Source organism: Pristiophorus japonicus, unplaced genomic scaffold, assembly GCF_044704955.1.
Source record: "Pristiophorus japonicus isolate sPriJap1 unplaced genomic scaffold, sPriJap1.hap1 HAP1_SCAFFOLD_29, whole genome shotgun sequence".
In the NCBI taxonomy this organism is placed as follows: Eukaryota; Metazoa; Chordata; class Chondrichthyes; family Pristiophoridae; genus Pristiophorus; species Pristiophorus japonicus.
In genome coordinates, this window is record NW_027252668.1 from 10,070,132 (window position 1) to 10,142,220 (window position 72,089).

Sequence of the window (72,089 nt, forward strand, 5' to 3'; positions counted from 1 at the left end):
TATGGACTGAGGTGTGGAATGATGTGTGGAATGATGTGTGGAATGTTGTGCAACGATGTGTGCAATGATGTGCGGAATGAAGTGTAGAATGATGTGTGGAATGATGTGTTGAATGATGTATTGAATGATGTGTTGAATGATGTGTGGAATGATGTGTGAAATGAGTTTTGGAATCAGGTGTGGAATGATGTATGGAATGCGGTGTGGAATGATGTGTGGAATGATGTGTGGAATGATGTGTGGAATGGTGTATGAAATGATGTTTGGAATTATGTGTGGAATGAGGTGCGGAATATGGTGTGGAATGATGTGTGGAATGATGTGTGGAATGATGTGTGGTATGAGTTTTGGAATCATGTGTGAAATGATGTGTAGAATGAAGTGAGGAATGATGTGTGGAATGAGGTGTGGAATTATGTGTCAATGATGTGTTGAATGATGTATGGATGATGTGTGGAATGATGTATGGAATGAAGTGTAGAATGATGTGTGGAATGATGTGTTGAATGATGTCTGGAATGATGTGTGGAATGATGTGTGGAATGACGTGTTGAATGAGGTTTGGAATGCTGTTTGGAATGATGTGTGGAATGATGGGTGGAATGATGTGTGGAATGATGTGTGGAATGATGTGTGGAATGATGTGTGGAATGATGTGTAGAGTGACGTGTGGAATGACATGTGGAATGAAGTGTAGAATGATGTGTGGAATGAGTTGTGGAATGAGCTGTGGAATGATGTGTGGACTGATGTATGGAATTATGTATGGAATATTCTGGAATGATGTGTGGAATGAGGTGTGGAATGATATGTGGAATGATGTGTGGAATGAGTTGTGGAATCATGTGTGGAATGATGTGTAGAATGATGTGTGGAATGACGTCTGGAATGAGGTGTGGAATGATGTGTCAATGATATGTAGAATGATGTGTGGAATGATGTATTAAATGATTTGTGGAAAGATGTGTGGTATGATGTGTGGAATGAGGTGTGGAATGATGAGTGGAATGAGGTGTGGAATGATGTGTGGAATGTTGTGTGCAATGATGTGTGGAATGCTTTGTGGAATGATGTGTGGAATGAGATGTGGAATGAGGTGTGGAATGAGGTATGGACTGATGTGTGGAATGAGGTGTGGAATGATGTGTGGAATGACGTGTGGAATGTTTTGTGCTATGATGTGTGGAATGCTGTGTGGAATGATGTGTGGAATGCTGTGTCGAATGATGTGTTGAATGATACGTGGAATGATGTGTTAAATGATGTGTGGAAAGATGTGTGGAATGATGTGTGGAATGAGATGTGGAATGATGAGTGGAATGAGATGTGGAATGATGTGTGGAACGTTGTGTGCAATGATGTGTGGAATGCTGTGTGGAATGAGGTGTGGAATGAGGTGTGGAAAGATGTGTGGAATGAGGTGTGGAATGAGGTGTGGAATGAGGTATGGACTGATGTGTGGAATGAGGTGTGGAATGATGTGTGGAATGTTATGTGCTATGAAGTGTGGAATGCTGTGTGGAATGATGTGTCGAAGGCTGTGTGGAATGATGTATGGAATGATGCATGGAATGATGTATGGAATGACGTGCGGAATGATGTGTGGAATGAAGTATGGAATGATGTGTGGAATGATGTTTGGAATGATGTGTGGAAAGAAGTGTAGTATGATGTGTGGAATTATGTGTTGAATGACGTGTGGAATGAGTTGTGGAATGAGTTGTGGAATGAGTTGTGGAATGATGTGTAGAATGAGTTTAGGAATGATATGTGGAATGATGTGTGGAATGATGTGTGGTTTGATGTATGCAATGATGTATGCAATGATGTGTGGAATGATGTGTGGAATGAGTTGTGGAATGATGTGTGGAATGATGTTTGGAATGGATTGTTTCATGGTGTGTGGAATGATATGTGGAATGATATGTGGAATGATGTATTGAATGAAGTGTGGAATGATGTGTGGAATGATGTTTGGAATGATGTATTGAATGAAGTGTGGAATGATGTGTGGAATGATGTTTGGAATGATGTCTGGAATGATGTGCGGAATGAGGTGTGGAATGCAGTGTAGAATGATCTGTGGAATATTGTGTTGAATGATGTGGGGAATGATGTGTGGAATGATGTGTGGAATGATGTGTGGAATGATGTGTTGAATGATGTGTGGAATGATGTGTGGAATGATGTGTGCAATGATGTGTTGAATGATGTGTGGAATGAGGTGTGGAATGATGTGTGGAATGATGTGTGGAATGATGTGTGGAATGATGTATGGAATGATGTGTGGAATGAGGTGTGGAATGATGTGTAGAATGATATGTGGAATGAGTTGAGGAATGATGAGTGGAATGATGTGTGGAATGATGTGTGGACTGATGTGTGCAATGTTATGTGGAATGAGGTGTGGAATGATGTTTGGAATGATGTTTGGAATGATGTGTGGAATGATGTGTCGGATGATGTGTGGGATGATGTGTGGGATGATGTATGTAATGATGTCTGGAATTATTTGTGGAATGAGATGTGGAATATGTTGTGGAATGATGTGTGGAATGATGTGCGGAATGATGTGTGGAATGATGTTTGGAATGATGTGTGGAAACATATGTGGAATCATGTGTGGAATCATGTGATGAATCATGTGTGGCATGATGTGTAGTATGACGTGTGGAATGACATGTGGAATGAAGTTTAGAATGATGTATGGAATGATGTGTTGAATGATGTGTGGAATGATGTGTGGAATGAGTTGTGGAATGAGGTTTGCAATGATGTATGGAATGATGTATGGAATGATGTGTGGAACGATGTGTGGAATGATGTTTGGAATTATGTGTGGAATGAGGTGTGGAATGTGGTGAGGAATGATGTGTGGCATGATGTGTGGAATGATGTGTGGAATGATGTGTGGAATGATGTGTGGAATGATGTGTGGAATGTGATGGAATGATGTGTGGAATTATGTTTGGAATGATGTGTGGAACGATGTATGCAATGATGTTTGGAATTATGTGTGGAATGAGGTGCGGAATATGGTGTGGAATGATGTGTGGAATGATGTGTGGAATGATGTCTGGAATGACGTGTTGTATGAGTTGTGGAATCATGTGTGGAATGATGTGTAAAATGACGTGAGTAATGATGTGTTGAATGAGGTGTGGAAATATGTGTCAATGATGTGTGGAATGATGTGTGGAATGATGTGTGGAAATATGTGTGGAATGATGTGTGGAATGATGTGTGGAATGGGTTGTGGAATGATGTGTGGAATGATGTGTGGAATGATGTGTGGAATGATGTGTGGAATGATATGTGGAATGATGTGTGGAATGATGTGTGGAATCAGGTGTGGAATGAGGTGTGGAATGAGGTCTGGAATGATGTGTGGTATGATGTGTGGAATGATGTGTGGAATAATGAGTCGGATGATGTTTGGAATGAAGTGTGGAACGAAGTGTGGAATGATGTGTGGAATGATGTGTGGAATGAGTTGTGGAATCATGTGTGGAATGATGTGTAGAATGACGTGAGGAAAGACATGTGGAATGATGTGTGGAACGATGTGTGGAATGATGTGTGGAATGATGTGTGGAATGAGGTGTGGAATGAGGTGTGGAATGATGTGTGGAATGATGTGTGGAATGATGCGTGGAATGGTGTGTGGAATGACATGTGGAATGATGTGTGGAATGAGGTGTGGAATGGTCTGTGGAATGATGCTTTGAATGATGTGTGGAATGATGTGTGGAATGATGTTTGGAATGAGGTGTGGAATGATGTATTGAATGATGTGTGGAATGATGTGTGGAATGATGTGTGGAATGATGTGTGGAATGATATGTGGAATGAGGTGTTGAATGAGGTGTGGAATGACGTGTGGAATGACGTGTGGAATGAGGTGTGGAATGTTGTGTGCAATGATGGATGGAATGATGTGTGGAATGATGTGTGGAATGAGGTATGGAATGATGTGTGGAATGATGTGTGGAATGAGATGTGAAATGATGCGTGGAATGTTATGAGGTGTGGAATGATGTTTGGAATGATGTGTGGAATGAAGGGTGGAATGAAGTGTGGAATGATGTGTGGAATGGTGTGTGGAATAATGTGTGGAATGATGTGTGGAATGAGTTGTGGAATGAAGTGTGGAATGAGGTGTGGAATGAGGTGTGGAATGAGGTGAGGAATGAGGTGTGGAATGAGGTTGGAATGAGGTGTGGAATGATGTGTGGAAAGTGTGGAATGATGTGTGGAATGAAATGTGGAATGATGTGTTGAATGATGTTTGGAATGAGGTGTGAAATGTTGTGGAATGATGTGTGGAATGATGTGTGGAATGATGTGTGGAATGATGTGCGGAATGATGTGTGGAATGATGTGTGGAATGTGGTGTGGAATGATGTGTGGAATGATATATGTAATGATGTTTGGAATTATGTGTGGAATGAGGTGTAGCGCGATGTGTGGAATGATGTGTGGAATGAATTGTGGAATGATTTGTGGAATGAGTTGTGGAATGAGTTGTGGAATATTGTGTGGAATGAGGTGTGGAATGATCTCTGGAATGAGGTTCAGAATGACGTGTGGAATGATGCGTGGAATGATGCGTGGAATGAGTTGTGGAATGTTATGATGAAATGAGGTGTGGAATGATCTTTGGAATGAGTTTTGGAATGACCTGTGGAATGATGCGTGGAATGATGCGTGGAATGATACGTGGAATGATAAGTGGAATGATATGTGGAATGAGGAGTGGATGATATTTGAAATGTTGTTTGGAATGATATGTGGATCGATGTGTGTAATGATGTGTGGAATGTTATGGAATGATGTGTGGAATGAGATGTGGAATGATCTTTGGAATGACGTGTGGAATGATGTGTGGCATGATGTGTGGATTGATGTGTTGAATGAGGTGTGGAATGAGGTGTGAAATGAGGTGTGGGATGATGTGTGGAATGAGGTGTGGAATGATGTGCGGAATGATGTGCGGAATGATGTGTGGAATGATGTGTGGAATTATGTGTGGAATTATGTGTGGAATGAAGTGTGGGGTGACGTGTGGAATGATGTGTGGAATGATGTGTGGAATGATGTGTGGAATGATTTGTGGAATGATTTGTGGAATGATGTGTGGAATGATGTGTGGAATGATGTGATGAACGATGTGTGGAATGAGTTGTGGAATGAGGTGTGGAATGATGTGTGGAATGATGTGTGAAATGATGTGTGGAATGAGATGTGGAATGAGGTGTGGAATGATGTGTGGAATGATGTGTAGAATGATGTGTCGAATGATTTGTGGAATGATGTGTTAAATGATTTGTGGAAAGATGTGTGGAATGATGTGTGGAATGAGGTGTGGAATGATGAGTGGAATGAGGTGTGGAATGATGTGTGGAATGTTGTGTGCAATGATGTGTGGAATGCTTTGTGGAATGATGTGTGGAATGAGATGTGGAATGAGGTGTGGAATGAGGTATGGACTGATGTGTGGAATGAGGTGTGGAATGATGTGTGGAATGATGTCTGGAATGTAATGTGCTATGATGTGTGGAATGCTGTGTGGAATGATGTGTGGAATGCTGTGTCGAATGATGTATGGAATGAGGTGTGGAATGATGTGTGGAATGATGTGTAGAATGATGTGTAGAATGATACGAGAAATGATGTGTTAAATGATGTGTGGAAAGATGTGTGGAATGATGTGTGGAATGAGATGTGGAATGATGAGTGGAATGAGATGTGGAATAATGTGTGGAACGTTGTGTGCAATGATGTGTGGAATGCTGTGTGGAATGAGGTGTGGAATGAGGTGTGGAATGATGTGTGGAATGAGGTGTGGAATGAGGTGTGGAATGAGGTATGGATTGATGTGTGGAATTATGTGTGGAATGTTATGTGCTATGAAGTGTGGAATGCTGTGTGGAATGATGTGTCGAAGGCTGTGTGGAATGATGTATGGAATGATGCATGGAATGATGTATGGAATGACGTGCGGAATGATGTATGGAATGAACTATGCAATGATGTGTGGAATGATGTTTGGAATGATGTGTGGAAAGAAGTGTAGAGATATGTGTGGAATTATGTGTTGAATGATGTGTGGAATGAGTTGTGGAATGAGTGGTGGAATGAGTTGTGGAATGATGTGTAGAATAAGTTTTGGAATGATATGTGGAATGATGTGTGGAATGATGTGTGGTATGATGTATGCAATGATGTATGCAATGATGTGTGGAATGATGTGTGGAATGAGTTGTGGAATGATGTGTGGAATGATGTGTGGAATGGTGTGTGGCATGGTGTGTGGAATGATATGTGGAATAATATGTGGAATGATGTATTGAATGAAGTGTGGAATGATGTGTGGAATGGTGTTTGGAATGATGTATGGAATGATGTGTGGAATGAGGTGTGGAATGCAGTGTAGAATGATCTGTAGAATGATGTGTTGAATGATGTGTGGAATGAGGTGTGCAATGTTGTTTGGAACGATGTTTAGAATGAAGTGTGGAATGATGTGTTGAATGATGTGTGGAATGATGTGTGGAATGATGTGTGGAATGTTGTGTGGAATGATGTGTGGAATGATGTGTGGAATGATGTGTGGAATGATGTGTGGAATGATATGTGGAATGAGGTGTGGAATGATGTGTGGAATGATATATGTAATGATGTTTGGAATTATGTGTCGAATGAGGTGTAGAACGATGTGTGGAATGATGTGTGGAATGATTTGTGGAATGATTTGTGGAATGAGTTGTGGAATGAGTTGTGGAATGACATGTGGAATGAAGTGTACAATGATGTGTGGAATAATGAGTGGAATGATGTGTGGAATGATGTGTGGAATGATGTGTGGAATGATGTGTGGAATGAGGTGTGGAATGTTGTATGGACTGAGGTGTGGAATGATGTGTGGAATGATGTGTGGAATGTTGTGCAACGATGTGTGCAATGATGTGCGGAATGAAGTGTAGAATGATGTGTGGAATGATGTGTTGAATGATGTATTGAATGATGTGTTGAATGATGTGTGGAATGATGTGTGAAATGAGTTTTGGAATCAGGTGTGGAATGATGTATGGAATGCGGTGTGGAATGATGTGTGGAATGATGTGTGGAATGATGTGTGGAATGGTGTATGAAATGATGTTTGGAATTATGTGTGGAATGAGGTGCGGAATATGGTGTGGAATGATGTGTGGAATGATGTGTGGAATGATGTGTGGTATGAGTTTTGGAATCATGTGTGAAATGATGTGTAGAATGAAGTGAGGAATGATGTGTGGAATGAGGTGTGGAATTATGTGTCAATGATGTGTTGAATGATGTATGGATGATGTGTGGAATGATGTATGGAATGAAGTGTAGAATGATGTGTGGAATGATGTGTTGAATGATGTCTGGAATGATGTGTGGAATGATGTGTGGAATGACGTGTTGAATGAGGTTTGGAATGCTGTTTGGAATGATGTGTGGAATGATGGGTGGAATGATGTGTGGAATGATGTGTGGAATGATGTGTGGAATGATGTGTGGAATGATGTGTAGAGTGACGTGTGGAATGACATGTGGAATGAAGTGTAGAATGATGTGTGGAATGAGTTGTGGAATGAGCTGTGGAATGATGTATGGACTGATGTATGGAATTATGTATGGAATATTCTGGAATGATGTGTGGAATGAGGTGTGGAATGATATGTGGAATGATGTGTGGAATGAGTTGTGGAATCATGTGTGGAATCATGTGTAGAATGATGTGTGGAATGACGTGTGGAATGAGGTGTGGAATGATGTGTCAATGATGTGTAGAATGATGTGTTTAATGATGTATTAAATGATTTGTGGAAAGATGTGTGGTATGATGTGTGGAATGAGGTGTGGAATGATGAGTGGAATGAGGTGTGGAATGATGTGTGGAATGTTGTGTGCAATGATGTGTGGAATGCTTTGTGGAATGATGTGTGGAATGAGATGTGGAATGAGGTGTGGAATGAGGTATGGACTGATGTGTGGAATGAGGTGTGGAATGATGTGTGGAATGACGTGTGGAATGTTTTGTGCTATGATGTGTGGAATGCTGTGTGGAATGATGTGTGGAATGCTGTGTCGAATGATGTGTTGAATGATACGTGGAATGATGTGTTAAATGATGTGTGGAAAGATGTGTGGAATGATGTGTGGAATGAGATGTGGAATGATGAGTGGAATGAGATGTGGAATGATGTGTGGAACGTTGTGTGCAATGATGTGTGGAATGCTGTGTGGAATGAGGTGTGGAATGAGGTGTGGAAAGATGTGTGGAATGAGGTGTGGAATGAGGTGTGGAATGAGGTATGGACTGATGTGTGGAATGAGGTGTGGAATGATGTGTGGAATGTTATGTGCTATGAAGTGTGGAATGCTGTGTGGAATGATGTGTCGAAGGCTGTGTGGAATGATGTATGGAATGATGCATGGAATGATGTATGGAATGACGTGCGGAATGATGTGTGGAATGAAGTATGGAATGATGTGTGGAATGATGTTTGGAATGATGTGTGGAAAGAAGTGTAGTATGATGTGTGGAATTATGTGTTGAATGACGTGTGGAATGAGTTGTGGAATGAGTTGTGGAATGAGTTGTGGAATGATGTGTAGAATGAGTTTAGGAATGATATGTGGAATGATGTGTGGAATGATGTGTGGTTTGATGTATGCAATGATGTATGCAATGATGTGTGGAATGATGTGTGGAATGAGTTGTGGAATGATGTGTGGAATTATGTGTGGAATGGATTGTTTCATGGTGTGTGGAATGATATGTGGAATGATATGTGGAATGATGTATTGAATGAAGTGTGGAATGATGTGTGGAATGATGTTTGGAATGATGTATTGAATGAAGTGTGGAATGATGTGTGGAATGATGTTTGGAATGATGTCTGGAATGATGTGCGGAATGAGGTGTGGAATGCAGTGTAGAATGAGCTGTGGAATATTGTGTTGAATGATGTGGGGAATGATGTGTGGAATGATGTGTGGAATGATGTGTGGAATGATGTGTTGAATGATGTGTGGAATGATGTGTGGAATGAGGTGTGGAATGTTGTGTGGAAAGATGTGTGGAATGATGTGTGGAATGATGTGTGGAATGATGTGTGGAATGATATGTGGAATGAGGTGTGGAATGATGTGTGGAATGATATATGTAATGATGTTTGGAATTATGTGTGGATGAGGTGTAGAACGATGTGTGGAATGATGTGTGGAATGAATTGTGGAATGATTTGTGGAATGAGTTGTGGAATGAGTTGTGGAATGACATGTGGAATGAAGTGTAGAATGATGTGTGGAATGATGTGTGGAATGTGGTATGGACTGAGGTGTGGAATGATGTGAGGAATGATGTGTGGAATGTTGTGCAACGATGTGTGCAATGATGTGCGGAATGAAGTGTAGAATGATGTGTGAAATGATGTGTTGAATGATGTGTTGAATGATGTGTTGAATGATGTGTGGAATGATGTGTGGAATGAGTTTGGGTATGAGGTGTGGAATGATGTGTGGAATGCGGTGTGGAATGATGTGTGGAATGATGTGTGGAATGATGTGTGGAATGATGTGTGGAATGTTGTATGAAATGATGTTTGGAATTATGTGTGGAATGAGGTGCGGAATATGGTGTGGAATGATGTGTCGAATGATGTGTGGAATGATGTGTGGTATGAGTTTTGGAATCAAGTGTGAAATGATGTGTGGAATGAAGTGAGGAATGATGTGTGGAATGAGGTGTGGAATTATGTGTCAATGATGTGTTGAATGATGTGTGGAATGATGTGTGGAATGAGGTGTTGAATGAGGTGTGGAATGAGGTTTGGAATGATGTGTGGAATGATGTGTAGAGTGACGTGTGGAATGACATGTGGAATGAAGTGTAGAATGATGTGTGGAATGAGTTGTGGAATGAGCTGTGGAATGATGTGTGGAATGATGTATGGAATGATGTATGGAATATTATGGAATGATGTGTGGAATGAGATGTGGAATGATGGGTGGAATGATGTGTGGAATGATGTTTGGTATGATGTGTGGAATGATGTGTGGAATGATGTGTGGAATGATGTGTGGAATGATGTGTGGAATGATATGTGGAATGATGTGTGGAATGAGTTGTGGAATCATGTGTGGAATGATGTGTGGAATGACGTGTGGAATGAGGTGTGGAATGATGTGTCAATGATGTGTGGAATGATGAGTGGAATGATGTGTGGAATGATGTGTGGAATGATATGTGGAATGAGGTGTGGAATGAGGTGTGGAATGAGGTGTGGAATGAGGTGTGGAATGAGGTATGGACTGATGTGTGGAATGAGGTGTGGAATGATGTGTGGAATGTTATGTGCTATGAAGTGTGGAATGCTGTGTGGAATGATGTGTCGAAGGCTGTGTGGAATGATGTATGGAATGATGCATGGAATGATGTATGGAATGACGTGCGGAATGATGTGTGGAATGAAGTATGGAATGATGTGTGGAATGATGTTTGGAATGATGTGTGGAAAGAAGTGTAGTAAGATGTGTGGAATTATGTGTTGAATGACGTGTGGAATGAGTTGTGGAATGAGTTGTGGAATGAGTTGTGGAATGATGTGTAGAATGAGTTTAGGAATGATATGTGGAATGATGTGTGGAATGATGTGTGGTTTGATGTATGCAATGATGTATGCAATGATGTGTGGAATGATGTGTGGAATGAGTTGTGGAATGATGTGTGGAATGATGTGTGGAATGGATTGTGGCATGGTGTGTGGAATGATATGTGTAATGATATGTGGAATGATGTATTGAATGAAGTGTGGAATGATGTGTGGAATGATGTTTGGAATGATGTCTGGAATGATGTGTTGAATGATGTGTGGAATGATGTGTGGAATGAGGTGTGGAATGTTGTGTGGAAAGATGTGTGGAATGATGTGTGGAATGATGTGTGGAATGATGTGTGGAATGATATGTGGAATGAGGTGTGGAATGATGTGTGGAATGATATATGTAATGATGTTTGGAATTATGTGTGGATGAGGTGTAGAACGATGTGTGGAATGATGTGTGGAATGAATTGTGGAATGATTTGTGGAATGAGTTGTGGAATGAGTTGTGGAATGACATGTGGAATGAAGTGTAGAATGATGTGTGGAATGATGTGTGGAATGTGGTATGGACTGAGGTGTGGAATGATGTGAGGAATGATGTGTGGAATGTTGTGCAACGATGTGTGCAATGATGTGCGGAATGAAGTGTAGAATGATGTGTGAAATGATGTGTTGAATGATGTGTTGAATGATGTGTTGAATGATGTGTGGAATGATGTGTGGAATGAGTTTGGGTATGAGGTGTGGAATGATGTGTGGAATGCGGTGTGGAATGATGTGTGGAATGATGTGTGGAATGATGTGTGGAATGATGTGTGGAATGTTGTATGAAATGATGTTTGGAATTATGTGTGGAATGAGGTGCGGAATATGGTGTGGAATGATGTGTCGAATGATGTGTGGAATGATGTGTGGTATGAGTTTTGGAATCAAGTGTGAAATGATGTGTGGAATGAAGTGAGGAATGATGTGTGGAATGAGGTGTGGAATTATGTGTCAATGATGTGTTGAATGATGTGTGGAATGATGTGTGGAATGAGGTGTTGAATGAGGTGTGGAATGAGGTTTGGAATGATGTGTGGAATGATGTGTAGAGTGACGTGTGGAATGACATGTGGAATGAAGTGTAGAATGATGTGTGGAATGAGTTGTGGAATGAGCTGTGGAATGATGTGTGGAATGATGTATGGAATGATGTATGGAATATTATGGAATGATGTGTGGAATGAGATGTGGAATGATGGGTGGAATGATGTGTGGAATGATGTTTGGTATGATGTGTGGAATGATGTGTGGAATGATGTGTGGAATGATGTGTGGAATGATGTGTGGAATGATATGTGGAATGATGTGTGGAATGAGTTGTGGAATCATGTGTGGAATGATGTGTGGAATGACGTGTGGAATGAGGTGTGGAATGATGTGTCAATGATGTGTGGAATGATGAGTGGAATGATGTGTGGAATGATGTGTGGAATGATATGTGGAATGAGGTGTGGAATGAGGTGTGGAATGAGGTGTGGAATGAGGTGTGGAATGAGGTATGGACTGATGTGTGGAATGAGGTGTGGAATGATGTGTGGAATGTTATGTGCTATGAAGTGTGGAATGCTGTGTGGAATGATGTGTCGAAGGCTGTGTGGAATGATGTATGGAATGATGCATGGAATGATGTATGGAATGACGTGCGGAATGATGTGTGGAATGAAGTATGGAATGATGTGTGGAATGATGTTTGGAATGATGTGTGGAAAGAAGTGTAGTAAGATGTGTGGAATTATGTGTTGAATGACGTGTGGAATGAGTTGTGGAATGAGTTGTGGAATGAGTTGTGGAATGATGTGTAGAATGAGTTTAGGAATGATATGTGGAATGATGTGTGGAATGATGTGTGGTTTGATGTATGCAATGATGTATGCAATGATGTGTGGAATGATGTGTGGAATGAGTTGTGGAATGATGTGTGGAATGATGTGTGGAATGGATTGTGGCATGGTGTGTGGAATGATATGTGTAATGATATGTGGAATGATGTATTGAATGAAGTGTGGAATGATGTGTGGAATGATGTTTGGAATGATGTCTGGAATCATGTGCGGAATGAGGTGTGGAATGCAGTGTAGAATGACCTGTGGAATGATGTGTTGAATGATGTGTGGAATGAGGTTTGGAATGTTGTTTGGAACGATGTGTAGAATGAAGTGTGGAATGATGTGTTGAATGATGTGTGGAATGATGTGTGGAATGAGGTGTGGAATGTTGTGTGGAAAGATGTGTGGAATGATGTGTGGAATGATGTGTGGAATGATGTGTGGAATGATATATGTAATGATGTTTGGAATTATGTGTGGATGAGGTGTAGAACGATGTGTGGAATGATGTGTGGAATGAATTGTGGAATGATTTGTGGAATGAGTTGTGGAATGAGTTGTGGAATGACATGTGGAATGAAGTGTAGAATGATGTGTGGAATGATGTGTGGAATGTGTAATGGACTGAGGTGAGGAATGATGTGAGGAATGATGTGTGGAATGTTGTGCAACGATGTGTGCAATGATGTGCGGAATGAAGTGTAGAATGATGTGTGAAATGATGTGTTGAATGATGTGTTGAATGATGTGTTGAATGATGTGTGGAATGATGTGTGGAATGAGTTTGGGAATGAGGTGTGGAATGATGTGTGGAATGCGGTGTGGAATGATGTGTGGAATGATGTGTGGAATGATGTGTGGAATGATGTGTGGAATGTTGTATGAAATGATGTTTGGAATTATGTGTGGAATGAGGTGCGGAATATGGTGTGGAATGATGTGTCGAATGATGTGTGGAATGATGTGTGGTATGAGTTTTGGAATCAAGTGTGAAATGATGTGTGGAATGAAGTGAGGAATGATGTGTGGAATGAGGTGTGGAATTATGTGTCAATGATGTGTTGAATGATGTGTGGAATGATGTGTGGAATGAGGTGTTGAATGAGGTGTGGAATGAGGTTTGGAATGATGTGTGGAATGATGTGTAGAATGATGTGTAGAATGATGTGTGAAATGATGTGTAGAATGAAGTGAGGAATGATGTGTGGAATGAGGTGTGGAATTATGTGTCAATGATGTGTTGAATGATGTATGGAATGATGTGTGGAATGATGTGTGGAATGAAGTGTTGAATGATGTGTGGAATGATGTGTGGAATGAGGTGTGGAATGAGGTGTGGAATCATGTGTGGAATGATGTGTAGAATGACGTATGGAATGACATGTGGAATGAAGTGTAGAATGATGTGTGGAATGATGTGTTGAATGATGTGTGGAATGATGTGTGGAATGATGTGTGGAATGACGTGTTGAATGAGGTTTGGAATGATGTTTGCAATGATGTGTGGAATGATGGGTGGAATGATGTGTGGAATGATGTGTGGAATGATGTGTGGAATGGGTTGTGGAATGATGTGTAGAGTGACGTGTGGAATGACATGTGGAATGAAGTGTAGAATGATGTGTGGAATGAGTTGTGGAATGAGCTGTGGAACGATGTGTGGAATGATGTATGGAATGATGTATGGAATATTATGGAATGATGTGTGGAATGAGATGTTGAATGATGGGTGGAATGATGTGTGGAATGATGTTTGGTATGATGTGTGGAATGATGTGTGGAATGATGTGTGGAATGAGGTGTGGAATGATGTGTGGAATGATATGTGGAATTATGTGTGGAATGAGTTGTGGAATCATGTGTGGAATGATGTGTGGAATGACGTGTGGAATGAGGTGTGGAATGATGTGAATGATGTGTGGAATGATGAGTGGAATGATGTGTGGAATGATGTGTGGAATGATATGTGGAATGAGGTGCGGAATGAGGTGTGGAATGAGGTGTGGAATGAGGTGTGGAATGAGGTGTGGAATGATGTGTGGAATGTGTGGAATGATGTGTGGAATGAGGTGTTGAATGAGGTGTGGAATGAGGTTTGGAATGATGTGTTTTATGATGTGTAGAATGATGTGTAGAATGATGTGTGGAACGATCTGTTGAATGATGAGTGGAACGATGTCTGGAATGATGTGTGGAATAATTTGTGGAATGAAGTGTGGAATGATGTGTGGAATGTTGTGTGCAATGATGTGTCGAATGCTGTGTGGAATGAGGTGTGGGATGCTGTGTGGAATGACGTGTGGAATGATGTAAGGAATGACGTGCGGAATGATGTTTGGAATGAAGTGCGGAATGATGTGTGGAATGAGATGTGGAATGATGCGTGGAATGATGTGTGGAATGATGGGTGGAATGATGTGTGGAATGATGTTTGGAATGATGTGTGGAATGTTGTGTGGAATGAGTTGTGGAATGAGGTTTGGAATGATGTGTGGAATGAATTGTGGAATGATGAGTGGAATGATTTGTAGAATGATGTGTGGATTGATGTGAGGAATGATGTGTGGAAAGCGGTGAGGAATGATGTGTGGAATTCATGTGTGGAATGATGTATGCCATGATGTTTGGAATTATGTGTGGAATGTGGTGTGGAATATGGTATGGAATGATGTGTGGAATGAGGTGTGGAATGATGTTTGGAACGATGTGTAGAATGAAGTATGGAATGATGTGTGGAATGATGTGTGGAATGATGTGTGGAAAGAGTTGTGGAATGAGGTATGGAATGTTCTGTGGAATGAAGTGTGGAATGAGGTGTGGAATGAAGTGTGGAATGATGTGTGGAATGTTGTGTGCTATGATGTGTGGAATGCTGTGTGGAATTCTGTGTCGAATGATGTATGGAATGAGGTGTGGAATGTTGTGTGGAATGATGTGTAGAATGATGTGTAGAATGATACATGGAATGATGTGTTAAATGATGTGTGGAAAGATGTGTGGAATGATGTGTGGAATGAGATGAGGAATGATGTGTGAAACGTTGTGTGCAATGATGTGTGGAATGCTGTGTGGAATGACGTGTGGAATGAGGTGTGGAATGATGTGTGGAATGAGGTGTGGAATGAGGTGTGGAATGAGGTATGGACTGATGTGTGGAATGAGGTGTGGAATGATGTGTGGAATGTTATGTGCTATGAAGTGTGGAATGCTGTGTGGAATGATGTGTCGAAGGCTGTGTGGAATGATGTATGGAATGATGCATGGAATGATGTATGAATGACGTGCGGAATGATGTGTGGAATGAAGTATGGAATGATGTGTGGAATGATGTTTGGAATGATGTGTGGAAACAAGTGTAGTAAGTCGTGTGGAATTATGTGTTGAATGATGTGTGGAATGAGTTGTGGAATGAGTTGGTGAATGATGTGTAGAATGAGTTTTGGAATGATATGTGGAATGATGTGTGGAATGATGTGTGGTTTGATGTATGCAATGATGTATGCAATGATGTGTGGAATGATGTGTGGAATGAGTTGTGGAATGATGTGTGGAATGATGTGTGGAATGGATTGTGGCATGGTGTGTGGAATGATATGTGGAATGATATGTGGAATGATGTATTGAATGAAGTGTGGAATGATGTCTGGAATGATGTTTGTAATGATGTCTGGAATGATGTATGGAATGAGGTGTGGAATGCAGTGTAGAATGATCTGTGGAATGATGTGTTGAATGATGTGTGGAATGAGGTGTGGAATGTTGTTTGGAACGATGTGTAGAATGAAGTGTGGAATGACGTGTTGAATGATGTGTGGAATGATGTGTGGAATGATGTGTGGAATGTTGTGTGGAAAGATGTGTGGAATAATGTGTGGAATGATGTGTGGATGATGTGTGGAATGATATGTGGAATGAGGTGTGGAATCATGTGTGGAATGATATATGTAATGATGTTTGGAAATATGTGTGGAAGGAGGTGTAGAACGATGTGTGGAATAATGTGTGGAATGATTTGTGGAATGATTTTTTGGAATGAGTTGTGGAATGAGTTGTGGAATGACATGTGGAATGAAGTGTAGAATGATGTGTGGAATAATGAGTGGAATGATGTGTGGAATGATGTGTGGAATGATGTGTGGAATGATGTGTGGAATGAGGTGTGGAATGTTGTAGGAACTGAGGTGTGGAATGATGTGTGGAATGATGTGTGGAATGTTGTGCAACGATGTGTGCAATGCTGTGCGGAATGAAGTGTAGAATGATGTGTGGAATGATGTGTTGAATGATGTATTGAATGATGTGTTCAATGATGTGTGGAATGATGTGTGAAATGAGTTTTGGAATCAGGTGTGGAATGATGTGTGGAATACGGTGTGGAATGATGTGTGGAATGATGTGTGGAATGATGTGTGGAATGTTGTGTGAAATGATGTTTGGAATTATGTGTGGAATGAGTTGCGGAATATGGTGTGGAATGATGTGTGGAATGATGTGTGGAATGATGTGTGGAATGAGGTGTGGAATGATGTGTGGAATGTTATGTGCTATGAAGTGTGGAATGCTGTGTGGAATGATGTGTCGAAGGCTGTGTGGAATGATGTATGGAATGATGCATGGAATGATGTATGAATGACGTGCGGAATGATGTGTGGAATGATGTTTGGAATGATGTGTGGAAACAAGTGTAGTAAGTCGTGTGGAATTATGTGTTGAATGATGAGTGGAATGAGTTGTGGAATGAGTTGTGGAATGATGTGTAGAATGAGTTTTGGAATGATATGTGGAATGATGTGTGGAATGATGTGTGGTTTGATGTATGCAATGATGTATGCAATGATGTGTGGAATGATGTGTGGAATGAGTTGTGGAATGATGTGTGGAATGATGTGTGGAATGGATTGTGGCATGGTGTGTGGAATGATATGTGGAATGATATGTGGAATGATGTGTTGAATGAAGTGTGGAATGATGTCTGGAATGATGTTTGGAATGATGTCTGGAATGATGTATGGAATGAGGTGTGGAATGCAGTGTAGAATGATCTGTGGAATGATGTGTTGAATGATGTGTGGAATGAGGTGTGGAATGTTGTTTGGAACGATGTGTAGAATGAAGTGTGGAATGATGTGTTGAATGATGTGTGGAATGATGTGTGGAATGATGTGTGGAATGTCGTGTGGAAAGATGTGTGGAATAATGTGTGGAATGATGTGTGGATGATGTGTGGAATGATATGTGGAATGAGGTGTGGAATCATGTGTGGAATGATATATGTAATGATGTTTGGAAATATGTTTGGAAGGAGGTGTAGAACGATGTGTGGAATGATGTGTGGAATGATTTGTGGAATGATTTTTTGGAATGAGTTGTGGAATGAGTTGTGGAATGACATGTGGAATGAAGTGTAGAATGATGTGTGGAATAATGAGTGGAATGATGTGTGGAATGATGTGTGGAATGATGTGTGGAATGATGTGTGGAATGAGGTGTGGAATGTTGTATGGACTGAGGTGTGGAATGATGTGTGGAATGATGTGTGGAATGTTGTGCAACGATGTGTGCAATGCTGTGCGGAATGAAGTGTAGAATGATGTGTGGAATGATGTGTTGAATGATGTATTGAATGATGTGTTCAATGATGTGTGGAATGATGTGTGAAATGAGTTTTGGAATCAGGTGTGGAATGATGTGTGGAATACGGTGTGGAATGATGTGTGGAATGATGTGTGGAATGATGTGTGGAATGTTGTGTGAAATGATGTTTGGAATTATGTGTGGAATGAGTTGCGGAATATGGTGTGGAATGATGTGTGGAATGATGTGTGGAATGATGTGTAGAATGATGTGTGGAATGATGTGTTGAATGATGTGTGGAATGATGTGTGGAATGATGTGTGGAATGACGTGTTGAATGAGGTTTGGAATGCTGTTTGGAATGATGTGTGGAATGATGGGTGGAATGATGTGTGGAATGATGTGTGGAATGATGTGTGGAATGAGTTGTGGAATGATGTGTAGAGTGACGTGTGGAATGACATGTGGAATGAAGTGTAGAATGATGTGTGGAATGAATTGTGGAATGAGCTGTGGAATGATGTGTGGAATGATGTATGGAATGATGTATGGAATATTATGGAATGATGTGTGGAATGAGGTGTGGAATGATATGTGGAATGATGTGTGGAATGAGTTGTAGAATCATGTGTGGAATGATGTGTAGAATGACGTGTGGAATGACGTGTGGAATGAGGTGTGGAATGATGTGTCAATGATGTGTAGAATGATGTGTGGAATGATGTATTAAATGATTTGTGGAAAGATGTGTGGTATGATGTGTGGAATGAGGTGTGGAATGATGAGTGGAATGAGGTGTGGAATGATGTGTGGAATGTTGTGTGCAATGATGTGTGGAATGCTTTGTGGAATGATGTGTGGAATGAGATGTGGAATGAGGTGTGGAATGAGGTATGGACTGATGTGTGGAATGAGGTGTGGAATGATGTGTGGAATGATGTGTGGAATGTTGTGTGCTATGATGTGTGGAATGCTGTGTGGAATGATGTGTGGAATGCTGTGTCGAATGATGTGTAGAATGATACGTGGAATGATGTGTTAAATGATGTGTGGAAAGATGTGTGGAATGATGCGGAATGAGATGTGGAATGATGAGTGGAATGAGATGTGGAATGATGTGTGGAACGTTGTGTGCAATGATGTGTGGAATGCTGTGTGGAATGAGGTGTGGAATGAGGTGTGGAATGATGTGTGGAATGAGGTGTGGAATGAGGTGTGGAATGAGGTGTGGAATCATGTGTGGAATGATGTGTAGAATGACGTATGGAATGACATGTGGAATGAAGTGTAGAATGATGTGTGGAATGATGTGTTGAATGATGTGTGGAATGATGTGTGGAATGATGTGTGGAATGACGTGTTGAATGAGGTTTGGAATGATGTTTGCAATGATGTGTGGAATGATGGGTGGAATGATGTGTGGAATGATGTGTGGAATGATGTGTGGAATGAGTTGTGGAATGATGTGTAGAGTGACGTGTGGAATGACATGTGGAATGAAGTGTAGAATGATGTGTGGAATGAGTTGTGGAATGAGCTGTGGAACGATGTGTGGAATGATGTATGGAATGATGTATGGAATATTATGGAATGATGTGTGGAATGAGATGTGGAATGATGGGTGGAATGATGTGTGGAATGATGTTTGGTATGATGTGTGGAATGATGTGTGGAATGATGTGTGGAATGATGTGTGGAATGATGTGTGGAATGATATATGGAATTATGTGTGGAATGAGTTGTGGAATCATGTGTGGAATGATGTGTGGAATGACGTGTGGAATGAGGTGTGGAATGATGTGTCAATGATGTGTGGAATGATGAGTGGAATGATGTGTGGAATGATGTGTGGAATGATATGTGGAATGAGGTGCGGAATGAGGTGTTGAATGAGGTGTGGAATGAGGTGTGGAATGAGGTGTGGAATGATGTGTGGAATGTGTGGAATGATGTGTGGAATGAGGTGTTGAATGAGGTGTGGAATGAGGTTTGGAATGATGTGTTTTATGATGTGTAGAATGATGTGTAGAATGATGTGTGGAACGATCTGTTGAATGATGAGTGGAACGATGTCTGGAATGATGTGTGGAATAATTTGTGGAATGAAGTGTGGAATGATGTGTGGAATGTTGTGTGCAATGATGTGTCGAATGCTGTGTGGAATGAGGTGTGGGATGCTGTGTGGAATGACGTGTGGAATGATGTAAGGAATGACGTGCGGAATGATGTTTGGAATGAAGTGCGGAATGATGTGTGGAATGAAATGTGGAATGATGCGTGGAATGATGTGTGGAATGATGGGTGGAATGATGTGTGGAATGATGTTTGGAATGATGTGTGGAATGTTGTGTGGAATGAGTTGTGGAATGAGGTTTGGAATGATGTGTGGAATGAATTGTGGAATGATGAGTGGAATGATTTGTTGAATGATGTGTGGATTGATGTGAGGAATGATGTGTGGAAAGCGGTGAGGAATGATGTGTGGAATTCATGTGTGGAATGATGTGTGGAATCATGTGTGGAATGATGTGGAGAATGACGTGTCGAATCATGTGTGGAATGAGGTGTGGAATGAGGTGTTGAATGATATTTGGTATGTTGTGTGGAATGATACGTGGAATGATGTATTGAATGATGTGTGCAATGTTGTGTTGAATGATGTGAGAATGAGGTGTGGAATGAGATGTGGAATGATGTGTGGAATGTTGTGTGCAATGAATTGTGGAATGCTCTGTGGAATGATGTGTGGAATGATGTGTGGAATGTTGTGTGCAATGAATTGTGGAATGCTGTGTGGAATGATGTGTGGAATGATGTGTGGAATGATGTGAGGAATGATGTGTGGAATGATGTGTGGAATGGTGTGTGGAATGGTGGGTGGAATGATGTGTGGAATGATGTGAGGAATGATGTGTGGAATGATGTGTGGAATGATGTGTGTAATGAGGTGTGGAATGAGGTGTTGAGTGAAGTGTGGAATGTTGTGTTGAATGATATTTGTTATGTTGTGTGGAATGATATGTGGAATGATGTATTGAATGATGTGTGGTATGATGTGTGGAATGATCTTTGGAATGATGTGTGGAATGATGTGTGGAGTGATGTGTGGAATGAGTGGTATGATGTGTGGAATGATGTGTAGAATGATGTGTGGAATGATGTGTGGAATGATGTGTGGAATGAGTTGTGGAATGATGTGTGGAATCATGTGTGGAATGATGTGGAGAATGACGTGTCGAATCATGTGTGGAATGAGGTGTGGAATGAGGTGTAAATGATGTGTGGAAAGATGTGTGGAATGATGTGTGGAATGAAGATGTGGAATGATGTGAGGAATGGTGCGTGGAATGATGTGTGGAATGATATGTGGAATGATGTATTGAATGATGTGTGGAATGATGTGTGGAATGATGTTTGGATTGATGTGTGGAATGATGTGTGGACTGATGTGGGGAATGATGTGTGGAATGAGTGGTATGATGTGTGGAATGATGTGTGGAATGATGTTTGGAATGATGTATTGAATGATGTGTGGAGTGATGTGTGGAGTGATGTGTGGAATAAGGTTTGGAATGAGGTGTGGAATGAGCTGTGGAATATGGTGTGGAATGATGTGTGGAATGATGTGTGGAATGATGTGTGGAATGATGTGTGGAATGAAGTGTGGAATGATGTGTGGAATGATGTGTGGAATGATGTGTGGAATGATATGTGGAATGAGTTGAGGAATGATGAGTGGAATGAAGTGTGGAATGATGTGTGGACTGATGTGTGGAATGTTATGTGGAATGAGGTGTGGAATGATGTTTGGAATGCTGTTTGGAATGATGTGTGGAATTATGTGTGGGATGATGTGTGGGATGATGTGTGGGAATGATGTATGTAATGATGTCTGGAATTATTTGTGGAATGAGATGTGGAATATGTTGTGGAATGATGTGTGGAATGATCTGCGGAATGATGTGTGGAATGATGTTTGGAATGATGTGTGGAAACATATGTGGAATCATGTGTGGAATCATGTGTTGAATCATGTGTGGGATGATATGTAGAATGACGTGTGGAATGACATGTGGAATGAAGTTTAGAATGATGTATGGAATGACGTGTTGAATGATGTGCGGAATGATGTGTGGAATGAGTTGTGGAATGAGGTTTGCAATGATGTATGGAATGATGTGTGGAATGATGTGTGGAACGATGTGTGGAATGATGTTTGGAATGATGTGTGGAATGAGGTGTGGAATGAGGTATGGACTGATGTGTGGAATGAGGTGTGGAATGATGTGTGGAATGTTGTGTGCTATGATGTGTGGAATGCTGTGTGGAATGATGTGTGGAAGGCTGTGTGGAATGATGTATGGAATGATGCATGGAATGATGTACGGAATGACGTGCGGAATGATGTTTGGAATGAAGTATGGAATGATGTGTGGAATGATGTTTGGAATGATGTGTGGAAAGAAGTGTAGAGAGATGTGTGGAATGATGTGTTGAATGATGTGTGGAATGAGTTGTGGAATGAGTTGTGGAATGAGTTGTGGAATGATGCGTGGAATGATGTGTGGAGTGAGGTGTGGAATAAGGTGTGGAATGAGGTGTGGAATGAGGTGTGGAATGAGGTGTGGAATGAGGTGTGGAACGAGGTGTGGAATGAGGTGTGGACTGATATGAGTACTGATGTGTGGAATGATGTGTGGAATGATGTGTGGAATGATGTGTGGAATGTGGTGTGGAATGATGTGTGGAATGATATATGTAATGATGTTTGGAATTATGTGTGGAATGAGGTGTAGAGCGATGTGTGGAATGATGTGTGGAATGATTTGTGGAATGATTTGTGGAATGAGTTGTGGAATGAGTTGTGGAATGTTCTGTGGAATGTTCTGTGGAATGAGGTGTTGAATGATCTCTGGAATGAGATTCGGAATGACGTGTGAAATGATGCGTGGAATGATGCGTGGAATGAGTTGTGGAATGTTATGATGAAATGAGGTGTGGAATGATCTTTGGAATGAGGTTTGGAATGACGTGTGGAATGATGCGTGAATGATGCGTGGAATGATACGTGGAATGATACGTGGAATGTTATGTGGAATGAGGAGTGGATGATATTTGGAATGTTGTTTGGAATGATATGTGGATCGATGTGTGTAATGATGTGTGGAATGGTATGGAATGATGTGTGGAATGAGGTGTGGAATGATGTTTGGAATGACGTGTGGAATGATGTGTGGCATGATGTGTGGATTGATGTGTTGAATGAGGTGTGGAATCAGGTGTGGAATGAGGTGTGGAATGATGTGTGGAATGAGGTGTAGAATGTTGTGTGGAATGAGCTTTCGAATGAGCTGTCGAATGAGCTGTGTAATGAGCTATCGAATGAGATGTGGAATGAAGTGTGGAATGAGGTGTGGAATGATGTGTGGAATGATGTGTGGAATGATGTGTGGAATGCTGTGTGGAATGATGTGTGGAATGATGTGTGGAATGATGTATGTAATGATGTTTGGAATTATGAGTGGAATGCGGTGTGGAATGTGGTGTTGAATGATGTGTTGAATCATGTGTGGAAAGATGTGTGGAATGAGATGTGAAATGATGTCTGGAATGTTGTGTGCAATGAATTGTGGAATGCTGTGTGGAATGAGATGTGAAATGATGTGGGGAATGATGTGTGGAATGATGTGTGGAATGATGCGTGGAATAATGTGTGGAATGATGTGTGGAATGAGGTGTGGAATGAGGTGTGGAATGAGGTGTGGAATGAGGTGTGGAATGAGGTGTGGAATGAGGTGTGGAATGATGTGTGGAATGTTATGTGGAATGAGGTGTGGAATGATCTTTGGAATGACGTTTGGAATGATGCGTGGAATGATGCGTGGAATGATGCGTGGAATGAGTTGTGGAATGTTATGATGAAATGAGGTGTGGAATGATCTTTGGAATGAGGTTTGGAATGATGTGTGGAATGATGCGTGGAATGATGCGTGGAATGATGCGTGGAATGATACGTGGAATGATATGTGGAATGAGGTGTGGAATGAGTTGTGGAATGAGGTCTGGAATGCTGTGTGGAACGATGTGTGGAATGATGCGTGGAAAGATGTGTGGAATGATATGTGGAATGATGTGTGCAATGATGTGTGGAATGCTGTGTGGAATGATATGTGGAATGATGTGTGGAATGAAATATGGAATGATGTATTGAATGATGTGTGGAATGATGTGTGGAATGAGGTGCGGAATGATGTGTGGAATGATGTGTCGAATGATGTGTGCAATGATGTTTGGAATGCTGTGTCGAATGATCTGTGGAATGAGATGTGGAATGATGCGTGGAATGATTTGCGGAATAAGGAATGGATCAAATTTGGGATGTTGTTTGGAATGATGTGTGGATCGATGTGTGTAATGATGTGTGGAATGTTATGGAATGATGTGTGGAATGATGTGTGGAGTGATGTGTGGAATGATGTGTGGAATGAGTGGAATGATATGTGGAATGATGTGTGGAATGATGTGTGGAATGATGTGTGGAATGATGTGTGGAATGTTGTTTGGAATGATGTTTGGAATGATGAGTGGAATGATGTATTGAAGGATGTGTGGAGTGATGTGTGGAGTGATGTGTGGAATGAGGTGTGGAATGAGGTGTGGAATGATATTTGGTATGTTGTGTGGAATGATATGTGGAATGATGTATTGAATGATGTGTGGAATGATGTGTGGAATGATGTTTGGAATGATGTGTGGAATGATGTGTGGAGTGATGTGTGGAATGATGTGTGAAATGAGTGGAATGATGTGTGGAATGATGTGTGGAATGATGTGTGGAATGATGTGTGGAATGATGTGTGGAATGTTGTTTGGAATGATGTTTGGAATGATGTGTGGAATGATGTATTGAATGAGGTGTGGAGTGATGTGTGGAGTGATGTGTGGAATGAAGTGTGGAATGAGGTGTGGAATGAGCTGTGGAATATGGTGTGGAATGATGTGTGGAATGATGTGTGGAATGATTTGTGGAATGAAGTGTGGAATGATGTGTGCACTGATGTGTGGAATGATGTGTGGAATGATTTGTGGAATGATGTGTGGAATGATGTGTGGAATGATGTGTGGAATGATGTGTGGAATGAGTTGTGGAATCATGTGTGGAATCATGTGTGGAATCATGTGTGGAATGATGTGGAGAATGACGTGTCGAATCATGTGTGGAATGAGGTGTGGAATGAGGTGTAAATGATGTGTGGAAAGATGTGTGGAATGATGTGTGGAATGAAGATGTGGAATGATGTGTGGAATGAGGTGTGGAATGATGTGTGCAATGTTGAGTTGAATGATGTGTGGAATGAGGTGTGGAATGAGATGTGGAATGATGTGTGGAATGTTGTGTGCAATGATGTGTGGAATGCTGTGTGGAATGATGTGTGGAATGATGTGTGGAATGTTGTGTGGAATGATGTGTGGAATGATGTGTGGAATGATGTGTTGAATGATGAGTGGAATGGTGTGTGGAATGATGTTTGGAATAATGAGTGTAATGATGTGTGGAATGATGTGTGGAATGATGTGTGGAATGATGTGTGGAATGATGTGTGGAATGATGTGTGGAATGATGTTTGGAATGATGTGAGGAATGGTGTGTGGAATGATGTGTGGAATGATGTGAGGAATGATGTGAGTAATGATGTGTGGAATGATGTGTGGAATGATGTGTGGAATGGTGTGTGGAATGATGTGTGGAATGAGGTGTGGAATGAGGTGTAAATGATGTGTGGAAAGATGTGTGGAATGATGTGTGGAATGAAGATGTAGAATGATGTGTGTAATGAGGTGTGGAATGATGTGTGGAATGTTGTGTTGAATGATATTTGGTATGTTGTGTGGAATGATATGTGGAATGATGTATTGAATGATGTGTGGAATGATGTATGGAATGATTTTTGGGATGATGTGTGGAATGATGTTTGGAATGATGAGTGTAATGATGTGTGGAATGATGTGTGGAATGATGTGTGGAATGATGTGTGGAATTATGTGTGGAATGATGTTTGGAATGATGTGTGGAATGAGTTGTGGAATGATCTGTGGAATGATGTGTGGAATCATGTGTGGAATGATGTGGAGAATGACGTGTCGAATCATGTGTGGAATGAGGTGTGGAATGAGGTGTAAATGATGTTTGGAAGATGTGTGGAATGATGTGTGGAATGAAGATGTAGAATGATGTGTGTAATGAGGTGTGGAATGATGTGTGGAATGTTGTGTTGAATGATATTTGGTATGTTGTGTGGAATGATATGTGGAATGATGTATTGAATGATGTGTGGAATGATGTGTGGAATGATGTTTGGAATGATGTGTGGAATGATGTGTGGACTGATGTGGCGAATGATGTGTGGAATGAGTGGTATGATGTGTGGAATGATGTGTGGAATGATGTGTGGAATGATGCGTGGAATGATGTGTGGAATGATGTGTGGAATGATGTTTGGAATGATGTTTAGAATGATGTGTGGAATGAGGTATTGAATGATGTGTGGAGTGATCTGTGGAGTGATGTGTGGAATGAGGTGTGGAATGAGGTGTGGAATGAGCTGTGGAATATGGTGTGGAATGATGTGTGGAATGATGTGTGGAATGATGTGTGGAATGATGTGTGGAATGAAGTGTGGAATGATGTCTGGAATGATATGTGGAATGATGTGTGGAATGATGTGTGGAATGATGTGTGGAATGATGTGTGGAATGATGTGTGGAATGATGTGTGGAATGAGTTGTGGAATCATGTGTGGAATCATGTGTGGAATCATGTGTGGAATCATGTGGAGAATGACGTGTCGAATCATGTGTGGAATGTGGTGTGGAATGAGGTGTAAATGATGTGTGGAAAGATGTGTGGAATGATGTGTGGAATGAAGATGTGGAATGATGTGTGGAATGTGGTGTGGAATGATGTGTGCAATGTTGTGTTGAATGATGTGTGGAATGCTGTGTGGAATGATATGTGGAATGATGTGTGGAATGTTGTGTGAAATGATGTGTGGAATGATGTGTGGAATGATGTGTGGAATGATGTGTGGAATCATGTGTGGAATGATGTGTGGAATGATGTGTGGAATGATGTGTGGAATGATGTGTGGAATGATGTGAGGAATGATGTTTGGAATGATGTGTGGAATGATGTGAGGAATGAAGTGAGGAATGATGTGTGGAATGATGTGTGGAATGATGTGCGGAATGGTGTGTGGAATGATGTGTGGAATGATGTGTGGAATGATGTGTGGAATTATGTGTGGAATTATGTGTGGAATGAGGTGTGTGGAATGATGTGTGGAATGAGTTGTGGAATCATGTGCGGAATGATGTGGAGAATGACGTGTCGAATCATGTGTGGAATGAAGTGTGGAATGAGGTGTAAATGATGTGTGGAAAGATGTGTGGAATGATGTGTGGAATGAAGATGTGGAATGATGTGTGTAATGAGGTGTGGAATGATGTGTGGAATGTTGTGTTGAATGATATTTAGTATGTTGTGTGGAATGATATGTGGAATGATGTATTGAATGATGTGTGGAATGATGTGTGGAATGATGTTTGGAATGATGTGTGGAATGATGTGTGGACTGATGTGGCGAATGATGTGTGGAATGAGTGGTATGATGTGCGGAATGATGTGTGGAATGATGTGTGGAATGATGTGTGGAATGATGTGTGGAATGATGTTTGGAATGATGTTTGGAATGATGTGTGGAATGATTTATTGAATGATGTGTGGAGTGATGTGTGGAGTGATGTGTGGAATGAGGTGTGTAATGAGGTGTGGAATGAGCTGTGGAATATGGTGTGGAATGATGTGTGGAATGATGTGTGGAATGATGTGTGGAATGATGTGTGGAATGAAGTGTGGAATGAAGTGTGGAATGATGTGTGGAATGATGTGTGGAATGATGTGTGGAATGATGTGTGGAATGATGTGTGGAATGAGTTGTGGAATCAAGTGTGGAATCATGTGTGGAATCATGTGTGGAATGATGTGGAGAATGACGTGTCGAATCATGTGTGGAATGTGGTGTGGAATGAGGTGTAAATGATGTGTGGAAAGATGTGTGGAATGATGTGTGGAATGAAGATGTGGAATGATGTGTGGAATGAGGTGTGGAATGATGTGTGCAATGTTGTGTTGAATGATGTGTGGAATGCTGTGTGGAATGATGTGTGGAATGATGTGTGGAATGATGTGTGGAATGATCTGTGGAATGATGTGTGGAATGATGTGTGGAATGATGTGTGGAATGATGTGTGGAAGGATGTGTGGAATGATGTGTGGAATGATGTGAGGAATGATGTGTGGAATGATGTGTGGAATGATGTGAGGAATGAAGTGAGGAATGATGTGTGGAATGATGTGTGGAATGATGTGTGGAATGGTGTGTGGAATGATGTGTGGAATGATGTGTGGAATGATGTGTGGAATGATGTGTGGAATGATGTGTGGAATGATGTGTGGAATGAGTTGTGGAATCATGTGTGGAATCATGTGTGGAATCATGTGTGGAATCATGTGGAGAATGACGTGTCGAATCATGTGTGGAATGAGGTGTGGAATGAGGTGTAAATGATGTGTGGAAAGATGTGTGGAATGATGTGTGGAATGAAGATGTGGAATGATGTGTGGAATGAGGTGTGGAATGATGTGTGCAATGTTGTGTTTAATGATGTGTGGAATGAGGTGTGGAATGAGATGTGGTATGATGTGTGGAATGTTGTGTGCAATGATGTGTGGAATGCTGCGTGGAATGATGTGTGGAATGATGAGTGTAATGATGTGTGGAATGATGTGTGGAATGATGTGTGGAATGATGTGTGGAATGATGTGTGGAATGATGTGTGGAATGATGTGTGGAATGATGTGAGGAATGGTGTGTGGAATGATGTGTGGAATGATGTGAGGAATGATGTGAGGAATGATGTGTGGAATGATGTGTGGAATGATGTGTGGAATGGTGTGTGGAATGATGTGTGGAATGATGTGTGGAATGATGTGTGGAATGAAGATGTGGAATGATGTGTGTAATGAGGTGTGGAATGAAGTGTGGAATGTTGTGTTGAATGATATTTGGTATGTTGTGTGGAATGATATGTGGAATGATGTATTGAATGATGTGTGGAATGATGTGTGGAATGATGTGTGGAATGATGTGTGGAATGATGTGTGGAGTGATGTGTGGAATGAGTGGTATGACGTGTGGAATGATGTGTGGAATGATGTGTGGAATGATGTGTGGAGTGATGTGTGGAATGAGTGGTATGATGTGTGGAATGATGTGTGGAATGATGTGTGGAATGATGTGTGGAATGATGTGTGGAATGATGTGTGGAATGAGTTGTGGAATGATGTGTGGAATGATGAGTGGAATCATGTGTGGAATGATGTGGAGAATGACGTTTCGAATCATGTATGGAATGAGGTGTGGAATGAGGTGTGGAATGAGGTGTAAATGATGTGTGGAAAGATGTGTGGAATGATGTGTGGAATGAAGATGTGGAATGATGTGTGTAATGAGGTGTGGAATGATGTGTGGAATGTTGTGTGGAATGATGTGAGGAATGGTGCGTGGAATGATGTGTGGAATGATATGTGGAATGATGTATTGAATGATGTGTGGAATGATGTGTTTAATGATGTTTGGATTGATGTGTGGAATGATGTGTGGACTGATGTGGGGAACGATGTGTGGAATGAGTGGTATGATGTGTGGAATGATGTGTGGAATGATGTGTGGAATGATGTGTGGAATGATGTGTGGAATGATGTTTGGAATGATGTTTGGAATGATGTGTGGAATGATGTATTGAATGATGTGTGGAGTGATGTGTGGAGTGATGTGTGGAATAAGGTTTGGAATGAGGTGTGGAATGAGCTGTGGAATATGGTGTGGAATGATGTGTGGAATGATGTGTGGAATGATGTGTGGAATGATGTGTGGAATGAAGTGTGGAATGATGTGTGGAATGATGTGTGGAATGATGTGTGGAATGATGTGTGGAATGATGTGTGGAATGAGTTGTGGAATCATGTGTGGAATCATGTGTGGAATCATGTGTGGAATGATGTGGAGAATGACGTGTCGAATCATGTGTGGAATGAGGTGTAAATGATGTGTGGAAAAATGTGTGGAATGATGTGTGGAATGAAGATGTGGAATGATGTGTGGAATGAGGTGTGGAATGATGTGTGCAATGTTGTTTTGAATGATGTGTGGAATGAGGTGTGAAATGAGATGTGGAATGATGTGTGGAATGGTGTGTGGAATGATGTGTGGAATGATGTGTGGAATGATGTGTGGAATTATGTGTGGAATGATGTGTGGAATGATGTGTGGAATGAGTTGTGGAATGATGTGTGGAATGATGTGTGGAATCATGTGTGGAATGATGTGGAGAATGACGTGTCGAATCATGTGGAATGAGGTGTGGAATGAGGTGTAAATGATGTGTGGAAAGATGTGTGGAATGATGTGTGGAATGAAGATGTAGAATGATGTGTGTAATGTGGTGCGGAATGATGTGTGGAATGTTGTGTTGAATGATATTTGGTATGTTGTGTGGAATGATATGTGGAATGATGTATTGAATGATGTGTGGAATGATGTGTGGAATGATGTTTGGAATGATGTGTGGAATGATGTGTGGACTGATGTGGCGAATGATGTGTGGAATGAGTGGTATGATGTGTGGAATGATGTGTGGAATGATGTGTGGAATGATGTGTGGAATGATGTGTGGAATGATGTGTGGAATGATGTTTGGAATGATGTTTGGAATGATGTGTGGAATGATGTATTGAATGTTGTGTGGAGTGATGTGTGGAGTGATGTGTGGAATGAGGTGTGGAATGAGGTGTGGAATGAGCTGTGGAATATGGTGTGGAATGATGTGTGGAATGATGTGTGGAATGATGTGTGGAATGATGTGTGGAATGAAGTGTGGAATGATGTGTGGAATGATGTGTGGAATGATGTGTGGAATGATGTGTGGAATGATGTGTGGAATGATGTGTGGAATGAGTTGTGGAATCATGTGTGGAATCATGTGTGGAATCATGTGTGGAATGATGTGGAGAATGACGTGTCGAATCATGTGTGGAATGTGGTGTGGAATGAGGTGTAAATGACGTGTGGAAAGATGTGTGGAATGATGTGTGGAATGAAGATGTGGAATGATGTGTGGAATGAGGTGTGGAATGATGTGTGCAATGTTGTGTTGAATGATGTGTGGAATGCTGTGTGGAATGATGTGTGGAACGATGTGTGGAATGTTGTGTGGAATGATGTGTGGAATGATGTGTAGAATGATGTGTGGAATGATGTGTGGAATGATGTATGGAATGATGTGTGGAATGATGTGTGGAATGATGCGTGCAATGATGTGTGGAATGATGTGTGGAATGATGTGTGGAATGTAGTGAGGAATTATGTGTGGAATGATGTATATGGAATGATGTGTGGAATGAGTTGTGGAATGATTTGTGGAATGATGTGTGGAATCATGTGTGGAATGATGTGGAAAATGACGTGTCGAATCATGAGTGAAATGAGGTGTGGAATGAGGTGTAAATGACGTGTAGAAAGATGTGTGGAATGATGTGTGGAATGAAGATGTGGAATGAGGTGTGGAATGAGGTGTGGAATGAGCTGTGGAATATGGTGTGGAATGATGTGTGGAATGATGTGTGGAATGATGTGTGGAATGAAGTGTGGAATGATGTGTGGAATGATATGTGGAATGATGTGTGGAATGATGTATGGAATGATGTGTGGAATGAAGTGTGGAATGATGTGTGGAATGAGGTGTGGAATGAGTTGTGGAATCATGTGTGGAATCATGTGTGGAATCATGTGTGGAATGATGTGGAGAATGACGTGTCGAATCATGTGTGGAATGAGGTGCGGAACGAGGTGTAAATGATGTGTGGATAGATGTGTGGAATGATGTGTGGAATGAAGATGTGGAATGATGTGTTGAATGAGGTGTGGAATGATGTGTGGAATGATGTGTGGAATGATGTGAGGAATGGTGTGTGGAATGATGTGCGGAATGATGTGTGGAATGATGTGAGGAATGATGTGTGGAATGATGTGTGGAATGAAGATGTGGAATGATGTGTGTAATGAGGTGTGGAATGAAGTGTGGAATGTTGTGTTGAATGATATTTGGTATGTTGTGTGGAATGATATGTGGAATGATGTATTGAATGATGTGTGGAATGATGTGTGGAATGATGTTTGGAATGATGTGTGGAATGATGTGTGGAGTGATGTGTGGAATGAGTGGTATGATGTGTGGAATGATGTGTGGAATGATGTGTGGAATGATGTGTGGAATGATGTGTGGAATGATGTGTGGAATGGTGTGTGGAATGGTGTGTGGAATGATGTGTGGAATGATGTGAGGAATGATGTGTGGAATGATGTGTGGAATGAAGAGGTGGAATGATGTGTGTAATGAGGTGTGGAATGAAGTGTGGAATGTTGTGTTGAATGATATTTGGTATGTTGTGTGGAATGATATGTGGAATGATGTATTGAATGATGTGTGGAATGATGTGTGGAATGATGTTTGGAATGATGTGTGGAATGATGTGTGGAGTGATGTGTGGAATGAGTGGTATGATGTGTGGAATGATGTGTGGAATGATGTGTGGAATGATGTGTGGAATGATGTGTGGAATGATGTGTGGTATGATGTGTGGAATGATGTGTGGAATGATGTGTGGAATGAGTTGTGGAATGATGTGTGGAATGATGTGTGGAATCATGTGTGGAATGATGTGGAGAATGACGTGTCGAATCATGTGTGGAATGAGGTGTGGAATGAGGTGTAAATGATGTGTGGAAAGATGTGTGGAATGATGTGTGGAATGAAGATGTGGAATGATGTGTGTAATGAGGTGTGGAATGATGTGTGGAATGTTGTGTTGAATGATATTTGGTATGTTGTGTGGAATGATATGTGGAATGATGTATTGAATGATGTGTGGAATGATGTGTGGAATGATGTTTGGAATGATGTGTGGAATGATGTGTGGAGTGATGTGTGGAATGAGTGGTATGATGCGTGGAATGATGTGTGGAATGATGTGTGGAATGATGTGTGGAATGATGTGTCGAATGATGTGTGGAATGATGTGTGGAATGATGTGTGGAATGATGTGTGGAATGAGTTGTGGAATCATGTGTGGAATCATGTGTGGAATCATGTGTGGAATGATGTGGAGAATGACGTGTCGAATCATGTGTGGAATGTGGTGTGGAATGAGGTGTAAATGACGTGTGGAAAGATGTGTGGAATGATGTGTGGAATGAAGATGTGGAATGATGTGTGGAATGAGGTGTGGAATGATGTGTGCAATGTTGTGTTGAATGATGTGTGGAATGCTGTGTGGAATGATGTGTGGAACGATGTGTGGAATGTTGTGTGGAATGATGTGTGGAATGATGTGTAGAATGATGTGTGGAATGATGTGTGGAATGATGTATGGAATGATGTGTGGAATGATGTGTGGAATGATGCGTGCAATGATGTGTGGAATGATGTGTGGAATGATGTGTGGAATGTAGTGAGGAATTATGTGTGGAATGATGTATATGGAATGATGTGTGGAATGAGTTGTGGAATGATTTGTGGAATGATGTGTGGAATCATGTGTGGAATGATGTGGAAAATGACGTGTCGAATCATGAGTGAAATGAGGTGTGGAATGAGGTGTAAATGACGTGTAGAAAGATGTGTGGAATGATGTGTGGAACGAAGATGTGGAATGAGGTGTGGAATGAGGTGTGGAATGAGCTGTGGAATATGGTGTGGAATGATGTGTGGAATGATGTGTGGAATGATGTGTGGAATGAAGTGTGGAATGATGTGTGGAATGATATGTGGAATGATGTGTGGAATGATGTATGGAATGATGTGTGGAATGAAGTGTGGAATGATGTGTGGAATGAGGTGTGGAATGAGTTGTGGAATCATGTGTGGAATCATGTGTGGAATCATGTGTGGAATGATGTGGAGAATGACGTGTCGAATCATGTGTGGAATGAGGTGCGGAATGAGGTGTAAATGATGTGTGGATAGATGTGTGGAATGATGTGTGGAATGAAGATGTGGAATGATGTGTTGAATGAGGTGTGGAATGATGTGTGGAATGATGTGTGGAATGATGTGAGGAATGGTGTGTGGAATGATGTGCGGAATGATGTGTGGAATGATGTGAGGAATGATGTGTGGAATGATGTGTGGAATGAAGATGTGGAATGATGTGTGTAATGAGGTGTGGAATGAAGTGTGGAATGTTGTGTTGAATGATATTTGGTATGTTGTGTGGAATGATATGTGGAATGATGTATTGAATGATGTGTGGAATGATGTGTGGAATGATGTTTGGAATGATGTGTGGAATGATGTGTGGAGTGATGTGTGGAATGAGTGGTATGATGTGTGGAATGATGTGTGGAATGATGTGTGGAATGATGTGTGGAATGATGTGTGGAATGATGTGTGGAATGGTGTGTGGAATGGTGTGTGGAATGATGTGTGGAATGATGTGAGGAATGATGTGTGGAATGATGTGTGGAATGAAGAGGTGGAATGATGTGTGTAATGAGGTGTGGAATGAAGTGTGGAATGTTGTGTTGAATGATATTTGGTATGTTGTGTGGAATGATATGTGGAATGATGTATTGAATGATGTGTGGAATGATGTGTGGAATGATGTTTGGAATGATGTGTGGAATGATGTGTGGAGTGATGTGTGGAATGAGTGGTATGATGTGTGGAATGATGTGTGGAATGATGTGTGGAATGATGTGTGGAATGATGTGTGGAATGATGTGTGGTATGATGTGTGGAATGATGTGTGGAATGATGTGTGGAATGAGTTGTGGAATGATGTGTGGAATGATGTGTGGAATCATGTGTGGAATGATGTGGAGAATGACGTGTCGAATCATGTGTGGAATGAGGTGTGGAATGAGGTGTAAATGATGTGTGGAAAGATGTGTGGAATGATGTGTGGAATGAAGATGTGGAATGATGTGTGTAATGAGGTGTGGAATGATGTGTGGAATGTTGTGTTGAATGATATTTGGTATGTTGTGTGGAATGATATGTGGAATGATGTATTGAATGATGTGTGGAATGATGTGTGGAATGATGTTTGGAATGATGTGTGGAATGATGTGTGGAGTGATGTGTGGAATGAGTGGTATGATGTGTGGAATGATGTGTGGAATGATGTGTGGAATGATGTGTGGAATGATGTGTCGAATGATGTGTGGAATGTTGTGTGGAATGGTGTGTGGAATGATGTGTGGAATGATGTGAGGAATGATGTGCGGAATGATGTGTGGAATGAAGATGTGGAATGATGTGTGTAATGAGGTGTGGAATGAAGTGTGGAATGTTGTGTTGAATGATATTTGGTATGTTGTGTGGAATGATATGTGGAATGATGTATTGAATGATGTTTGGAATGATGTGTGGAATGATGTGTGGAGTGATGTGTGGAATGAGTGGTATGATGTGTGGAATGATGTGTGGAATGATGTGTGGAATGATGTGTGGAATGATGTGTGGAATGATGTGTGGTATGATGTGTGGAATGATGTGTGGAATGATGTGTGGAATGAGTTGTGGAATGATGTGTGGAATGATGTGTGGAATCATGTGTGGAATGATGTGGAGAATGACGTGTCGAATCATGTGTGGAATGAGGTGTGGAATGAGGTGTTGAATGATATTTGGTATGTTGTGTGGAATGATATGTGGAATGATGTATTGAATGATGTGTGCAATGTTGTGTTGAATGATGTGAGAATGAGGTGTGGAATGAGATGTGGAATGATGTGTGGAATGTTGTGTGCAATGAATTGTGGAATGCTCTGTGGAATGATGTGTGGAATGATGTGTGGAATGTTGTGTGCAATGAATTGTGGAATGCTGTGTGGAATGATGTGTGGAATGATGTGTGGAATGATGTGAGGAATGATGTGTGGAATGATGTGTGGAATGGTGTGTGGAATGGTGTGTGGAATGATGTGTGGAATGATGTGAGGAATGATGTGTGGAATGATGTGTGGAATGATGTGTGTAATGAGGTGTGGAATGAGGTGTTGAGTGAAGTGTGGAATGTTGTGTTGAATGATATTTGTTATGTTGTGTGGAATGATATGTGGAATGATGTATTGAATGATGTGTGGTATGATGTGTGGAATGATCTTTGGAATGATGTGTGGAATGATGTGTGGAGTGATGTGTGGAATGAGTGGTATGATGTGTGGAATGATGTGTAGAATGATGTGTGGAATGATGTGTGGAATGATGTGTGGAATGAGTTGTGGAATGATGTGTGGAATCATGTGTGGAATGATGTGGAGAATGACGTGTCGAATCATGTGTGGAATGAGGTGTGGAATGAGGTGTAAATGAAGTGTGGAAAGATGTGTGGAATGATGTGTGGAATGAAGATGTGGAATGATGTGTGTAATGAGGTGTGGAATGATGTGTGGAATGTTGTGTGGAATGATGTGAGGAATGGTGCGTGGAATGATGTGTGGAATGATATGTGGAATGATGTATTGAATGATGTGTGGAATGATGTGTGGAATGATGTTTGGATTGATGTGTGGAATGATGTGTGGACTGATGTGGGGAATGATGTGTGGAATGAGTGGTATGATGTGTGGAATGATGTGTGGAATGATGTTTGGAATGATGTGTGGAATGATGTGTGGAATGATGTGTGGAATGATGTTTGGAATGATGTTTGGAATGATGTGTGGAATGATGTATTGAATGATGTGTGGAGTGATGTGTGGAGTGATGTGTGGAATAAGGTTTGGAATGAGGTGTGGAATGAGCTGTGGAATATGGTGTGGAATGATGTGTGGAATGATGTGTGGAATGATGTGTGGAATGATGTGTGGAATGAAGAGTGGAATGATGTGTGGAATGATGTGTGGAATGATGTGTGGAATGATGTGTGGAATGATGTGTGGAATGAGTTGTGGAATCATGTGTGGAATCATGTGTGGAATCATGTGTGGAATGATGTGGAGAATGACGTGTCGAATCATGTGTGGAATGAGGTGTGGAATGAGGTGTAAATGACGTGTGGAAAAATGTGTGGAATGATGTGTGGAATGAAGATGTGTAATGATGTGTGGAATGAGGTGTGGAATGATGTGTGCAATGTTGTTTTGAATGATGTGTGGAATGAGGTGTGAAATGAGATGTGGAATGATGTGTGGAATGTTGTGTGCAATGATGTGTGGAATGCTGTGTGGAATGATGTGTGGAATGTTGTGTGGAATGATGTGTGGAATGATGTGTGGAATGATGTGTTGAATGATGAGTGGAATGATGTGTGGAATGATGTTTGGAATGATGAGTGTAATGATGTGTGGAATGATGTGTGGAATGATGTGTGGAATGATGTGTGGAATGATGTGTGGAATGATGTGTGGAATGATGTGTGGAATGATGTGAGGAATGGTGTGTGGATGATGTGTGGAATGATGTGAGGAATGATGTGAGGAATGATGTGTGGAATGATGTTTGGAATGATGTGTGGAATGATGTGTGGAATGATGTGTGGAATGATTTGTGGAATGAGTTGTGGAATGATGTGTGGAATGATGTGTGGAATCATGTGTGGAATGATGTGGAGAATTACGTGTCGAATCATGTGTGGAATGAGGTGTGGAATGAGGTGTAAATGATGTGTGGAAAGATGTGTGGAATGATGTGTGGAATGAAGATGTGGAATGATGTGTGTAATGACGTGTGGAATGATGTGTGGAATGATGTGTTGAATGATATTTGGTATGTTGTGTGGAATGATATGTGGAATGATGTATTGAATGATGTGTGGAATGATGTGTGGAATGTTGTTTGGAATGATGTGTGGAATGATGTGTATACTGATGTGGGGAATGATGTGTGGAATGAGTGGAATGTTGTGTGGAATGATGTGTGGAATGATGTGTGGAATGATGTATGGAATGATGTGTGGAATGATGTGTGGAATGATGTTTGGAATGATGTTTGGAATGATGTGTGGAATGATGTATTGAATGATGTGTGGAGTGATGTGTGGAGTGATGTGTGGAATGAGGTGTGGAATGAGGTGTGGAATGAGCTGTGGAATATGGTGTGGAATGATGTGTGGAATGGTGTGTGGAATGCTGTGTGGAATGATGTGTGGAATGATGTGTGGAATGTTGTGTGGAATGATGTGTGGAATGATGTCTGGAATGATGTGTTGAATGATGTGGAATGATGTGTGGAATGATGTTTGGAATGATGAGTGTAATGATGTGTGGAATGGTGTGTGGAATGATGTGTGGAATGATGTGTGGAATGATGTGTGGAATGATGTGTGGAATGATGTGCGGAATGATGTGAGGAATGGTGTGTGGAATGATGTGTGGAATGATGTGAGGAATGATGTGAGGAATGATGTGTGGAATGATGTGTGGAATGATGTGTGGAATGATGTGTGGAATGGTGTGTGGAATGATGTGTGGAATGATGTGTGGAATGATGTGTGGAATTATGTGTGGAATGATGTGTGGAATGATGTGTGGAATGAGTTGTGGAATGATGTGTGGAATGATGTGTGGAATCATGTGTGGAATGATGTGGAGAATGACGTGTCGAATCATGTGTGGAATGAGGTGTGGAATGAGGTGTAAATGATGTGTGGAAAGATGTGTGGAATGATGTGTGGAATGAAGATGTAGAATGATGTGTGTAATGTGGTGTGGAATGATGTGTGGAATGTTGTGTTGAATGATATTTGGTATGTTGTGTGGAATGATATGTGGAATGATGTATTGAATGATGTGTGGAATGATGTGTGGAATGATGTTTGGAATGATGTGTGGAATGATGTGTGGACTGATGTGGCGAATGATGTGTGGAATGAGTGGTATGATGTGTGGAATGATGTGTGGAATGATGTGTGGAATGATACGTGGAATGATGTGTGGAATGATGTGTGGAATGATGTTTGGAATGATGTTTGGAATGATGTGTGGAATGATGTATTGAATGATGTGTGGAGTGATGTGTGGAATGAGGTGTGGAATGAGGTCTGGAATGAGCTGTGGAATATGGTGTGGAATGATGTGTGGAATGATGTGTGGAATGATGTGTGGAATGATGTGTGGAATGATGTGTGGAATGATGTGTGGAATGCTGTGTGGAATGATGTGTGGAATGAGTTGTGGAATCATGTGTGGAATGATGTGGAGAATGACGTGTCGAATCATGTGTGGAACGTGGTGTGGAATGAGGTGTAAATGATGTGTGCAATGTTGTGTTGAATGATGAGTGGAATGCTGTGTGGAATGATGTGTGGAATGATGTGTGGAATGTTGTGTGGAATGATGTGTGGAATGATGCGTGCAATGATGTGTGGAATGATGTGTGGAATGATGTGTGGAATGTAGTGAGGAATGATGTGTGGAATGATGTGTGGAATGATGTGAGGAATGAAGTGAGGAATGATGTGTGGAATGATGTGTGGAATGATGTGTGGAATAATGTGTGGAATGATGTGTGGAATGATGTGTGGAATTATGTATGGAATTATGTGTGGAATGATGTATATGGAATAATGTGTGGAATGAGTTGTGGAATGATTTGTGGAATGATGTGTGGAATCATGTGTGGAATGATGTGGAGAATGACGTGTCGAATCATGAGTGAAATGAGGTGTGGAATGAGGTGTAAATGATGTGTGGAAAGATGTGTGGAATGATGTGTGGAATGAAGATGTGGAATGATGTGTGGAATGATGTGTGGAATGAGTTGTGGAATGATGTGTGGAATGATGTGTGGAATCATGTGTGGAATGATGTGGAGAATGACGTGTCGAATCATGTGTGGAATGAAGTGTGGAATGAGGTGTAAATGTTGTGTGGAAAGATGTGTGGAATGATGTGTGGAATGAAGATGTGGAATGATGTGTGTAAAGAGGTGTGGAATGATGTGTGGAATGTTGTGTTGAATGATATTTGGTATGTTGTGTGGAATGATATGTGGAATGATGTATTGAATGATGTGTGGAATGATGTGTGGAATGATGTTTGGAATGATGTGTGGAATGATGTGTGGACTGATGTGGCGAATGATGTGTGGAATGGGGTGGTATGATGTGTGGAATGATGTGTGGAATGATGTGTGGAATGATGTGTGGAATGATGTGTGGAATGATGTGTGGAATGATGTTTGGAATGATGTTTGGAATGATGTTTGGAATGATGTGTGGAATGATTTATTGAATGATGTGTGGAGTAATGTGTGGAGTGATGTGTTGAATGAGGTGTGGAATGAGTTGTGGAATCAAGTGTGGAATCATGTGTGGAATCATGTGTGGAATGATGTGGAGAATGACGTGTCGAATCATGTGTGGAATGTGGTGTGGAATGAGGTGTAAATGATGTGTGGAAAGATGTGTGGAATGATGTGTGGAATGAAGATGTGGAATGATGTGTGGAATGAGGTGTGGAATGATGTGTGCAATGTTGTGTTGAATGTTGTGTGGAATGCTGTGTGGAATGATGTGTGGAATGTTGTGTGGAATGATGTGTGGAATGATGTGTGGAATGATGTGTGGAATGATGTGTGGAATGATGTGTGGAATGATGTGTGGAATGATGTGAGGAATGATGTGTGGAATGATGTGTGGAATGATGTGAGGAATGAAGTGAGGAATGATGTGTGGAATGATGTGTGGAATGCTGTGTGGAATGGTGTGTGGAATGATGTGTGGAATGCTGTGTGGAATGATGTGTGGAATGATGTGTGGAATGATGTATTGAATGATGTGTGGAGTGAAGTTTGGAGTGATGTGTGGAATGGTGTGTGGAATGATGTGCGGAATGATGTGTGGAATGATGTGTGGAATGAAGTGTGGAATGATGTGTGGAATCATGTGTGGAATGATGTGTGGAATGATGTGTGGAATGATGTGTGCAATCAGTTGTGGAATCATGTGTGGAATCATGTGTGGAATCGTGTGTGGAATCAAGTGGAGAATGATGTGTCGAATCATGTTTGGAATGAGGTGTGGAATGAGGTGTAAATGATGTGTGGAAAGATGTGTGGAATGATGTGTTTAATGAAGATGTGGAATGATGTGTGGAATGAGGTGTGGAATGATGTGTGCAATGTTGTGTTGAATGATATGTGGAATGAGGTGTGGAATGAGATGTGGAATGATGTGTGGAATGTTGTGTGCAATGATGTGTGGAATGCTGTGTGGAATGATGTGTGGAATGATGTGTGGAATGTTGTGTGGAATGATGTGTGGAATGATGTGTGGAATGATGTTTGGAATGATTTGTGGAATGATGTGTGGAATGATGTGTGGAATGATGAGTGGAATGTTGTGTGGAATGATGTGAGGAATGATGTGTTGAATAATGTGTGGAATGATGTGTGGAATGATGTGTGGAATGAGGTGTGGAATGATATTTGGTATGTTGTGTGGAATGATATGTGGAATGATGTATTGAATGATGTGTGGAATGATGTGTGGAATGATTTGTGGAATGATGTGTGGACTGATGTATGGAATGATGTGTGGAATGAGTGGAATGATGTGTGGAATGATGTGTGGAATGATGTGTGGAATGATGTGTGGAATGATGTGTGGAATGATGTGTGGAATGATGTGTGTAATGAGGTGTGGAATGAAGTGTGGAATGTTGTGTTGAATGATATTTGGTATGTTGTGTGGAATGATATGTGGAATGATGTGTGGAATGATGTGTGGAATGTTGTTTGGAATGATGTGTGGAATGATGTGTATACTGATGTGGGGAATGATGTGTGGAATGAGTGGAATGTTGTGTGGAATGATGTGTGGAATGATGTGTGGAATGATGTATGGAATGATGTGTGGAATGATGTGTGGAATGATGTTTGGAATGATGTTTGGAATGATGTGTGGAATGATGTATTGAATGATGTGTGGAGTGATGTGTGGAGTGATGTGTGGAATGAGGTGTGGAATGAGGTGTGGAATGAGCTGTGGAATATGGTGTGGAATGATGTGTGGAATGGTGTGTGGAATGCTGTGTGGAATGATGTGTGGAATGATGTGTGGAATGTTGTGTGGAATGATGTGTGGAATGATGTCTGGAATGATGTGTTGAATGATGTGGAATGATGTGTGGAATGATGTTTGGAATGATGAGTGTAATGATGTGTGGAATGATGTGTGGAATGATGTGTGGAATGATGTGTGGAATGATGTGTGGAATGATATGTGGAATGATGTGCGGAATGATGTGAGGAATGGTGTGTGGAATGATGTGTGGAATGATGTGAGGAATGATGTGAGGAATGATGTGTGGAATGATGTGTGGAATGATGTGTGGAATGATGTGTGGAATGGTGTGTAGAATGATGTGTGGAATGATGTGTGGAATGATGTGTGGAATTATGTGTGGAATGATGTGTGGAATGATGTGTGGAATGAGTTGTGGAATGATGTGTGGAATGATGTGTGGAATCATGTGTGGAATGATATGGAGAATGACGTGTCGAATCATGTGTGGAATGAGGTGTGGAATGAGGTGTAAATGATGTGTGGAAAGATGTATGGAATGATGTGTGGAATGAAGATGTAGAATGATGTGTGTAATGTGGTGTGGAATGATGTGTGGAATGTTGTGTTGAATGATATTTGGTATGTTGTGTGGAATGATATGTGGAATGATGTATTGAATGATGTGTGGAATGATGTGTGGAATGATGTTTGGAATGATGTGTGGAATGATGTGTGGACTGATGTGGCGAATGATGTGTGGAATGAGTGGTATGATGTGTGGAATGATGTGTGGAATGATGTGTGGAATGATGTGTGGAATGATGTGTGGTATGATGTGTGGAATGTTGTTTGGAATGATGTTTGGAATGATGTGTGGAATGATGTATTGAATGATGTGTGGAGTGATGTGTGGAGTGATGTGTGGAATGAGGTGTGGAATGAGGTGTGGAATGATGTGTCGAATGATGTGTGGAATGTTGTGTGGAATGGTGTGTGGAATGATGTGTGGAATGATGTGAGGAATGATGTGCGGAATGATGTGTGGAATGAAGATGTGGAATGATGTGTGTAATGAGGTGTGGAATGAAGTGTGGAATGTTGTGTTGAATGATATTTGGTATGTTGTGTGGAATGATATGTGGAATGATGTATTGAATGATGTTTGGAATGATGTGTGGAATGATGTGTGGAGTGATGTGTGGAATGAGTGGTATGATGTGTGGAATGATGTGTGGAATGATGTGTGGAATGATGTGTGGAATGATGTGTGGAATGATGTGTGGTATGATGTGTGGAATGATGTGTGGAATGATGTGTGGAATGAGTTGTGGAATGATGTGTGGAATGATGTGTGGAATCATGTGTGGAATGATGTGGAGAATGACGTGTCGAATCATGTGTGGAATGAGGTGTGGAATGAGGTGTTGAATGATATTTGGTATGTTGTGTGGAATGATATGTGGAATGATGTATTGAATGATGTGTGCAATGTTGTGTTGAATGATGTGAGAATGAGGTGTGGAATGAGATGTGGAATGATGTGTGGAATGTTGTGTGCAATGAATTGTGGAATGCTCTGTGGAATGATGTGTGGAATGATGTGTGGAATGTTGTGTGCAATGAATTGTGGAATGCTGTGTGGAATGATGTGTGGAATGATGTGTGGAATGATGTGAGGAATGATGTGTGGAATGATGTGTGGAATGGTGTGTGGAATGGTGTGTGGAATGATGTGTGGAATGATGTGAGGAATGATGTGTGGAATGATGTGTGGAATGATGTGTGTAATGAGGTGTGGAATGAGGTGTTGAGTGAAGTGTGGAATGTTGTGTTGAATGATATTTGTTATGTTGTGTGGAATGATATGTGGAATGATGTATTGAATGATGTGTGGTATGATGTGTGGAATGATCTTTGGAATGATGTGTGGAATGATGTGTGGAGTGATGTGTGGAATGAGTGGTATGATGTGTGGAATGATGTGTAGAATGATGTGTGGAATGATGTGTGGAATGATGTGTGGAATGAGTTGTGGAATGATGTGTGGAATCATGTGTGGAATGATGTGGAGAATGACGTGTCGAATCATGTGTGGAATGAGGTGTGGAATGAGGTGTAAATGAAGTGTGGAAAGATGTGTGGAATGATGTGTGGAATGAAGATGTGGAATGATGTGTGTAATGAGGTGTGGAATGATGTGTGGAATGTTGTGTGGAATGATGTGAGGAATGGTGCGTGGAATGATGTGTGGAATGATATGTGGAATGATGTATTGAATGATGTGTGGAATGATGTGTGGAATGATGTTTGGATTGATGTGTGGAATGATGTGTGGACTGATGTGGGGAATGATGTGTGGAATGAGTGGTATGATGTGTGGAATGATGTGTGGAATGATGTTTGGAATGATGTGTGGAATGATGTGTGGAATGATGTGTGGAATGATGTTTGGAATGATGTTTGGAATGATGTGTGGAATGATGTATTGAATGATGTGTGGAGTGATGTGTGGAGTGATGTGTGGAATAAGGTTTGGAATGAGGTGTGGAATGAGCTGTGGAATATGGTGTGGAATGATGTGTGGAATGATGTGTGGAATGATGTGTGGAATGATGTGTGGAATGAAGTGTGGAATGATGTGTGGAATGATGTGTGGAATGATGTGTGGAATGATGTGTGGAATGATGTGTGGAATGAGTTGTGGAATCATGTGTGGAAGCATGTGTGGAATCATGTGTGGAATGATGTGGAGAATGACGTGTCGAATCATGTGTGGAATGAGGTGTGGAATGAGGTGTAAATGACGTGTGGAAAAATGTGTGGAATGATGTGTGGAATGAAGATGTGTAATGATGTTTGGAATGAGGTGTGGAATGATGTGTGCAATGTTGTTTTGAATGATGTGTGGAATGAGGTGTGAAATGAGATGTGGAATGATGTGTGGAATGTTGTGTGCAATGATGTGTGGAATGCTGTGTGGAATGATGTGTGGAATGTTGTGTGGAATGATGTGTGGAATGATGTGTGGAATGATGTGTTGAATGATGAGTGGAATGATGTGTGGAATGATGTTTGGAATGATGAGTGTAATGATGTGTGGAATGATGTGTGGAATGATGTGTGGAATGATGTGTGGAATGATGTGTGGAATGATGTGTGGAATGATGTGTGGAATGATGTGAGGAATGGTGTGTGGATGATGTGTGGAATGATGTGAGGAATGATGTGAGGAATGATGTGTGGAATGATGTTTGGAATGATGTGTGGAATGATGTGTGGAATGATGTGTGGAATGATTTGTGGAATGAGTTGTGGAATGATGTGTGGAATGATGTGTGGAATCATGTGTGGAATGATGTGGAGAATTACGTGTCGAATCATGTGTGGAATGAGGTGTGGAATGAGGTGTAAATGATGTGTGGAAAGATGTGTGGAATGATGTGTGGAATGAAGATGTGGAATGATGTGTGTAATGACGTGTGGAATGATGTGTGGAATGATGTGTTGAATGATATTTGGTATGTTGTGTGGAATGATATGTGGAATGATGTATTGAATGATGTGTGGAATGATGTGTGGAATGTTGTTTGGAATGATGTGTGGAATGATGTGTATACTGATGTGGGGAATGATGTGTGGAATGAGTGGAATGTTGTGTGGAATGATGTGTGGAATGATGTGTGGAATGATGTATGGAATGATGTGTGGAATGATGTGTGGAATGATGTTTGGAATGATGTTTGGAATGATGTTTGGAATGATGAGTGTAATGATGTGTGGAATGGTGTGTGGAATGATGTGTGGAATGATGTGTGGAATGATGTGTGGAATGATGTGTGGAATGATGTGCGGAATGATGTGAGGAATGGTGTGTGGAATGATGTGTGGAATGATGTGAGGAATGATGTGAGGAATGATGTGTGGAATGATGTGTGGAATGATGTGTGGAATGATGTGTGGAATGGTGTGTGGAATGATGTGTGGAATGATGTGTGGAATGAGGTGTAAATGATGTGTGCAATGTTGTGTTGAATGATGAGTGGAATGCTGTGTGGAATGATGTGTGGAATGATGTGTGGAATGTTGTGTGGAATGATGTGTGGAATGATGCGTGCAATGATGTGTGGAATGATGTGTGGAATGATGTGTGGAATGTAGTGAGGAATGATGTGTGGAATGATGTGTGGAATGATGTGAGGAATGAAGTGAGGAATGATGTGTGGAATGATGTGTGGAATGATGTGTGGAATAATGTGTGGAATGATGTGTGGAATGATGTGTGGAATTATGTATGGAATTATGTGTGGAATGATGTATATGGAATAATGTGTGGAATGAGTTGTGGAATGATTTGTGGAATGATGTGTGGAATCATGTGTGGAATGATGTGGAGAATGACGTGTCGAATCATGAGTGAAATGAGGTGTGGAATGAGGTGTAAATGATGTGTGGAAAGATGTGTGGAATGATGTGTGGAATGAAGATGTGGAATGATGTGTGGAATGATGTGTGGAATGAGTTGTGGAATGATGTGTGGAATGATGTGTGGAATCATGTGTGGAATGATGTGGAGAATGACGTGTCGAATCATGTGTGGAATGAAGTGTGGAATGAGGTGTAAATGTTGTGTGGAAAGATGTGTGGAATGATGTGTGGAATGAAGATGTGGAATGATGTGTGTAAAGAGGTGTGGAATGATGTGTGGAATGTTGTGTTGAATGATATTTGGTATGTTGTGTGGAATGATATGTGGAATGATGTATTGAATGATGTGTGGAATGATGTGTGGAATGATGTTTGGAATGATGTGTGGAATGATGTGTGGACTGATGTGGCGAATGATGTGTGGAATGGGGTGGTATGATGTGTGGAATGATGTGTGGAATGATGTGTGGAATGATGTGTGGAATGATGTGTGGAATGATGTGTGGAATGATGTTTGGAATGATGTTTGGAATGATGTTTGGAATGATGTGTGGAATGATTTATTGAATGATGTGTGGAGTAATGTGTGGAGTGATGTGTTGAATGAGGTGTGGAATGAGTTGTGGAATCAAGTGTGGAATCATGTGTGGAATCATGTGTGGAATGATGTGGAGAATGACGTGTCGAATCATGTGTGGAATGTGGTGTGGAATGAGGTGTAAATGATGTGTGGAAAGATGTGTGGAATGATGTGTGGAATGAAGATGTGGAATGATGTGTGGAATGAGGTGTGGAATGATGTGTGCAATGTTGTGTTGAATGTTGTGTGGAATGCTGTGTGGAATGATGTGTGGAATGTTGTGTGGAATGATGTGTGGAATGATGTGTGGAATGATGTGTGGAATGATGTGTGGAATGATGTGTGGAATGATGTGAGGAATGATGTGTGGAATGATGTGTGGAATGATGTGAGGAATGAAGTGAGGAATGATGTGTGGAATGATGTGTGGAATGCTGTGTGGAATGGTGTGTGGAATGATGTGTGGAATGCTGTGTGGAATGATGTGTGGAATGATGTGTGGAATGATGTATTGAATGATGTGTGGAGTGAAGTTTGGAGTGATGTGTGGAATGGTGTGTGGAATGATGTGCGGAATGATGTGTGGAATGATGTGTGGAATGAAGTGTGGAATGATGTGTGGAATCATGTGTGGAATGATGTGTGGAATGATGTGTGGAATGATGTGTGCAATCAGTTGTGGAATCATGTGTGGAATCATGTGTGGAATCGTGTGTGGAATCAAGTGGAGAATGATGTGTCGAATCATGTTTGGAATGAGGTGTGGAATGAGGTGTAAATGATGTGTGGAAAGATGTGTGGAATGATGTGTTTAATGAAGATGTGGAATGATGTGTGGAATGAGGTGTGGAATGATGTGTGCAATGTTGTGTTGAATGATATGTGGAATGAGGTGTGGAATGAGATGTGGAATGATGTGTGGAATGTTGTGTGCAATGATGTGTGGAATGCTGTGTGGAATGATGTGTGGAATGATGTGTGGAATGTTGTGTGGAATGATGTGTGGAATGATGTGTGGAATGATGTTTGGAATGATTTGTGGAATGATGTGTGGAATGATGTGTGGAATGATGAGTGGAATGTTGTGTGGAATGATGTGAGGAATGATGTGTTGAATAATGTGTGGAATGATGTGTGGAATGATGTGTGGAATGAGGTGTGGAATGATATTTGGTATGTTGTGTGGAATGATATGTGGAATGATGTATTGAATGATGTGTGGAATGATGTGTGGAATGATTTGTGGAATGATGTGTGGACTGATGTATGGAATGATGTGTGGAATGAGTGGAATGATGTGTGGAATGATGTGTGGAATGATGTGTGGAATGATGTGTGGAATGATGTGTGGAATGATGTGTGGAATGATGTGTGTAATGAGGTGTGGAATGAAGTGTGGAATGTTGTGTTGAATGATATTTGGTATGTTGTGTGGAATGATATGTGGAATGATGTGTGGAATGATGTGTGGAATGTTGTTTGGAATGATGTGTGGAATGATGTGTATACTGATGTGGGGAATGATGTGTGGAATGAGTGGAATGTTGTGTGGAATGATGTGTGGAATGATGTGTGGAATGATGTATGGAATGATGTGTGGAATGATGTGTGGAATGATGTTTGGAATGATGTTTGGAATGATGTGTGGAATGATGTATTGAATGATGTGTGGAGTGATGTGTGGAGTGATGTGTGGAATGAGGTGTGGAATGAGGTGTGGAATGAGCTGTGGAATATGGTGTGGAATGATGTGTGGAATGGTGTGTGGAATGCTGTGTGGAATGATGTGTGGAATGATGTGTGGAATGTTGTGTGGAATGATGTGTGGAATGATGTCTGGAATGATGTGTTGAATGATGTGGAATGATGTGTGGAATGATGTTTGGAATGATGAGTGTAATGATGTGTGGAATGATGTGTGGAATGATGTGTGGAATGATGTGTGGAATGATGTGTGGAATGATATGTGGAATGATGTGCGGAATGATGTGAGGAATGGTGTGTGGAATGATGTGTGGAATGATGTGAGGAATGATGTGAGGAATGATGTGTGGAATGATGTGTGGAATGATGTGTGGAATGATGTGTGGAATGGTGTGTAGAATGATGTGTGGAATGATGTGTGGAATGATGTGTGGAATTATGTGTGGAATGATGTGTGGAATGATGTGTGGAATGAGTTGTGGAATGATGTGTGGAATGATGTGTGGAATCATGTGTGGAATGATATGGAGAATGACGTGTCGAATCATGTGTGGAATGAGGTGTGGAATGAGGTGTAAATGATGTGTGGAAAGATGTATGGAATGATGTGTGGAATGAAGATGTAGAATGATGTGTGTAATGTGGTGTGGAATGATGTGTGGAATGTTGTGTTGAATGATATTTGGTATGTTGTGTGGAATGATATGTGGAATGATGTATTGAATGATGTGTGGAATGATGTGTGGAATGATGTTTGGAATGATGTGTGGAATGATGTGTGGACTGATGTGGCGAATGATGTGTGGAATGAGTGGTATGATGTGTGGAATGATGTGTGGAATGATGTGTGGAATGATGTGTGGAATGATGTGTGGTATGATGTGTGGAATGTTGTTTGGAATGATGTTTGGAATGATGTGTGGAATGATGTATTGAATGAGGTGTGGAGTGATGTGTGGAGTGATGTGTGGAATGAGGTGTGGAATGAGGTGTGGAATGATGTGTCGAATGATGTGTGGAATGTTGTGTGGAATGGTGTGTGGAATGATGTGTGGAATGATGTGAGGAATGATGTGCGGAATGATGTGTGGAATGAAGATGTGGAATGATGTGTGTAATGAGGTGTGGAATGAAGTGTGGAATGTTGTGTTGAATGATATTTGGTATGTTGTGTGGAATGATATGTGGAATGATGTATTGAATGATGTTTGGAATGATGTGTGGAATGATGTGTGGAGTGATGTGTGGAATGAGTGGTATGATGTGTGGAATGATGTGTGGAATGATGTGTGGAATGATGTGTGGAATGATGTGTGGAATGATGTGTGGTATGATGTGTGGAATGATGTGTGGAATGATGTGTGGAATGAGTTGTGGAATGATGTGTGGAATGATGTGTGGAATCATGTGTGGAATGATGTGGAGAATGACGTGTCGAATCATGTGTGGAATGAGGTGTGGAATGAGGTGTTGAATGATATTTGGTATGTTGTGTGGAATGATATGTGGAATGATGTATTGAATGATGTGTGCAATGTTGTGTTGAATGATGTGAGAATGAGGTGTGGAATGAGATGTGGAATGATGTGTGGAATGTTGTGTGCAATGAATTGTGGAATGCTCTGTGGAATGATGTGTGGAATGATGTGTGGAATGTTGTGTGCAATGAATTGTGGAATGCTGTGTGGAATGATGTGTGGAATGATGTGTGGAATGATGTGAGGAATGATGTGTGGAATGATGTGTGGAATGGTGTGTGGAATGGTGTGTGGAATGATGTGTGGAATGATGTGAGGAATGATGTGTGGAATGATGTGTGGAATGATGTGTGTAATGAGGTGTGGAATGAGGTGTTGAGTGAAGTGTGGAATGTTGTGTTGAATGATATTTGTTATGTTGTGTGGAATGATATGTGGAATGATGTATTGAATGATGTGTGGTATGATGTGTGGAATGATCTTTGGAATGATGTGTGGAATGATGTGTGGAGTGATGTGTGGAATGAGTGGTATGATGTGTGGAATGATGTGTAGAATGATGTGTGGAATGATGTGTGGAATGATGTGTGGAATGAGTTGTGGAATGATGTGTGGAATCATGTGTGGAATGATGTGGAGAATGACGTGTCGAATCATGTGTGGAATGAGGTGTGGAATGAGGTGTAAATGAAGTGTGGAAAGATGTGTGGAATGATGTGTGGAATGAAGATGTGGAATGATGTGTGTAATGAGGTGTGGAATGATGTGTGGAATGTTGTGTGGAATGATGTGAGGAATGGTGCGTGGAATGATGTGTGGAATGATATGTGGAATGATGTATTGAATGATGTGTGGAATGATGTGTGGAATGATGTTTGGATTGATGTGTGGAATGATGTGTGGACTGATGTGGGGAATGATGTGTGGAATGAGTGGTATGATGTGTGGAATGATGTGTGGAATGATGTTTGGAATGATGTGTGGAATGATGTGTGGAATGATGTGTGGAATGATGTTTGGAATGATGTTTGGAATGATGTGTGGAATGATGTATTGAATGATGTGTGGAGTGATGTGTGGAGTGATGTGTGGAATAAGGTTTGGAATGAGGTGTGGAATGAGCTGTGGAATATGGTGTGGAATGATGTGTGGAATGATGTGTGGAATGATGTGTGGAATGATGTGTGGAATGAAGTGTGGAATGATGTGTGGAATGATGTGTGGAATGATGTGTGGAATGATGTGTGGAATGATGTGTGGAATGAGTTGTGGAATCATGTGTGGAATCATGTGTGGAATCATGTGTGGAATGATGTGGAGAATGACGTGTCGAATCATGTGTGGAATGAGGTGTGGAATGAGGTGTAAATGACGTGTGGAAAAATGTGTGGAATGATGTGTGGAATGAAGATGTGTAATGATGTGTGGAATGAGGTGTGGAATGATGTGTGCAATGTTGTTTTGAATGATGTGTGGAATGCTGTGTGGAATGATGTGTGGAATGTTGTGTGGAATGATGTGTGGAATGATGTGTGGAATGATGTGTTGAATGATGAGTGGAATGATGTGTGGAATGATGTTTGGAATGATGAGTGTAATGATGTGTGGAATGATGTGTGGAATGATGTGTGGAATGATGTGTGGAATGATGTGTGGAATGATGTGTGGAATGATGTGTGGAATGATGTGAGGAATGGTGTGTGGATGATGTGTGGAATGATGTGAGGAATGATGTGAGGAATGATGTGTGGAATGATGTTTGGAATGATGTGTGGAATGATGTGTGGAATGATGTGTGGAATGATTTGTGGAATGAGTTGTGGAATGATGTGTGGAATGATGTGTGGAATCATGTGTGGAATGATGTGGAGAATTACGTGTCGAATCATGTGTGGAATGAGGTGTGGAATGAGGTGTAAATGATGTGTGGAAAGATGTGTGGAATGATGTGTGGAATAAAGATGTGGAATGATGTGTGTAATGACGTGTGGAATGATGTGTGGAATGATGTGTTGAATGATATTTGGTATGTTGTGTGGAATGATATGTGGAATGATGTATTGAATGATGTGTGGAATGATGTGTGGAATGTTGTTTGGAATGATGTGTGGAATGATGTGTATACTGATGTGGGGAATGATGTGTGGAATGAGTGGAATGTTGTGTGGAATGATGTGTGGAATGATGTGTGGAATGATGTATGGAATGATGTGTGGAATGATGTGTGGAATGATGTTTGGAATGATGTTTGGAATGATGTGTGGAATGATGTATTGAATGATGTGTGGAGTGATGTGTGGAGTGATGTGTGGAATGAGGTGTGGAATGAGGTGTGGAATGAGCTGTGGAATATGGTGTGGAATGATGTGTGGAATGGTGTGTGGAATGCTGTGTGGAATGATGTGTGGAATGATGTGTGGAATGTTGTGTGGAATGATGTGTGGAATGATGTCTGGAATGATGTGTTGAATGATGTGGAATGATGTGTGGAATGATGTTTGGAATGATGAGTGTAATGATGTGTGGAATGGTGTGTGGAATGATGTGTGGAATGATGTGTGGAATGATGTGTGGAATGATGTGTGGAATGATGTGCGGAATGATGTGAGGAATGGTGTGTGGAATGATGTGTGGAATGATGTGAGGAATGATGTGAGGAATGATGTGTGGAATGATGTGTGGAATGATGTGTGGAATGATGTGTGGAATGGTGTGTGGAATGATGTGTGGAATGATGTGTGGAATGATGTGTGGAATTATGTGTGGAATGATGTGTGGAATGATGTGTGGAATGAGTTGTGGAATGATGTGTGGAATGATGTGTGGAATCATGTGTGGAATGATGTGGAGAATGACGTGTCGAATCATGTGTGGAATGAGGTGTGGAATGAGGTGTAAATGATGTGTGGAAAGATGTGTGGAATGATGTGTGGAATGAAGATGTAGAATGATGTGTGTAATGTGGTGTGGAATGATGTGTGGAATGTTGTGTTGAATGATATTTGGTATGTTGTGTGGAATGATATGTGGAATGATGTATTGAATGATGTGTGGAATGATGTGTGGAATGATGTTTGGAATGATGTGTGGAATGATGTGTGGACTGATGTGGCGAATGATGTGTGGAATGAGTGGTATGATGTGTGGAATGATGTGTGGAATGATGTGTGGAATGATACGTGGAATGATGTGTGGAATGATGTGTGGAATGATGTTTGGAATGATGTTTGGAATGATGTGTGGAATGATGTATTGAATGATGTGTGGAGTGATGTGTGGAATGAGGTGTGGAATGAGGTCTGGAATGAGCTGTGGAATATGGTGTGGAATGATGTGTGGAATGATGTGTGGAATGATGTGTGGAATGATGTGTGGAATGATGTGTGGAATGATGTGTGGAATGCTGTGTGGAATGATGTGTGGAATGAGTTGTGGAATCATGTGTGGAATGATGTGGAGAATGACGTGTCGAATCATGTGTGGAACGTGGTGTGGAATGAGGTGTAAATGATGTGTGCAATGTTGTGTTGAATGATGAGTGGAATGCTGTGTGGAATGATGTGTGGAATGATGTGTGGAATGTTGTGTGGAATGATGTGTGGAATGATGCGTGCAATGATGTGTGGAATGATGTGTGGAATGATGTGTGGAATGTAGTGAGGAATGATGTGTGGAATGATGTGTGGAATGATGTGAGGAATGAAGTGAGGAATGATGTGTGGAATGATGTGTGGAATGATGTGTGGAATAATGTGTGGAATGATGTGTGGAATGATGTGTGGAATTATGTATGGAATTATGTGTGGAATGATGTATATGGAATAATGTGTGGAATGAGTTGTGGAATGATTTGTGGAATGATGTGTGGAATCATGTGTGGAATGATGTGGAGAATGACGTGTCGAATCATGAGTGAAATGAGGTGTGGAATGAGGTGTAAATGATGTGTGGAAAGATGTGTGGAATGATGTGTGGAATGAAGATGTGGAATGATGTGTGGAATGATGTGTGGAATGAGTTGTGGAATGATGTGTGGAATGATGTGTGGAATCATGTGTGGAATGATGTGGAGAATGACGTGTCGAATCATGTGTGGAATGAAGTGTGGAATGAGGTGTAAATGTTGTGTGGAAAGATGTGTGGAATGATGTGTGGAATGAAGATGTGGAATGATGTGTGTAAAGAGGTGTGGAATGATGTGTGGAATGTTGTGTTGAATGATATTTGGTATGTTGTGTGGAATGATATGTGGAATGATGTATTGAATGATGTGTGGAATGATGTGTGGAATGATGTTTGGAATGATGTGTGGAATGATGTGTGGACTGATGTGGCGAATGATGTGTGGAATGGGGTGGTATGATGTGTGGAATGATGTGTGGAATGATGTGTGGAATGATGTGTGGAATGATGTGTGGAATGATGTGTGGAATGATGTTTGGAATGATGTTTGGAATGATGTTTGGAATGATGTGTGGAATGATTTATTGAATGATGTGTGGAGTAATGTGTGGAGTGATGTGTTGAATGAGGTGTGGAATGAGTTGTGGAATCAAGTGTGGAATCATGTGTGGAATCATGTGTGGAATGATGTGGAGAATGACGTGTCGAATCATGTGTGGAATGTGGTGTGGAATGAGGTGTAAATGATGTGTGGAAAGATGTGTGGAATGATGTGTGGAATGAAGATGTGGAATGATGTGTGGAATGAGGTGTGGAATGATGTGTGCAATGTTGTGTTGAATGTTGTGTGGAATGCTGTGTGGAATGATGTGTGGAATGTTGTGTGGAATGATGTGTGGAATGATGTGTGGAATGATGTGTGGAATGATGTGTGGAATGATGTGTGGAATGATGTGTGGAATGATGTGAGGAATGATGTGTGGAATGATGTGTGGAATGATGTGAGGAATGAAGTGAGGAATGATGTGTGGAATGATGTGTGGAATGCTGTGTGGAATGGTGTGTGGAATGATGTGTGGAATGCTGTGTGGAATGATGTGTGGAATGATGTGTGGAATGATGTATTGAATGATGTGTGGAGTGAAGTTTGGAGTGATGTGTGGAATGGTGTGTGGAATGATGTGCGGAATGATGTGTGGAATGATGTGTGGAATGAAGTGTGGAATGATGTGTGGAATCATGTGTGGAATGATGTGTGGAATGATGTGTGGAATGATGTGTGCAATCAGTTGTGGAATCATGTGTGGAATCATGTGTGGAATCGTGTGTGGAATCAAGTGGAGAATGATGTGTCGAATCATGTTTGGAATGAGGTGTGGAATGAGGTGTAAATGATGTGTGGAAAGATGTGTGGAATGATGTGTTTAATGAAGATGTGGAATGATGTGTGGAATGAGGTGTGGAATGATGTGTGCAATGTTGTGTTGAATGATATGTGGAATGAGGTGTGGAATGAGATGTGGAATGATGTGTGGAATGTTGTGTGCAATGATGTGTGGAATGCTGTGTGGAATGATGTGTGGAATGATGTGTGGAATGTTGTGTGGAATGATGTGTGGAATGATGTGTGGAATGATGTTTGGAATGATTTGTGGAATGATGTGTGGAATGATGTGTGGAATGATGAGTGGAATGTTGTGTGGAATGATGTGAGGAATGATGTGTTGAATAATGTGTGGAATGATGTGTGGAATGATGTGTGGAATGAGGTGTGGAATGATATTTGGTATGTTGTGTGGAATGATATGTGGAATGATGTATTGAATGATGTGTGGAATGATGTGTGGAATGATTTGTGGAATGATGTGTGGACTGATGTATGGAATGATGTGTGGAATGAGTGGAATGATGTGTGGAATGATGTGTGGAATGATGTGTGGAATGATGTGTGGAATGATGTGTGGAATGATGTGTGGAATGATGTGTGTAATGAGGTGTGGAATGAAGTGTGGAATGTTGTGTTGAATGATATTTGGTATGTTGTGTGGAATGATATGTGGAATGATGTGTGGAATGATGTGTGGAATGTTGTTTGGAATGATGTGTGGAATGATGTGTATACTGATGTGGGGAATGATGTGTGGAATGAGTGGAATGTTGTGTGGAATGATGTGTGGAATGATGTGTGGAATGATGTATGGAATGATGTGTGGAATGATGTGTGGAATGATGTTTGGAATGATGTTTGGAATGATGTGTGGAATGATGTATTGAATGATGTGTGGAGTGATGTGTGGAGTGATGTGTGGAATGAGGTGTGGAATGAGGTGTGGAATGAGCTGTGGAATATGGTGTGGAATGATGTGTGGAATGGTGTGTGGAATGCTGTGTGGAATGATGTGTGGAATGATGTGTGGAATGTTGTGTGGAATGATGTGTGGAATGATGTCTGGAATGATGTGTTGAATGATGTGGAATGATGTGTGGAATGATGTTTGGAATGATGAGTGTAATGATGTGTGGAATGATGTGTGGAATGATGTGTGGAATGATGTGTGGAATGATGTGTGGAATGATATGTGGAATGATGTGCGGAATGATGTGAGGAATGGTGTGTGGAATGATGTGTGGAATGATGTGAGGAATGATGTGAGGAATGATGTGTGGAATGATGTGTGGAATGATGTGTGGAATGATGTGTGGAATGGTGTGTAGAATGATGTGTGGAATGATGTGTGGAATGATGTGTGGAATTATGTGTGGAATGATGTGTGGAATGATGTGTGGAATGAGTTGTGGAATGATGTGTGGAATGATGTGTGGAATCATGTGTGGAATGATATGGAGAATGACGTGTCGAATCATGTGTGGAATGAGGTGTGGAATGAGGTGTAAATGATGTGTGGAAAGATGTATGGAATGATGTGTGGAATGAAGATGTAGAATGATGTGTGTAATGTGGTGTGGAATGATGTGTGGAATGTTGTGTTGAATGATATTTGGTATGTTGTGTGGAATGATATGTGGAATGATGTATTGAATGATGTGTGGAATGATGTGTGGAATGATGTTTGGAATGATGTGTGGAATGATGTGTGGACTGATGTGGCGAATGATGTGTGGAATGAGTGGTATGATGTGTGGAATGATGTGTGGAATGATGTGTGGAATGATGTGTGGAATGATGTGTGGTATGATGTGTGGAATGTTGTTTGGAATGATGTTTGGAATGATGTGTGGAATGATGTATTGAATGATGTGTGGAGTGATGTGTGGAGTGATGTGTGGAATGAGGTGTGGAATGAGGTGTGGAATGAGCTGTGGAATATGGTGTGGAATGATGTGTGGAATGATGTGTGGAATGATGTGTGGAATGATGTATGGAATGAAGTGTGGAATGATGTGTGGAATGATGTGTGGAATGATGTGTGGAATGATGTGTGGAATGATGTGTGGAATGATGTGTGGAATGATGTGTGGAATGAGTTGTGGAATCATGTGTGGAATCATTTGTGGAATCATGTGTGGAATGATGTGGAGAATGACGTGTCGAATCATGTGTGGAATGTGGTGTGGAATGAGGTGTAAATGATGTGTGGAAAGATGTGTGGAATGATGTGTGGAATGAAGATGTGGAATGATGTGTGGAATGAGGTGTGGAATGATGTGTGCAATGTTGTGCTGAATGATGTGTGGAATGCTGTGTGGAATGATGTGTGGAATGATGTGTGGAATGCTGTGTGCAATGATGTGTGGAATGATGTGTAGAATGATGTGTGGAATGATGTGTGGAATGATGTGTGGAATGATGTGTGGAATGATGCGTGCAATGATGTGTGGAATGATGTGTGGAAGGATGTGTGGAATGTAGTGAGGAATGAAGTGAGGAATGATGTGTGGAATTATGTGTGGAATGATGTGTGGAATAATGTGTGGAATGATGTGTGGAATGATGTGTGGAATTATGTATGGAATTATGTGTGGAATGATGTATATGGAATGATGTGTGGAATGAGTTGTGGAATGATTTGTGGAATGATGTGTGGAATCATGTGTGGAATGATGTGGAGAATGACGTGTCGAATCATGAGTGAAATGAGGTGTGGAATGAGGTGTAAATGATGTGTGGAAAGATGTGTGGAATGATGTATGGAATGAAGATGTGGAATGATGTGTGGAATGATGTGTGGAATGAGTTGTGGAATGATGTGTGGAATGATGTGTGGAATCATGTGTGGAATCATGTGTGGAATGATGTGGAGAATGACGTGTCGAATCATGTGTGGAATGAAGTGTGGAATGAGGTGTAAATGTTGTGTGGAAAGATGTGTGGAATGATGTGTGGAATGAAGATGTGGAATGATGTGTGTAAAGAGGTGTGGAATGATGTGTGGAATGTTGTGTTGAATGATATTTGGTATGTTGTGTGGAATGATATGTGGAATGATGTATTGAATGATGTGTGGAGTGATGTGTGGAATGAGGTGTGGAATGAGGTGTGGAATGAGCTGTGGAATATGGTGTGGAATGATGTGTGGAATGGTGCGTGGAATGCTGTGTGGAATGATGTGTGGAATGATGTGTGGAATGTTGTGTGGAATGATGTGTGGAATGATGTCTGGAATGATGTGTTGAATGATGTGGAATGATGTGTGGAATGATGTTTGGAATGATGAGTGTAATGATGTGTGGAATGATGTGTGGAATGATGTGTGGAATGATGTGTGGAATGATGTGTGGAATGATATGTGGAATGATGTGCGGAATGATGTGAGGAATGGTGTGTGGAATGATGTGTGGAATGATGTGAGGAATGATGTGAGGAATGATGTGTGGAATGATGTGTGGAATGATGTGTGGAATGATGTGTGGAATGGTGTGTAGAATGATGTGTGGAATGATGTGTGGAATGATGTGTGGAATTATGTGTGGAATGATGTGTGGAATGATGTGTGGAATGAGTTGTGGAATGATGTGTGGAATGATGTGTGGAATCATGTGTGGAATGATATGGAGAATGACGTGTCGAATCATGTGTGGAATGAGGTGTGGAATGAGGTGTAAATGATGTGTGGAAAGATGTATGGAATGATGTGTGGAATGAAGATGTAGAATGATGTGTGTAATGTGGTGTGGAATGATGTGTGGAATGTTGTGTTGAATGATATTTGGTATGTTGTGTGGAATGATATGTGGAATGATGTATTGAATGATGTGTGGAATGATGTGTGGAATGATGTTTGGAATGATGTGTGGAATGATGTGTGGACTGATGTGGCGAATGATGTGTGGAATGAGTGGTATGATGTGTGGAATGATGTGTGGAATGATGTGTGGAATGATGTGTGGAATGATGTGTGGTATGATGTGTGGAATGTTGTTTGGAATGATGTTTGGAATGATGTGTGGAATGATGTATTGAATGATGTGTGGAGTGATGTGTGGAGTGATGTGTGGAATGAGGTGTGGAATGAGGTGTGGAATGAGCTGTGGAATATGGTGTGGAATGATGTGTGGAATGATGTGTGGAATGATGTGTGGAATGATGTATGGAATGAAGTGTGGAATGATGTGTGGAATGATGTGTGGAATGATGTGTGGAATGATGTGTGGAATGATGTGTGGAATGATGTGTGGAATGATGTGTGGAATGAGTTGTGGAATCATGTGTGGAATCATTTGTGGAATCATGTGTGGAATGATGTGGAGAATGACGTGTCGAATCATGTGTGGAATGTGGTGTGGAATGAGGTGTAAATGATGTGTGGAAAGATGTGTGGAATGATGTGTGGAATGAAGATGTGGAATGATGTGTGGAATGAGGTGTGGAATGATGTGTGCAATGTTGTGCTGAATGATGTGTGGAATGCTGTGTGGAATGATGTGTGGAATGATGTGTGGAATGCTGTGTGCAATGATGTGTGGAATGATGTGTAGAATGATGTGTGGAATGATGTGTGGAATGATGTGTGGAATGATGTGTGGAATGATGCGTGCAATGATGTGTGGAATGATGTGTGGAAGGATGTGTGGAATGTAGTGAGGAATGAAGTGAGGAATGATGTGTGGAATTATGTGTGGAATGATGTGTGGAATAATGTGTGGAATGATGTGTGGAATGATGTGTGGAATTATGTATGGAATTATGTGTGGAATGATGTATATGGAATGATGTGTGGAATGAGTTGTGGAATGATTTGTGGAATGATGTGTGGAATCATGTGTGGAATGATGTGGAGAATGACGTGTCGAATCATGAGTGAAATGAGGTGTGGAATGAGGTGTAAATGATGTGTGGAAAGATGTGTGGAATGATGTATGGAATGAAGATGTGGAATGATGTGTGGAATGATGTGTGGAATGAGTTGTGGAATGATGTGTGGAATGATGTGTGGAATCATGTGTGGAATCATGTGTGGAATGATGTGGAGAATGACGTGTCGAATCATGTGTGGAATGAAGTGTGGAATGAGGTGTAAATGTTGTGTGGAAAGATGTGTGGAATGATGTGTGGAATGAAGATGTGGAATGATGTGTGTAAAGAGGTGTGGAATGATGTGTGGAATGTTGTGTTGAATGATATTTGGTATGTTGTGTGGAATGATATGTGGAATGATGTATTGAATGATGTGTGGAATGATGTGTGGAATGATGTTTGGAATGATGTGTGGAATGATGTGTGGACTGATGTGGCGAATGATGTGTGGAATGGGGTGGTATGATGTGTGGAATGATGTGTGGAATGATGTGTGGAATGATGTGTGGAATGATGTGTCGAATGATGTTTGGAATGATGTTTGGAATGATGTGTGGAATGATTTATTGAATGATGTGTGGAGTAATGTGTGGAGTGATGTGTTGAATGAGGTGTGGAATGAGGTGTGGAATGAGCTGTGGAATATGGTGTGGAATGATGTGTGGAATGATGTGTGGAATGATGTGTGGAATGATGTGTGGAATGAAGTGTGGAATGATGTGTGGAATGATGTGTGGAATGATGTGTGGAATGATGTGTGGAATGATGTGTGGAATGATGTGTGGAATGATGTGTGGAATGAGTTGTGGAATCAAGTGTGGAATCATGTGTGGAATCATGTGTGGAATGATGTGGAGAATGACGTGTCGAATCATGTGTGGAATGTGGTGTGGAATGAGGTGTAAATGATGTGTGGAAAGATGTGTGGAATGATGTGTGGAATGAAGATGTGGAATGATGTGTGGAATGAGGTGTGGAATGATGTGTGCAATGTTGTGTTGAATGATGTGTGGAATGCTGTGTGGAATGATGTGTGGAATGATGTGTGGAATGATGTGTGGAATGAAGTGTGGAATGATGTGTGGAATGATGTGTGGAATGATGTGTGGAATGATGTGTGGAATGATGTGTGGAATGATGTGTGGAATGATGTGTGGAATGAGTTGTGGAATCAAGTGTGGAATCATGTGTGGAATCATGTGTGGAATGATGTGGAGAATGACGTGTCGAATCATGTGTGGAATGTGGTGTGGAATGAGGTGTAAATGATGTGTGGAATGATGTGTGGAATGAAGATGTGGAATGATGTGTGGAATGAGGTGTGGAATGATGTGTGCAATGTTGTGTTGAATGATGTGTGGAATGCTGTGTGGAATGATGTGTGGAATTTTGTGTGGAATGATGTGTGGAATGATGTGTGGAATGATGTGTGGAATGATGTGTGGAATGATGTGTGGAATGATGTGTGGAATGATGTGTGGAATGATGTGTGGAATGATGTGTGGAATGCTGTGAGGAATGATGTGTAGAATGATGTGTGGAATGATGTGAGGAATGAAGTGAGGAATAATGTGTGGAATGATGTGTGGAATGATGTGTGGAATGATGTGTGGAATGATGTGTGGAATGCTGTGTGGAATGATGTGTGGAATGATGTGTGGAATGATGTGTGGAATGATGTGTGGAATGATGTGTGGAATGATGTGTGGAATGATGTGTGGAATGATGTGTGGAATGATGTGTGGAATGATGTGTGGAATGATGTGTGGAATGCTGTGAGGAATGATGTGTAGAATGATGTGTGGAATGATGTGAGGAATGAAGTGAGGAATAATGTGTGGAATGATGTGTGGAATGATGTGTGGAATGATGTGTGGAATGATGTGTGGAATGCTGTGTGGAATGATGTGTGGAATGATGTGTGGAATGATGTATTGAATGATGTGTGGAGTGATGTTTGGAGTGATGTGTGGAATGGTGTGTGGAATGATGTCCGGAATGATGTGTGGAATGATGTGTGGAATGAAGTGTGGAATGATGTGTGGAATCATGTGTGGAATGATGTGTGGAATGATGTGTGGAATGATGTGTGCAATCAGTTGTGGAATCATGTGTGGAATCATGTGTGGAATCGTGTGTGGAATCAAGTGGAGAATGATGTGTCGAATCATGTGTGGAATGAGGTGTGGAATGAGGTGTAAATGATGTGTGGAAAGATGTGTGGAATGATGTGTGGAATGAAGATGTGGAATGATGTGTGGAATGAGGTGTGGAATGATGTGTGCAATGTTGTGTTGAATGATATGTGGAATGAGGTGTGGAATGAGATGTGGAATGATGTGTGGAATGTTGTGTGCAATGATGTGTGGAATGCTGTGTGGAATGATGTGTGGAATGATGTGTGGAATGTTGTGTGGAATGATGTGTGGAATGATGTGTGGAATGATGTTTGGAATGATTTGTGGAATGATGTGTGGAATGATGTGTGGAATGATGTGAGGAATGATGTGTTGAATAATGTGTGGAATGAGGTGTGGAATGATATTTGGTATGTTGTGTGGAATGATATGTGGAATGATGTGTTGAATGATGTGTGGAATGATGTGTGGAATTATGTGTGGAATGATGTGTGGACTGATGTGTGGAATGATGTGTGGAATTATGTATGGAATTATGTGTGGAATGATGTATATGGAATGATGTGTGGAATGAGTTGTGGAATGATTTGTGGAATGATGTGTGGAATCATGTGTGGAATGATGTGGAGAATGACGTGTCGAATAATGAGTGAAATGAGGTGTGGAATGAGGTGTAAATGATGTGTGGAAAGATGTGTGGAATGATGTGTGGAATCTTGTGTGGAATGATGTGGAGAATGACGTGTGGAATGTTGTGTGGAATGATGTGTGGAATGATGTGTGGAATGATGTTTGGAATGATTTGTGGAATGATGTGTGGAATGATGTGTGGAATGATGAGTGGAATGTTGTGTGGAATGATGTGAGGAATGATGTGTTGAATAATGTGTGGAATGATGTGTGGAATGATGTGTGGAATTTGGTGTGGAATGATATTTGGTATGTTGTGTGGAATGATATGTGGAATAATGTATTGAATGATGTGTGGAATGATGTGTGGAATGATGTGTGGAATGATGTGTGGACTGATGTGTGGAATGATGTGTGGAATGAGTGGAATGATGTGTGGAATGATGTGTGGAATGATGTGTGGAATGATGTGTGGAATGATGTGTGGAATGTTGTTTGGAATGATGTTTGGAATGATGTGTGGAATGATGTATTGAATGAGGTGTGGAGTGATGTGTGGAGTGATGTGTGGAATGAGGTGTGGAATGAGGTGTGGAATGAGCTGTGGAATATGGTGTGGAATGATGTGGGGAATGATGTGTGGAATGATGTGTGGAATGATGTGTGGAACGAAGTGTGGAATGATGTGTGGAATGCTGTGTGGAATGATGTGTGGAATGATTTGTGGAATGATGTGTGGAATGATGTGTGGAATGATGTGTGGAATGCGGTGTGGAATGAGTTGTGGAATCATGTGTGGAATCATGTGTGGAATCATGTGTGAAATGATGTGGAGAATGACGTGTCGAATCATGTGTGGAATGAGGTGTGGAATGAAGTGTAAATGATGTGTGGAAAGATGAGTGGAATGATGTGTGGAATGAAGATGTGGAATGATGTGTGGTATGAGGTGTGGAATGATGTGTGCAATGTTGTGTTGAATGATGTGTGGAATGAGGTGTGGAATGAGATGTGGAATGATGTGTGGAATGTTGTGTGCAATGATGTGTGGAATGCTGTGTGGAATGATGTGTGGAATGATGTGAGGAATGTTGTGTGGAATGATGTGTGGAATGATGTGTGGAATGATGTGTTGAATGATGAGTGGAATGATGTGTGGAATGATGTTTGGAATGATGTGTGGAATGATGTGTGGAATGATGTGTGGAATGATGTGTGGAATGATGTGTGGAATGATGTGTGGAATGATGTGTGGAATGATGTGAGGAATGGTGTGTGGTCTGATGTGTGGAATGTTGTGAGGAATGATGTGAGGAATGATGTGTGGAATGATGTGTGGAATGGTGTGTGGAATGGTGTGTGGAATGATGTGTGGAATGATGTGAGGAATGATGTGTGGAATGATGTGTGGAATGAAGATGTGGAATGATGTGTGTAATGAGGTGTGGAATGAAGTGTGGAATGTTGTGTTGAATGATATTTGGTATGTTGTGTGGAATGATACGTGGAATGATGTATTGAATGATGTGTGGAATGATGTGTGGAATGATGTTTGGAATGATGTGTGGAATGATGTGTGGAGTGATGTGTGGAATGAGTGGTATGATGTTTGGAATGATGTGTGGAATGATGTGTGGAATGATGTTTGGAATGATGTGTGGAATGATGTGTGGAATGAGTTGTGGAATGATGTGTGGAATGATGTGTGGAATCATGTGTGGAATGATGTGGAGAATGACGTGTCGAATCATGTGTGGAATGAGGTGTGGAATGAGGTGTAAATGATGTGTGGAAAGATGTGTGGAATGATGTGTGGAATGAAGATGTGGAATGATGTGTGTAATGAGGTGTGGAATGAGGTGTGGAATGTTGTGTTGAATGATATTTGGTATGTTGTGTGGAATGATATGTGGAATGATGTATTGAATGATGTGTGGAATGATGTGTGGAATGATGTTTGGATTGATGTGTGGAATGATGTGTGGACTGATGTGGGGAATGATGTGTGGAATGATGTGTGGATTGATGTGTGGAATGATGTTTGGAATGATGTTTGGAATGATGTGTGGAATGATGTATTGAATGATGTGTGGAGTGATGTGTGGAGTGATGTGTGGAATGAGCTTTGGAATGAGGTGTGGAATGAGCTGTGGAATATGGTGTGGAATGATGTCTGGAATCATGTGTGTAATGATGTGTGGAATGATGTGTGGAATGAATTGTGGAATGATGTGTGGAATGATGTGTGGAATGATGTGTGGAATGATGTGTGGAATGATGTGTGGAATGATGTGTGTAATGATGTGTGGAATGATGTGTGGAATGATGTGTGGAATGAGTTGTGGAATCACGTGTGGAATCAGGTGTGGAATCATGTGTGGAATGATGTGGAGAATGACGTGTCGAATCATGTGTGGAAGGAGGTGTGGAATGAGGTGTAAATGATGTGTGGAAAGATGTGTGGAAAGATGTGTGGAATGAAGATGTGGAATGATGTGTGGAATGAGGTGCGGAATGATGTGTGCAATGTTGTGTTTAATGATGTGTGGAATGAGGTGTGGAATGAGATGTGGAATGAAGTGTGGAATGTTGTGTGCAATGATGTGTGGAATGCTGTGTGGAATGATGTGTGGAATGATGTGTGGAATGTTGTGTGGAATGATGTGTGGAATGATGTGTGGAATGATGTGTTGAATGATCAGTGGAATGATGTGTGGAATGATGTTTGGAATGATGAGTGTAATGATGTGTGGAATGATGTGTGGAATGATGTGTGGAATGATGTGTGGAATGATGTGTGGAATGATGTGTGGAATGATGTGAGGAATGGTGTGTGGAATGATGTGTGGAATGATGTGAGGTATGATGTGAGGAATGATGTGTGGAATGATGTGTGGAATGATGTGTGGAATGGTGTGTGGAATTATGTGTGGAATGATGTGTGGAATGATGTGTGGAATGATGTGTGGAATGATGTGTGGAATGATTTGTGGAATGAGTTGTGGAAGGATGTGTGGAATGATGTGTGGAATCATGTGTGGAATGATGTGGAGAATGATATTTGGTATGTTGTGTGGAATGATATGTGGAATGATGTATTGAATGATGTATGGAATGATGTGTGGAATGATGTTTGGAATGATGTGTGGAATGATGTGTGGACTGATGTGGGGAATGATGTGTGGAATGAGTGGTATGATGTGTGGAATGATGTGTGGAATGATGTGTGGAATGATATGTGGAATGATGTGTGGAATGATGTTTGGAATGATATTTGGAATGATGTGTGGAATGATGTATTGAATGATGTGTGGAGTGATGTGTGGAGTGATGTGTGGAGTGATGTGTGGAAAGAGGTGTGGAATGAGGTGTGGAATGAGCTGTGGAATATGGTGTGGAATGATGTGTGGATTGATGTGTGGAATGATGTGTGGAATGATGTGTGGAATGATGTGTGGAATGATGTGTGGAATGATGTGTGGAATGATGTGTGGAATGGTGTGTGGTCTGATGTGTGGAATGATGTGAGGAATGATGTGAGGAATGATGTGAGGAATGATGTGTGGAATGATGTGTGGAATGGTGTGTGGAATGGTGTGTGGAATGATGTGAGGAATGATGTGAGGAATGATGTGTGGAATGATGTGTGGAATGAAGATGTGGAATGATGTGTGTAAATAGGTGTGGAATGAAGTGTGGAATGTTGTGTTGAATGATATTTGGTATGTTGTGTGGAATGATATGTGGAATGATGTATTGAATGATGTGTGGAATGATGTGTGGAATGATGTTTGGAATGATGTGTGGAATGATGTGTGGAGTGATGTGTGGAATGATGTGTGGAATGACGTGTGGAATGATGTGTGGAATGATGTGTGGAATGATGTGTGGAATGAGTTGTGGAATCAAGTGTGGAATCATGTGTGGAATCATGTGTGGAATGATGTGGAGAATGACGTGTCGAATCATGTGTGGAATGTGGTGTGGAATGAGGTGTAAATGATGTGTGGAAAGATGTGTGGAATGATGTGTGGAATGAAGATGTGGAATGATGTGTGGAATGAGGTGTGGAATGATGTATGCAATGTTGTGTTGAATGATGTGTGGAATGCTGTGTGGAATGATGTGTGGAATGTTGTGTGGAATGATGTGTGGAATGATGTGTGGAATGATGTGTGGAATGATGTGTGGAATGATGTGTGGAATGATGTGTGGAATGATGTGTGGAATCATGTGTGGAATGATGTGGAGAATGACGTGTCGAATCATGAGTGAAATGAGGTGTGGAATGAGGTGTAAATGATGTGTGGAAAGATGTGTGGAATGATGTGTGGAATGAAGATGTGGAATGATGTGTGGAATGATGTGTGGAATGAGTTGTGGAATGATGTGTGGAATGATGTGTGGAATCATGTGTGGAATCATGTGTGGAATGATGTGGAGAATGACGTGTCGAATCATGTGTGGAATGAAGTGTGGAATGAGGTGTAAATGTTGTGTGGAAAGATGTGTGGAATGATGTGTGGAATGAAGATGTGGAATGATGTGTGTAAAGAGGTGTGGAATGATGTGTGGAATGTTGTGTTGAATGATATTTGGTATGTTGTGTGGAATGATATGTGGAATGATGTATTGAATGATGTGTGGAATGATGTGTGGAATGATGTTTGGAATGATGTGTGGAATGATGTGTGGACTGATGTGGCGAATGATGTGTGGAATGGGGTGGTATGATGTGTGGAATGATGTGTGGAATGATGTGTGGAATGATGTGTGGAATGATGTGTCGAATGATGTTTGGAATGATGTTTGGAATGATGTGTGGAATGATTTATTGAATGATGTGTGGAGTAATGTGTGGAGTGATGTGTTGAATGAGGTGTGGAATGAGGTGTGGAATGAGCTGTGGAATATGGTGTGGAATGATGTGTGGAATGATGTGTGGAATGATGTGTGGAATGATGTGTGGAATGAAGTGTGGAATGATGTGTGGAATGATGTGTGGAATGATGTGTGGAATGATGTGTGGAATGATGTGTGGAATGATGTGTGGAATGATGTGTGGAATGAGTTGTGGAATCAAGTGTGGAATCATGTGTGGAATCATGTGTGGAATGATGTGGAGAATGACGTGTCGAATCATGTGTGGAATGTGGTGTGGAATGAGGTGTAAATGATGTGTGGAAAGATGTGTGGAATGATGTGTGGAATGAAGATGTGGAATGATGTGTGGAATGAGGTGTGGAATGATGTGTGCAATGTTGTGTTGAATGATGTGTGGAATGCTGTGTGGAATGATGTGTGGAATGATGTGTGGAATGATGTGTGGAATGAAGTGTGGAATGATGTGTGGAATGATGTGTGGAATGATGTGTGGAATGATGTGTGGAATGATGTGTGGAATGATGTGTGGAATGATGTGTGGAATGAGTTGTGGAATCAAGTGTGGAATCATGTGTGGAATCATGTGTGGAATGATGTGGAGAATGACGTGTCGAATCATGTGTGGAATGTGGTGTGGAATGAGGTGTAAATGATGTGTGGAAAGATGTGTGGAATGATGTGTGGAATGAAGATGTGGAATGATGTGTGGAATGAGGTGTGGAATGATGTGTGCAATGTTGTGTTGAATGATGTGTGGAATGCTGTGTGGAATGATGTGTGGAATTTTGTGTGGAATGATGTGTGGAATGATGTGTGGAATGATGTGTGGAATGATGTGTGGAATGATGTGTGGAATGATGTGTGGAATGATGTGTGGAATGATGTGTGGAATGATGTGTGGAATGCTGTGAGGAATGATGTGTAGAATGATGTGTGGAATGATGTGAGGAATGAAGTGAGGAATAATGTGTGGAATGATGTGTGGAATGATGTGTGGAATGGTGTGTGGAATGATGTGTGGAATGCTGTGTGGAATGATGTGTGGAATGATGTTTGGAATGATGTATTGAATGATGTGTGGAGTGATGTTTGGAGTGATGTGTGGAATGGTGTGTGGAATGATGTCCGGAATGATGTGTGGAATGATGTGTGGAATGAAGTGTGGAATGATGTGTGGAATCATGTGTGGAATGATGTGTGGAATGATGTGTGGAATGATGTGTGCAATCAGTTGTGGAATCATGTGTGGAATCATGTGTGGAATCGTGTGTGGAATCAAGTGGAGAATGATGTGTCGAATCATGTGTGGAATGAGGTGTGGAATGAGGTGTAAATGATGTGTGGAAAGATGTGTGGAATGATGTGTGGAATGAAGATGTGGAATGATGTGTGGAATGAGGTGTGGAATGATGTGTGCAATGTTGTGTTGAATGATATGTGGAATGAGGTGTGGAATGAGATGTGGAATGATGTGTGGAATGTTGTGTGCAATGATGTGTGGAATGCTGTGTGGAATGATGTGTGGAATGATGTGTGGAATGTTGTGTGGAATGATGTGTGGAATGATGTGTGGAATGATGTTTGGAATGATTTGTGGAATGATGTGTGGAATGATGTGTGGAATGATGTGAGGAATGATGTGTTGAATAATGTGTGGAATGAGGTGTGGAATGATATTTGGTATGTTGTGTGGAATGATATGTGGAATGATGTGTTGAATGATGTGTGGAATGATGTGTGGAATTATGTGTGGAATGATGTGTGGACTGATGTGTGGAATGATGTGTGGAATTATGTATGGAATTATGTGTGGAATGATGTATATGGAATGATGTGTGGAATGAGTTGTGGAATGATTTGTGGAATGATGTGTGGAATCATGTGTGGAATGATGTGGAGAATGACGTGTCGAATAATGAGTGAAATGAGGTGTGGAATGAGGTGTAAATGATGTGTGGAAAGATGTGTGGAATGATGTGTGGAATCTTGTGTGGAATGATGTGGAGAATGACGTGTGGAATGTTGTGTGGAATGATGTGTGGAATGATGTGTGGAATGATGTTTGGAATGATTTGTGGAATGATGTGTGGAATGATGTGTGGAATGATGAGTGGAATGTTGTGTGGAATGATGTGAGGAATGATGTGTTGAATAATGTGTGGAATGATGTGTGGAATGATGTGTGGAATTTGGTGTGGAATGATACTTGGTATGTTGTGTGGAATGATATGTGGAATAATGTATTGAATGATGTGTGGAATGATGTGTGGAATGATGTGTGGAATGATGGGTGGACTGATGTGTGGAATGATGTGTGGAATGAGTGGAATGATGTGTGGAATGATGTGTGGAATGATGTGTGGAATGATGTGTGGAATGATGTGTGGAATGTTGTTTGGAATGATGTTTGGAATGATGTGTGGAATGATGTATTGAATGAGGTGTGGAGTGATGTGTGGAGTGATGTGTGGAATGAGGTGTGGAATGAGGTGTGGAATGAGCTGTGGAATATGGTGTGGAATGATGTGGGGAATGATGTGTGGAATGATGTGTGGAATGATGTGTGGAACGAAGTGTGGAATGATGTGTGGAATGCTGTGTGGAATGATGTGTGGAATGATTTGTGGAATGATGTGTGGAATGATGTGTGGAATGATGTGTGGAATGCGGTGTGGAATGAGTTGTGGAATCATGTGTGGAATCATGTGTGGAATCATGTGTGAAATGATGTGGAGAATGACGTGTCGAATCATGTGTGGAATGAGGTGTGGAATGAAGTGTAAATGATGTGTGGAAAGATGAGTGGAATGATGTGTGGAATGAAGATGTGGAATGATGTGTGGTATGAGGTGTGGAATGATGTGTGCAATGTTGTGTTGAATGATGTGTGGAATGAGGTGTGGAATGAGATGTGGAATGATGTGTGGAATGTTGTGTGCAATGATGTGTGGAATGCTGTGTGGAATGATGTGTGGAATGATGTGAGGAATGTTGTGTGGAATGATGTGTGGAATGATGTGTGGAATGATGTGTTGAATGATGAGTGGAATGATGTGTGGAATGATGTTTGGAATGATGTGTGGAATGATGTGTGGAATGATGTGTGGAATGATGTGTGGAATGATGTGTGGAATGATGTGTGGAATGATGTGTGGAATGATGTGAGGAATGGTGTGTGGTCTGATGTGTGGAATGTTGTGAGGAATGATGTGAGGAATGATGTGTGGAATGATGTGTGGAATGGTGTGTGGAATGGTGTGTGGAATGATGTGTGGAATGATGTGAGGAATGATGTGTGGAATGATGTGTGGAATGAAGATGTGGAATGATGTGTGTAATGAGGTGTGGAATGAAGTGTGGAATGTTGTGTTGAATGATATTTGGTATGTTGTGTGGAATGATACGTGGAATGATGTATTGAATGATGTGTGGAATGATGTGTGGAATGATGTTTGGAATGATGTGTGGAATGATGTGTGGAGTGATGTGTGGAATGAGTGGTATGATGTTTGGAATGATGTGTGGAATGATGTGTGGAATGATGTTTGGAATGATGTGTGGAATGATGTGTGGAATGAGTTGTGGAATGATGTGTGGAATGATGTGTGGAATCATGTGTGGAATGATGTGGAGAATGACGTGTCGAATCATGTGTGGAATGAGGTGTGGAATGAGGTGTAAATGATGTGTGGAAAGATGTGTGGAATGATGTGTGGAATGAAGATGTGGAATGATGTGTGTAATGAGGTGTGGAATGAGGTGTGGAATGTTGTGTTGAATGATATTTGGTATGTTGTGTGGAATGATATGTGGAATGATGTATTGAATGATGTGTGGAATGATGTGTGGAATGATGTTTGGATTGATGTGTGGAAT